The sequence below is a fragment of the Pinus tabuliformis genome, chromosome 1_1, assembly GCF_031772625.1.
Source record: "Pinus tabuliformis cultivar Carrire ecotype Pingquan chromosome 1_1, CPIR1, whole genome shotgun sequence".
In the NCBI taxonomy this organism is placed as follows: domain Eukaryota; kingdom Viridiplantae; phylum Streptophyta; class Pinopsida; order Pinales; family Pinaceae; genus Pinus; species Pinus tabuliformis.
In genome coordinates, this window is record NC_142297.1 from 790,346,460 (window position 1) to 790,418,548 (window position 72,089).

The following is a 72,089-nucleotide window of genomic DNA, read 5'->3' on the forward strand; positions in this document are numbered from 1 at the left end:
GAGTAAAAAGGTTAAAAAATAATAAAATAATAAAACTATTTTTTCAACTTATCTCCCTAAGGTTTTACTCAAATTTCAAGCGGGAGTACTCATTGGATGCAAAATTTAATTATACATCCAAAGAGTACCCATGTTGCAAACTTTTGATGGACCCTGCTACATGAAAAATGAGAAATACATGAAAAAACATGATTGCAATCATGTTTTTCATGTATTTCTAATTTTTCGTGTAGTGGGGTCCATCGAAAGTAGGAAACATGGGCACTCCTTGGATGAGGAATCAAATTATGCATCCAACGAGTGTTTCCACTCAAAATTTGAATAAACCCATAGGGAGATAAGTTGAAAATACGAGTTGGAAAAATAACTTTTTCTTTTTTCCCTCTAAAATTTGATGATATAATCTAATCTTATTTTATTATTTCCACTGTTATTTTATAGTTTCCTGAGGAGGCCCATTTTAGACCTCAAAATTCCCCTAATGATTTCATCATATACATATTTATGAAGATTCACAACTTGTCATTAACTATATTAATGATTTTTTCACACTACAAAACTATGATCTTTAGCCTCTCTTCCAATAGAATAAACTAAGTGCTCATTTTTTGTAGCATTGGGAGTTATTCTTGCATGCCAAATAGGTCTCCTAAATTGGTCAAAGAAAATTTCTCAAAATGAAAAATAATAATTATTATTTATGACCTTAATGTAGACCCCAAAAGACAAGTTGGCCCCACCATGTGAATGGGTGTGACCCTTGGTCAAAACCCACCTTGTCTTGCCACTATAAATATCAGTTTGACCTCCATCATTTAGAAAATTCAAATCACTCACAATCTTATATATTTTTGTTCACACATGTGATGAGAAGGAATAAAATTTTTGAGGTTTGATAAAGACATTGAAGCTACTCATCGAACATATTTGACCTGCTTGTTTTGACAGAGATTCAAACTACTATTTTGACTATTGTTTGACTAAATTTTGGATGAGTTTGACTAAAGAAGAAGGTTGTGTTGACCACACAAGTTTGGACCTATTTGAATGAGTTCTTCTAGTTGTCATTTGACTAAATCATTGGACAAGTTTAACCATGGAAGGGAGATTGTGTTGATCACATGAATATTTGATGTTGACCAAGTTTTGGGAACTTTGACTATAGTTGACCTTAGGATGAATTTTGGCCCTTTGACCAGCTAAACTCAGGATGAATTTTGGCCTCTTGGACTAGAGTTAATTAACATTCCTTTTGGAGAATTTTAAATATCATTTGACCATATTTGACTAGTAATTTGAATTTTGATTGGGCAAAAAATTCCAAAAATATTATGATTTGCATTTTTGAAGAATTAATTCTCCTAAGAAGAAAAGTTGTTGGGTGTTTCCCCCATGTGGGTTTTCCCAAGGAAAATTTGTTGTCTCTATTGTGTTTGACTATCTCTTATTGATTCAACTATTATTGTATTATTGTTAAATATTTTCTGAGTATAATTGTTGAATGATACATATGATAAATGACAAGTTAAACTAATAAATCATTGCAAGTAATAATCAAAGTTAGAAAACGATATTCCACTATACACAATTGTAGAAAAACAACATGGTTTCAGAGCGAAGTTTGTTAAAGAACAACCCCAATATAACAAATAAGAAAGGTTAAAAAGAAGTCATTTGAAGCCAATTATGAGAGGACAAGCCTAATGGAATAACTTCTTGACAGTAAAACTAAGTGCTTGTGATGGAGGAATACAACCAAACAAGAAGAAGAGATCTAGTAGCAGAATGACATCTAAATGACTGGTGTACTGTCTGCTCATTTTTTTTTGACAAAACTCTATCCATAAGACATGGATGCATTTAATGGAATGGAATCCTTCTTGAGTTGCATAGCATACATGTTACAAGACTATTTTTGGAATTCAATGGTGGTACTATCAAAGTTCATATTGCATACATTCACTCAATAATCCTTTACTTACCATGATTTGAAACTTTTCGAAGTACATAAGAGTAAACCCAACTTACCAAGCCAAGGATCTCAGTAAGTTTAAATATAATAGGTCAAGACTAAGCATAGGATAGACACAGAGAGTAAGGATTGAATTGATAAGGTACTAGTAGAACATAAAGTGTTGACTGAGACCTAGATTTGAAGGAATAGTAGAGCTAATATAAGGTATTGTAATCAGCACCAAGGGCTACAGGGAAGAATTCCATTAGAATTTACAAGAATGATTTTGGAAACATGGATGAAAAAAATGTTATTAATACCTAATATTGGGATAAATGGACTTGAGACAAGTCACCTCCAATGGCTTATTGTTGAAGGATATTTTTGTTCGTGGTTATGATTTTTCAAACTGGCACATTTCTTGAACAACAATGCAAGCTACTACACAAGAGTGACAATGTAAATGTATTAGACATAAAAGGTGCATGTATATGAGAAGATTCAAGAGGTTCAAAAAAGAATATGACTCGGATGAGATATGAACATTTTTCAAGCATGAATATGATGACAAGCTAGAGAGAGCTAGGATCCTTCTCTTGCATAACACTTGTATTTAGTATGTGCTTTTCCTTGAAATATTTATGGTTGTGTGGCACAAAAGTTTGATTTTTTAGGGTTTGTAAACCTAATAAGACTTGGAAATTACAACTTGTATTAAAGACCTGAAAGAAAATCCTAGGGTATGTGAGCTGAAACCCTAGAGAAATACCTAGAATGTTGGATGCAAGTGAAGTTGGCGTGATGCATCTCTTTGATAGCATGAGGATGACTTGGTATTGATGATCCAAAATAAGAATACATGAGTAGCTAATGTTGAGGATGAGTACGATTAACCACCTCAAAAGAAGTCAAAGGATGCTTTCACTCAAGAGATAAGTATTTTTTTTCCATTCAAGTTTCTTGTTCTTTTCAATTTTATTCATAATTTTGGTACTTTATTTATAATTCTATTATAAACACTTCCTATAAAGGAAGATCTTTGTGAATACTACCATTACAATGACTTATGGTGGCATCAAAAAATACAAATTTGTATAGTAGGAAGAAGGATTTTTGTACAAAATGGAGGGAACAATAACTTTACTGTTACTCTGCTCATGAACAAATTGATAAACACCCAGTACCATGACATGGGTTGATATCATCAGTGATATTGGAAGAAAAGGATAGCTTATTATAAATTTTAGGGTTTGTGAGATACCCTAGAACTAGATTTGGAATGCTTAATGTAATAAAGGAAGTTGTGTAAGTTTGATAAAGATTACAGGAACATTTAAAATGATTTTTATAAGGAAACAAAAATTAGAAAGAAAAAAATATCAAAGATAAGTAAATCATATCCTTTTGCCTTAATTTTTTTTTATTCATTTGATAAATTTAGTCTTTATATTATTTTTTCTTGGTTATAGTTATTTCTTTCATAACCTCTTGTATGAGGATTATAAGTACATCATAAAATTTTCCCTAGTAATGATTCTAAGAATTAAGTTAAATTTGTGACAAGAGGAATCTCCCATGAAAGAGGGAGTGAAATACATGAATTTTTTTTTTTGGACTCAAGAAGAATGAATTATGAATAAATTGTACAAGACATCCTAGAAAATGATAGGTAAACAAGAAGGTTCCATTATTGATAGTCAGGGAGACTGAAAAAAATAACTCTCTAAAAGGATGCCAAACATTCATATTATCAAAGAACAATATGCCCTACTTGAAGATACCATGTCTAGTAAGAAAAAGGACATGCTTACATAACACATAAAGTAACATTGGATGATTATATTTTTTTCATCCATATCGATGCATTCAGAGTGGAAAAAGTGGAAGAATAAGCTCACGAGATTGTTTTTACTGTCAGGTTCCAGTTCGGCAAAACAGGGTATGAAACCTTCTAGGAGTGTTTTGAGGCATCAACCGATGTTTTTTGGGGGTAAAAATTCTCTCTCTAGTGCCACACCTTTTCATTTTATTCTACACGCAGGGACCGTTCTATTGACACATGAAGTGCGTCAATTGAAGTCTATATTCCAAAGTTATGCCACTCAAAAGTTGACCTTCCTATTTTCACCACCATGGTTCAAGAGGATGCCATGTCGGTCCCCATTATTCATGGAAAATTGGGTAGCCAAGTGTTTATGATGTAGAAGACTCTAGAAGATTCTATATTGTAACTCCGGTTAAGAGTTGAGGTATTCAAACCTAACCACTAGTAGGTTATCAGGTTGTGTTATAACCGGGTCACTAGGAGGAATAGACAATAGGGATAGGAGATAGAACATAAAAAGAGGATTTTCACACTATACATGCCATACTTCTTTGTACTTGCAACCATATTTCCTTTAGAGAAAGAGAGCAGAGCAACCTCACCTTTAAGATAAATTTTTCTCCCAAAAGGGTTTCATAGAGAATATCTTGTGTTATATGTGTGCGAGAGATTTTATTTTACCATTCTCTATTTTCTGCATAATTTTCATTTGCATGCATGCAATATTAACAACAAATACGGAGAATTAATAAAACTGTAATAGTGAATAATTTTCATATTTTAAATATTAATATATCAGATATGTTGTGACGAACTCTCTAGTGGAATATCGACAATTTTTTACAAATCATATTGGTATCAGGGTAGGTTTCTTTGGGTATTTTGTGGAGATTTGTAGGGGATCTAGATCAATAGGGCCAAAAATCATAAAACACTAATCATGGCTAAAAAATCTGTGAATTACCCTCATGATATTGCAAAGGTGAGGTTTTTTCATCTGGAACAACAAGTCACAGATATAAATTGAAATGTAAACCTCCTCATGGTGGACCTAAGATCTTGGGATATTTTGAGAGATTTGGGTTCAAATGCAAAGGAAAAATCAGAATGGGGATTAGGTGACCGGGAAGAAACATAAAACCAATTGAAGAAAGAACCTGGAAAAGATCAACCTAGTTCGAGCGTCATGAATAAATCACAACCCTTGTTTAAAATGGAAGAAAAAATTGATATCAAGGCATAACACATCAAGATCAACACTTTTAAGTTGAATCACTAGTTGCAACAACTAGAAGTGTATTTCAACATCCATCAAATTGAGGAAGGATAGAAGATTTCATTTGTGCGGGTGAAATTTGAGAGCCATGACCTGACTTGTGGGAGAGCCACACAGAGACCCTGAGCTTGGAGGGAGAACCTCCAATGAGTAAGTGGGACTACTTAAAAACCCTCATTAACCCACATTTTTACCCTATTGGGCACATATATTTCCAATGGATCTAGTGGTACTACGTTAGGAAAAAATTGGGCAAAGAATGCATGAGTACACCATAGAGTTTAAAAACATGGCCATAATGTTAGGTATCTCCCCAAATAACCCATATGTACTCCTCAAGTATCTGGGGGTCTACGCCACCATCTATGGTAGAAAGAGATGTTTTTCAATCCCAAATTAATGGATGAGGCTTGTGTACATGCACAATACGTAGAGAACATAGCTATGAAGATATCACAATCATGTGTATCAAAGTAGAAGGAGAAACAAGATGCTTCTAAGGAGGGGAAGAAGAAGAAAAAAGGGGGAAAAGATAAAAAGACAATAGCCACAACACACTAGTGTAAATATCCTAGCAACTAGTACAACCACTGCAACATTGATGACCATACAGAGGAGAAGTGTTGGAAGCTGCATCAAAAGATGAACCTCAAGAAGAATAAGAAAGAAAATAAAAAGAAGAATCTCATGGCCATTGATTTGAAAATCGAGTTGAAAGAAGCTTGGATGCAGATGAAAATATCATTTGTACATTAGTGTAGAAGGAGGTGAATCTGAATAGCCTTCAACAACAAGAAGAGAAAGAAATAACCAAACTCTTCCATATAAAGATATAGGTCAAGAAGAAAAATATTGATGCTTTGTTTGAATCAGGATCGCAGGTGAATGTCATAATAGTAGAGATGGTCAAGAAGTTTGGATGGAAGTCTATGATCATTCAAACCAATATCCATTGGGATGGGTAAATAAGGACGTAGAGTTGAAGGTAAAAAAATAATGTAAAATTAGACTTTTTACAAATGTTGATTTTATTGATGAAGTAGAACTAGATGTCGTTCCCCTTGATGTATGTGTAGTCGTGTTTGGGAGTCTCAACATGTACATGCGATATGAAATGTTCACACGTAGAGAAAACTAGTACCGGCTTATCAAGGATGGAAACTTGTTCATCATCAACACACACAAAGGCAAGTCAAAAATTTCATTGGTAAGTGCCAACTAAGCCAAGAAATTGATCTTTTCCAACAAGAAGTATGCTTTATTGTTTTTAAGAGAAATCTAGTCTGTAGAAGAGTTAGTAAGAGGCAATGCATCCTTGGATGGGTGTAGTAAGAAACAAAAACAACAACTAGAGGAGTTTTTGCAGGCATATAGGGATGTGTTTTGAGAGCCTAAAGAGTTACCACCTAAGAGGGAAGTTGAGCATGAGATCCAGCTATTGTTGGACTCCCCATTTCCAAATGTTGGGTTGTAAAAGTGGTATATTATAGAAGAAATTTAGGTGAATAAAAAATTGTAATAGATACTAGAACATGACATCATTCAGCTGAGTACATCACCATGTGGGCCACCCATCATCTTTGTCCTACCTATTTTGACTAAAATTTTGACTACTATTTTCACTATTGTTTGAAAAAATTAAGGATAAGTTTGACTAAAGAAAAAGGTTTCATTGACCACACAAGTTTGGACCTATTTGACTGAGTTATTTTGATTTTCTTTTGACTGAATATTTAGACAAGTTTGACTATCGAAGGGAGACTGTTTTGGCCAATGGAATCTTTGATTTCAACCTAGTCATGGGAATTTTGACTGCAGTTGACCTCAGGCGAAATTTTGGTCCATCAAACCAGAGTTGACTAACATGCCTTTTGGAGGGTTTTAGTCAGAATTTGACAAAATTTGACTGGTAATTTGAATCTGGATTGGGCACAAATTTATAGAAATTTTATCATTTATACTTTTGAAGAATCAATTCTCCTACGAAGAAAAAATGTTGGGCTTTCCCCCAAGTGGGATTTCCTAGGGAAAATGTGTTATCTCTATTGTGCTTGACTGTCTCTTATTGATCCCATTGTTATTGTATCATTGTGGAATATTTTCTAAGTATAATTGCTTAATGATACATACAATACATGAAAACTTAATTTGATAATTCATTGGAAGTAATTATCAAAGTTAGAAAATAAAATTTTACTGTACACTATTGTAGAAAAATCAACATTAAGATGCACTCATTTTACTCACATTACATTTTTCATGTTTATAGAGAGAGGAACCAAGAATTAAACACACTCTCAAATGATAGATTGGTGCTAGACTATGGCATATACTAGAAGAGCTATGAAAATTTCAAATATAGTCAATCAGGATATTTTCATGAACCTTAGAAACTAACATAATTTTATTGAACTTTTTTCTTATTGATTACATATAAGCACCTTTTTAGTCATCATATTTCATGAATATATTCATGAACCTGTTGCATTGTTTTTTCTCTCTTTTGATATTTACAATGTACCTATTTGACCCTATGATTTTATCTCTATGTGACACTTAAACTTAGGCTAAGCGAGATGTAATGCTAAACAAGATATATAGATGTAATTTTGTACAAAAAAAATACTAGATTTTTTTCTTTGGAAAAAAAAAATAACAAAAAAATTCACTCAATTAATAAGTGTAGACACTGATTGGATGCAGAATTAATTTATGCATTTAAAAACTACCCATTCTACATATTTTTTAGTAGACTTACATTAAAAAAAATGAAAATAAATGAAAAATGTGTTTATTTCTCGACGTGGTATTCTAAAAAGTATGCAAAGTGTGTAATTGTTGGAAGTGGAATTTAGTGACACATCCAACAAGTGAAAATACTTGATATTTGAGTAAGCCTATAATGAGATAGGTCAAATATACAAGTAGAAACGTAGTTTTCTTTCTTTTCCTTTAAAAAATCACAACTCTTTTTTTATTATTTTCCTTAAGAGGTTTATTTTAAAACTCAAAATTCACCTCATAAAAAGGGATCGTTACTTCTTCCATGTGAAAACCATTTGCTAAATAAGCGAGCAGAAATGGTGTGTCATAACTTGATAATATCTCATAGAATCTAAGGTTGAAGACCATAAAACCATAAAAAAATGGCCATAACATACCATGCAACTACAAAACTTGTGTGTCAACTGGGTTTACCTTGGGTGATTGGGAATAACAATTATTATCTTCCCACCTAAATTCAATTGCCACTAATAACATAATAAACCTTGTTATAATAACCTAAATTGATTCTAAGCAATCACTCGAAGATTGAAACAAATATATTATTCATATTAAATATAAATATATTTCTCGTTATTAAAACAAAACACAAAACTCACTAAATTACTTATTTTAAATAAATTCAATATTATTAATTTAATAATTATTAAAATTTATTTTAATAGATAAAATGTAATAAGTAAATCTAGTAATAATAGTGCATTTTTCTTACTTCTCTTATTATCATTACCATCCTACGTTTTTTTTGGCAACCAAAGAGAAAATTGAGACTTGGGGATGAATCCAATGACGAAAGGGAAAAAGTAACAAAGATCTCTGCTAACTATGATATATGTTAGAAGCACAATTTAATAAATTCAAATTCATCAAAATTAGAAGGTATTTAAGTCATACATATTTACCAATTTCAACTTTTTAAAGTAGAGTTTGATTCTTTCCTCTGTTGGGTGGTGTTGTGGTAATTTGGGTGAGCGAGTGGGTAGTAAAATGAAAAATTGATGTTAAATATATGCATGGAGATGTATTGATACAATATTAGTACATGAATTTTGTGATTTGTTTGTTTAATAAAAAATTCTTTCTCTTCAAGTTTAGAGTCAAACTAAAACATTGTACAAAACATTATTCGACTATAAGGTTTATATATATATAATTTACAAAACCCACTTGAAAATAGACAAAATGTAAATTAGACAAAATGTAAATTGTAAAAGTACTAGAGAAATTAAAGTCAATCACTATCTTTCAGAGCCATCACAAGTTTAGTATTGACAATTGCATTTATATATAGTATCAAGGAATTGACATCATTCATAGATTTATCCATTGGAAACGATCTTTGTTGACCTCATGCTATCTCTTGTTACAGTTCTTCAAATTTCCCCTTTAGGATTCCCATTTCATCTTTAATCCTTTTCATTTGAGTATCATAGAACATCCTCTTAAATCATATGAGTATCAATTTTCTCGTTTTTCTCGTTGTTTTTTATGTCATGGACATCCTCTTAAATCATATGAGTATCAATTTTCTCGTTGTTTTTCATGTCATGGACTTCCACTAGAAGCTAACAAGCTTCCCAAAGTGAAAAAATAAGGATAATCCTTGTCCACGATATTACAAAGCAAAATCATTGTCATCAAACCCATCGCCTCTATTCAAATCAATAAAAATATATTATATACACACACAATTTGTAAGACAACATAAGTATTACAATAGCTACTTATTATTATGACAAATAAAGGTTGTGTTAATGTAGCTACCATATATTAGAGGCTCTAACATACACCAACTACCAAAACCATTGATATTATTTGTGTAACGTTTTCTATTGTGTCTTCAAATATAATATGAGTAATAACATAAACAAAGGATTACATATAAACATTAAATGAAAATTTATATTCCCAACACTGACATCATCACTGTCCAACTCAAACTTGTCATCCAAATATCAATTATATGTTAACTAGAAAGGTGTTAAATTTATGAATATAGTTTGATCAAATACTAGTAATTCAAAATTACCAAGTAAATACATCATATTGTGTCTTATGTGGTGTCCATTTAATCAATCTATGTGATAGCTCTTCCGTTCATGGAATGTTAAAGAATACCTCTAATCTCACTAGATATTATAGTTTGATTGATTCTAATGGTTAACATGTACTTCCATGTAAAATGTTACAGATACAATTCTAGAATGAAGTAGTGTATATACATATTCGTAGAATCTAATAGTAAAATTGTTGTGCAAAGGTATTTCCCTTATACCACAAATGAGGGGGTCTCATATACCGATTTAGATGCGACCCTATATATATATATGAATGATAAATGATCTCCAAAAAAAAACCTCCCTTCAAATACACCTTTCCAATAAAAACTAGAATAGATCCATCTTAACTCCAGATCTACCAAGCTGCAAGAGGGATCCATTCTCTCAAGAAATAAACCTCTTTTTGGAAACTTAAGGAAAAGTTTATAATTCAAGAAATTTGATTCCCCTTAGCGCTTGGTAGATTTAGAATTAAGATGGATCCATGCATGTTCTTAATAATATTATTTATATAAATTTCACATCTCTAAATATATAAATATATTTACTTTTTGTTTTATTAAAACTCTTTTATCTATATATATAACAACAAAATTATAATATAATAAATTTAATTGAATTGATTTATTATTATTATTATTTTAATTGAGTTAGCATTACGTTTTTATTTTTATTTTTTAATTTAATGCTTTATTTTATTGAAAATAAAACATCTCTCACATATTTAGTTGACATTAAATGTTTACACTTATTTACAACTAGTACAACATCCTCCATACTTGGTAATAGAGCACCTCTTGGATCAATTACCTCTATTTTTCATATATATAGCCTATTTTTAATAAATACCTCCATCTATACCTATTAATACCTATAAACCATCCTACACAATAGGCCACTCCCCTAATGCCTATAATATATTGACTTTGTTTTTCACAACTAAAAAAAAACACATATTTTATTACGAATAATGGCACTGCAATTTTTTTTTTTTTTTTTGTGATACATTATTGTATGATTGTAAACTATTCTCCTTTGTAGGCTTTCACGGTGAAATCAATGCGCAGAGGTGGGTCCCTTTTCCCATGAACATGGGGGTCTCATACAATAATTTGGTGTCTAGCTTGGTTGTGACGTTAAAATTGAATACACACACACAAATGTGTGTGTGTGTGTGTGTGTGTGTGATGATGATGATGATTAACAACCATTGAAACCATTGAGGTCTAAAAAGGTGATTAATTGAGAATTTTTAATATTTTATTTCTATGATCAAATAGAAGGGAAAGAAGCATTCATAGATCACTATAGTATGATAGATGTTTTGGAAATGAGAACGGATGTGAGTAAGAGCTGGACAATCCAAGAGAATGTGTATTCTTACCTTCAATCCTCTTAATATTGCACAATTGATAGATTCTTTCTTCCCAAAGTATTTTTGGAATGGATCAATGTCCAATCTCACTTCGAAACTCATGAGAGTTAGTTCTAATCTTTGCAAAAAAATATATATATATATATATATATATATATATATATATATATATATATATATATATATATAGATTCCAAAAAATAATGATAAATAATACGCTCTTGCATCAATGTATTAAATATTATAAAGTTTATCATATACAACATTTAAGTCCAACAATATATATTTCAATTTGTACAATGCTTAGTATTATTATGAAATAAATATTATTTACTTTTTAAAAATTATGTTATTTTGAAAATAAAAAATAAATATATTTCTAATATTTTTTTGCTTGATTATGGATATTTTAATCTTGAAGCTCATGTTTATATAATATTTCATAACATGGGGATAACCAATTAATTATTACTATTTTAGAATTTATATTTTTGTAATAATATTTTATATATATATATATAGAGAGAGAGAGAGAGAGAGAGATTCCTTGATAAATCAATAAATAAGTTAGCAAAAGAAACCAACTAAACTTTTTTAGACTAATTTTTTTTGGATGCTAATTTTGTGTAAGATTGCAATTTTATATATATATATATATATATATATATATATATATATATATATATATAGATAGATAGATATAGATATATATTTTCCTCCACACAGTTAAAATAAATTACATTTTTTATTTTTATAATTAAAAGATAATTTATTATATAACACTTTAAATAAATAATTATATATATATATATATATATATAACAGATGAATCAGACTCTCAGTTTAAGACAATCCAAGCACTACAGTAAGGTTGTTGGTATCAAGCCAGCCCACAAGTATTTTCACTTGAAAATTGTCAAGGCTCAAATCCAATACAACAATATTCATAGGCAAAAATTCATTACAACAATAATTATCAAGGTATTATAGCTTCTCTGGTCACTGACATGGATTTCAACGTAAGTGAGGAAGATAACAACTATTCCACCTAACCACTCGACATAACCTTAATTAACTATTTTTTAAAGAAATCAACCTCCCTCTTAGCGTGAGGGTTAGAAGTGAGGCTGCTAATACGAAGTCAACCAACATGTATACTGAATTAGGAGTTCAAAAGGCTCAAAACCAATACAACAATATTTATGAAGCCATTATAGCTAATGATATTACTAATGGGGATTTCAACCTAGGTGAGAAAGATAACAACCATTTCACTTAACCATTTGCAAGAGGCTCAATTGACTGATATATATATGATTATAATTTTTTTAAATATATTTAATGATTAAAATATACCTTTTCTCACCATTCAAATATAAATTTTTTTTAATGTATTCTAAAAATCAAATCTCTTTTAAAAACAAGTTAACATTTTTATCCTTTATTTTAACCCCCTCTATATATATATATGATAGTTTTGGAAGCGTTTTTAAAACTCAAAAATTATTGGAAGTCATTATAACAAAATTGATTATGTTATCTGTGAGAATTGAAATTTGGGAGGAATGATCAAAATGATTCTTCCCACCACCCAATAAAATTCTAATTGATAAGTGACACACATACACCATATTTGCTCTAAAAAATAATATGTATGACAATTTTGGATTTAATATAATTGTTTGTTTTTTATTTTATTTCATTTTATTTGTAAGATCAACCCACTTATATCATTGTGACAAATATGTACATACACAGTTATTGCGAGCTACTCACCTGCCGCTTGAGAAAACATACCAGTAAGATACGTTTAATTTTTTTTATTGCTAACCTCATGAGATATTTGATTGTTTTTTCAAAATGGAAAAAGAACTAAGCAATGGAATAAAACAAAGATAATGGACATGACAATGACAATGTTGGCTATGGATCATTGTCTTTTCCAATGAAGAGACGTCAAGGTTTGCCAAATTCTTAACCTTAATTGAGACTTTCTTATTAATCATGTTGATTTTATCCATTAGCTTCACCATGTGGATTATAATTTCTTGTTGAGAAATTTTATAGTAAATTGTATAAGGGAGCTTTTTTAATATTCAATCCTCTTAGTTTCACAACAATGAAGAATTATATACATATAACTTTACCTCATCAAAGGTAAAATAAATAACATTTTTATTTTATAATTAAAAGGTATTTTATTATATAATATTTTATATAAATAAAAATTTCTTCTTTATGATTAAAATTAATTAATTATATAATATTTTAAATATTTTATAGTAAATTGTGTGTCTATACATATATTATGAGTAAATAAATTAGACTTTCTCTCAATTTGAGGGCTAGAGTGATGTTTCTAGTATCAAGTCAGCCCAAAAGTGTACCCCCTTAAAGGTTTTCAAGGCTCAAATCTAATACAACAACACTCTCAACCCAAGGGCTAGAGTGAGGTTGTTGGCACTAGACCAATCCATAAGTATACCTAAGAATTTACAAGGCTCAAGGCCAATACAATGATAATTAAGATATTATATCTTGTCTTATTGATTCACGTGGATTTGGTGGCCACCATGCTATTCCCTATGGACCTCAAGTTAGTTTCATCAGTTTCCTTAATTATAGCACAGTTTACTATTTTTAGCAGGTTTTTGGGTCCTCAACATCCGAATATATTTTGACCCCCTAAACGACATTTTTTTTTAGTCTGTAACAACACCATAGTCATAAGGAGGGGCCTGCCGCAGATCTTGTAATACTCAGAGAGACCCTTCTAAAAAGGTATTGTACACGCCAAATGGAGATCATATGACAAATTTACGACCCCGGGAAGTGGGCTGCCCATCTAACCCTAACAAGGAACACAAACTCTTGGAGTTCCATCTCCTAGGGTTACAATTTTTGTTTTTAATGGTTTCCCTTTGATGTTCAATAATAAAAAGGCCATTGAGCTTTATTGTAACACAGTTCAGAGGCATGTAGTTGCCACATCTCTTCTTAGAGATAAGTTACTATTGGCCGAGCTAGTTTAGTTCCATTCTGTATGTAACCATCTTTCAGTTCCTTCATATTAATGAAATGAAGATTTATTTATACTGCATCTCTATGTTTATGTTTATATCTATATTCTATTTCATTCATGCATAAGTCTGGATTAGTGGTATCATAGTGTTTGCTCTTTCTTTGTTTTCCTTTGCATGTCCCCAATGAGGTTGTGGTATAAGGAGTTACGACTCGAATTGGTTGAACCTTTGCAAGACTAGCACCATAAACCACGATGACCTCCCATGGCGCAAGAAAATAAAGACAAGGGAGCAAGAGATCCTTTCAAAATATTGTTCAAAGAAGCCCTCGAATGAAGAAGGAACACGATGATTGAAAACTTTTCCTAGATCCTTCAGTGTATGCCCACGGGCGACACATTTTCATTCAGAAGCCACTATGGAGGCACCACTCCCTTCAAGATACAAGTCAAATTTGATATTCCCATATTTTAAGTCCAAATAGATGCAAATGATGTAGATAGATGGTTAAATATGTTGTAAGGATATTTTTCTGTTCATGATTTTTCTAATAGGGAAAATATTACTTTCGCACTCCTCAAAGTTTCCCCCCATGTCAAGGACTGGTGGGAAACCTACTATGAACAAAGAGACAAGAGAGCACCGTCACTATTTTCAGCCGCACCCACTTGTAATTCTTTCTGAGACGCCATCAAGGAACAATATTACCCTGTGGGGAGCTATGAGGATAAGTACATATAATGGAATACGTTGCGCAAACAAAGGGATGAAGATGTGCATGAGCTGGAGAATATTTTCCATACCCTGTGCACAATATTGGGTATCGAATATGCTGAGAAACATCTGGTGCTAAAGTAACTTAGTTGTTTGCAAAATTACATTCAGAAGGAAATGGATTTCCTGCACATCTCCTCGCTTGGTGCAACATATCAATATGCTAGCAATATTGAGCAGAAATTCAAGCAGAAGAAGCAATACTTTGGATCTGTGAACTCAAAGTAGAGAAAAGGCACCCCCAAGCCACAGAGAAAAGGGAAGAGTTAGGGCATTACTCCCCAAGACAACTCCTTGAAGCCACAAGACAAAAATAATGGGAAGGAAAAGAAATACATTGATAAGTCGTGTGAGTTCCATAAAAATCCCACTCACAACATGAACAAATGTTCGGACGAAGCAGGTGCCAGTGGACGAGCTAAAAAACTCAAAGATGAATGCATACTCTAATTTTGAGCCATAACCTGACAAGGGAAAGAGGGTCTGACGCTAAACCCACTGCGATGGTACCCACTACCAAGCTCTAAAAGACGGAACCTAAGGATCCAAAGGAAGGGGAGTGACTCTTCCACTCATAGATGTGGGTAAGAGGTTACCAGTGCAATTCATCATTGGTAGAAGGAGCTAGAAGAACCTAATATCAGCCAAGGTCGTTAAGAGATTGAAGCTGCCAATGACACTACCCCCACAAATGTACACCATCAGGTGGCTCCACTAAGGGTGAGATATCCATGTCAATCAGAATTGCCACTTGCCTTATAGCATCAAGCCATTTGAAAATGAGTTATTGTGCAATGTTGCCCGTCTGGAAGTCTGTGATGTTTTATTAGATCATCCATACCTATGGAAGCATCATGTTGTATATCAATCTAGACCTTGTTATGTTATTATTAGTTTAGTTCATAAATTGTATAGGATACCAAAGGTAGCATCGTCTACTACCATATCTTTGATCTCTACTAAATAATGCAGTAAGATAATTTCCCAGGTTGGGAAAACTTTCTTCCCTATGATTCACCCTTAGAGCAAGAGGAAGATTGTGGCCACATCCACAACCTCAAGACAGGGCTCCTCTACACAGTAGAAACAGATGGACAAGGTCATGAAGGCATACAAGTAAATCTTCACCTCACCCACAGGGGCACCCCTACTCTACCAGGTCAAGCACTCAATCGATCTAACCCCAGGCAAGCTTCTACCCAATGGAGAAATCTATCAATGCTTTGTTCTAGAGAACGATGAAATCAACAAGTAGATTCATGAGCTTTTGTAGAAAGGGCACATCAGACCAAGATGATCACCCAGTGGGAGCCCGATCATGTTGATACAGAAGAAGGATGGGACTTGAAGTCTTTGTATTGACTATCGGGTGATGAATAAGACCATTGTTCGGAATAGGCATCCAATCCCAGTGATTGATGACCTTTTCGACCAACTCAAGGGGGTCAAAATTTTAGCAAGGTTAACTTGAAGTCCACTTATCACCAAGTTCCAATTGAACACTCTGATGTGTGGAAGATTGCCTTCAAATCCAAGGAGGGCCTTTTTGAATGGTTGGTCATGCCTTTCGGGTTGACAAATTCCCCCACAACCTTCATGTGACTGATGGACGACATGTTGTGGCACTTCAACAATCCTTCATGGTATCGTATCTGGACAATATCCTGATCTTTATCCAGAGTTGGGAAGAGAACATACACCATATTTGACAAGTCCTCCAAACACTACAACAACAAAAATTGTGTGCCAATTTGGAGAAATTCACTTTTGGTATGACCCAGGTTCAATATCTGGGGTACATCATTGATGAGAGGGGTGTGCATGTGGACCCATCCAAGATTCAAGTTATTAAGGATTGACTAGTCCCAACCATTCTAACAGAGCTCTACAGCTTTCCGGGTCTCACCAATTTTTATTGCAGGGTCATGTTGGGATTCTCTCATATCACTTGGCCTTTGAGTCAAGTCACCAAGGGTAGAGTGAAAGCAAAGTTATTTTGGTTTGAATCCCAACAAAAGGCCTTTTTTGAGTTGAATAATTGTCTCTGCTCTGCACCATTACTAGACCTACAACAACCATTTGAAATTGAGATAGATGCCTCTGACTATGCTGTTGGTACAATTTTTACCCAGCAGGGGTATCCAATGGCATACCAAAGTGAGACACTTTCAGATACAGTTCGAAAGTATCCCATGTATGAAAAAAATATGTATTACATTATGCAGGCCTACAATGGAAGAATTACATTATGGCGAAGGAAACGGTCATCCACATAGACCACTGAATCCTGTAGTTCATACAAACACAAGGAAAATTGAAAAATGAGCACCATAATAAATAGTCCACATATTTGCAACTATTTCATTTGAACATTAAGTACAAAAAGGGAAGCACTAATAATGTTGCATACTACCTCAACTGACCATCGGTTATGGCACTGACCATTGTGCTTGACTCTTGTGGACACGAGACTTCAAGATGGCCACATCTTTACAATAGTGATCCAGAATTCACACCACATACCATATGCTCCTGGAAGGTAAGCAGGTTCTATATTTTCACCTCCAGGACACATTGTTATGCCACTTGGCATAGCTACTTTGTTCCAATATGATTTTGGAGGTGCACTACAGTCGAGTTGCTGGAAATTTTATGGTAGAAAAGACAGTGATAATGTTGTAGAAGTATTCTTATTGGTCGAACCTTTGATAGGATGTTGTGAAGTACATAAAATCTTGCACTGCCTACCATGGAAAATTTTAGGGGCTAATGTTCGCCCAGTGGGCTAATCTTCCATGATTTTTCCAAAAAAAAGATTCGCCAATTTCCAATTTTATAAAAGACGATTCGCCCAAATTTTAGAATATAAAATTATTTTACCTTAAAAATCGCCAAAATTATAGAGAGACTATATATAAAATAATTATAAATTTGATTAATTTTACAAATATATCAATAAACATTTATAATTTGCATATTAGGGATTAGTGAGATTCGCCTATGTTTTAAACTTCAAGAAAATTTTCCATCCTTAAAATTTTCCTTCAGTGCCTACATTATTTCCAGACCTACAATCAAGAAGTAAGGCCTGTATACTCCTCTTCCTACTCCTATCTCTCCCTGGGAATTCATCTCCATGGATTACATGTTAGGCCTTCCTTCTACTAAGCATGGAAATGACAGTTTTTTCATGGTCATTGATAGGTTCTCTAAAATGACCATTCTTACGCCCTGTAAGAAGAGAATCACATCATAAGCCATTGTTGAACTCTTCTTTGAACAAGTATGGGTACACTTTGGGATCCAAAAATCTATTATCTCAGATCAGGACAATATGTTCCTAAGTACATTCTAGTCAAGCCTCTGGTCGTTGTTGGATACCAAGCTCACTAAGTCCATGACCTTCGACCCCCACACTGATGCCAAAAAATAGGTCGTCAACAAGATGATCATGCTCATGTTGTACTTGTACAGCTCGAAGCATACATACACATGGGATGAAAACCCCCCTATGTCTAGCATGATTACAACAAAGCTCTCCATAGATCAACTGGCCATAGCCCCTTTCAAGTGGGATTGGGATTCCAGCCACTATGTCCCATTGATGTTTCCATATCGCTTGTAGCTACTCAAGCATATGCAGCTCGTGTCCAATCTAAATCTAACAGAGCTAACAACTTCATTGAGCGAATTCATCACATCTACTAGTAGGTCCATGACATATTGTAAAGAGAAATTTCTAAAGAAAAACAACATCATGATAAGCATTGGGTGCCATACAAGTTCCAGGTGGGTGACAAAGTTTGGTTACATTTGCAGAAGGAGCACCTCATTAGGGCCCACTGAAATCTTCACCCTCTCTGATATGGGCCTTACACCAGGACTAAGGTTATAGAGGATAATGCTTTTGAGCTCAACATTCCACCGTTCCTTGGCCTACACCTAATATTTAATGTGGAGTGACTACGACCATATTTTACCCCATTGTTGGACATATCTGATGTTGCTGAGAAGGTGAAACCAACATAGCTCAACCTAATTTGTATTGAATAGGCCACATTTGATAGGATCATGGACACACAGATCAAGAAAACTCACCAGTAGAGGATCTAGCTATATCAAGTTGTCAAAGCAGTCCAACTCCTTCACCAGGGCAAGTGGCTCACCAAGGACCAAGCTCACCAAAAATTTCCTTACCTCATGGAGGCTCTGCATGCAATGGGAACCATTTGTTCCTAGGGAGGAGGACTAGTCCAGGTGGATGTTGGTGGCCACCTGCCTATTCCACCTGGAACTCTAGTCAGTTTGGTTAGTTTCCTTTATTATAACACAATTTACTATTTTTATCAATTTTTTGGGTCCTGAATTTCCAAAGTTGTTTTGACCCCCTAAATGGTGTTTTCTTTGAGGTACATGTTGGCTTGAAGGGGCCTGACCTAGGTTCAGCGTTAATTAGCCAAACAAACCCCTACACTACTAACCCTTTCAGCATCAGCCCGCGAAGCGCAGACCGAAGTCTAACTCGAAGCAGTATGGGGGGACGTTGGAACCAAGTTTCTGCACCCAGATATGGTTGTGATGTCAATTAATTCCCTCTATCCCTGCCTTTGCATAGGTCACTTAGCTCTAGGTCTTGCCAGACTGGCCCCTTATTCTGTCCTTCAATACCTCTGCGAAAGGGTACGATCAACCTTCACGCAGCCTTAACCAGTGGTTTAGGTACTCTCACACTGCTATGGCAGCGTACCATGCAGATTCCCAAATTAGTCTAAGTGACTTGCTTATCTTATCAAATAATTATAGTTAACACCGTGTAAACAAATATCCTTAATTTTGTTCAATTTTCCAATGTAATTACATTCATTCGTGCATCATATAAGCATAATAAAGGAAATTCATACATAACATATCAAGATGCATCAACATAACAAAGACACAGAAATTGCAGAATATTTCTCTTTATTGATATCTTCCAAGTGATTACAAACTCTATCCACCCTATGCACATAGTTGTAGGGCTCCACGCACTTAGTTGCAGACTTTCACCCTAGGCCTCTGCACACTCAGCTGTAGAGCCTCTACCTATGCTATGACACAAAACTTAAACTTCTTGCCTCAAAGCTATGACTCTCTTACATGATATTCTTGTTATTCTTCTCTTAAACTACTTAGAGCTTAGCTCTTTTTATACAATCCCATGGTGCACAGACCATGGGTAGATATCTTACAGCCAACTTTACTTTACAAAACTAAGGGCAGACAACCCTTTATGACTTATGACACCTTCGTGCTTCGTGACCACAAAATGTAGAGTCTTTACAATTTTATTGCAAAATTTGACCAAAACATGGGCTTTTAGCCCCAAAACTGTCCTTGGGGGATCCCTCTCCCAACAGGCCCACAACACAAAAATCGTGACTCACCCTCAAGTCACTCGGTCGGGCGCGGAGATCTTTGCATGAAGCCCTTCTAGCTCAACTCGTAAGACTGCAACCTTGGTCATGCACTATGCGCCTGCCTACTTCGTGTCTTCCACTGTCTGCTCAGTCACTGCTCCTGCGCTATCAGCCTGAAGCTTTTGTTGCATTCACTGTAGAGTCACAAGATTTCCTTCGATAGATCCTGTCACTGTGTAAGCCTCATCTAGCCAGGGCTTTAGTCTTGCCTTGAGCATTGCTTTGTTGTGTAGCACTGCATCCACCTGTTCCTTCAACTGCTTGGTCTCCTGTAGCTTGGCTAGTCTCTGTGTCAGCGCAATGGTTCACGTTGTGCCCTTAACCTCATCATAGTGTTGCTATAGCTCGTACGCTTTCATCTCTAGCCATTGTACATTGCGGTCCTCCTGAAAGCTAGTCAGGACCTTAAATGACTACTCAAACAATTGTGTGCAGTCTGCTATATCACTATCCACCGCCGCTACTGCCTCTATGACAGCAGTCGCCTACTACTCCTTTACTTCTAGTGGAGTTGAAGGTTGGGCTTTCAACTATAACTCTGTAATTTGTAGGTTCAACTCCAACTGAACCCGTGCCACCTCAGTACGAGTGTCGTGTACCCCTTTGGCCAGCTTATGGATGCGTACCTCGACTGGCTCCTCCTTTGGAATGGCCAACTCTGGGACCATTCGTCATGCCTCCTCAACAACATGCATAGCCCGCTTGCTCTCATTAGTTACCTTGGTCTCAACGGTGATGACAACATTTTTCTATAGGGCCATCTGCTCGTTGTTGATCCATTGTTCACTGATCACCTGGAGGGTGCGGTGCTCACGGGCCCTCATCTTTGCAATCACTCCATCCTATAAGAGGTGGACTGCTTCATGTTGGAGCACTACCAAGTTCAACCCTACTCCTTTTAGGGCACTGACAGTGGGCCTGTGAGCCTCATTCTCTATGGTCAGTGCTCCATCAAGTAGCACTATCACACTGGAATCCTTCGTGCGCAGCATATCGACAACCTTCGAAGTGCTGATAGCGAGGGTGGTAGATACCATGCCAGCCTGCAATGCACGGGTTTGCAACTCCTACAACCCTATCTGGATAGCCCCTAGGATGATCTATTGCTACTGCTCAAATTGTTGTAGGGCCTCCGCGGTGACATCCCTCACTATGTCACCGATATCATGCAAGTCACCCTCTATTAATGTGATGGGGTCCAGTGAGGTCTTGGTTGCCTTTGACTTCTTCCTGGGCCCTCCCTTCTCCAGCTCCCTTGGGCGCTTGATGCGGGCAGACGTCTCCTAAGGGTCCACATTGTGTTGTTTTGTTTCCTCCTCTATCTCAGGTGAAGGCGACCTCACGCCTTTGTCAGATCCCCACTTTGTCCCACCTATCTGCTTCCCTGTCTGCTACGCAGCCTCGTGCTCTGCTTGGGCCTTATCAATAGCCTCCTTTTTCCTCTTTGCAGTCATCTGTGCCATCTTAAGCTTGGACTCCTCTTTCTTCTTCTACATGGCATACTTGCTCCAGCCCACCGCCAAGTTTGTGGTAGTGTGCTACTCGGCCGACCATTGATCAAGCACCACATAAATGGCATCATCCGTTGCCAGATAAGGCAAGTCATACCATTTCTATACAGGGTCCTTCTGCACCCTGATGGATACTCGATGGAAGTCAAATTTGAATTCGGCGTAGCCCTACAAGTTGGCGTACACCGTAGGTGATAATCACGGTTTGCGATTGATGGCCATCCGGATGTTCATCTCCATCAATATCCAAAAGATCTTGTTGTCCCAAACTCATTGCGTGTCCTTGGTCACCCACAATGAAGCATACTTCGCTGCTTCTAGGAGGTCTAGTGCGACTGAAGGGAACTAGCTGTCCTCTGGCAGCTCCCATGCTACCAACAAAATTGACAGAAAGAGCCACACGTAGTGGAATGTCTTGCTAAGCTCTCGCGCTTCGTAGCAGTTCACCAAGAACTCTCCACGAAGGTAGTCCTTTTAGTTGAACTGGACTCCTTCAGCCCACTGTGCTGTGAGGGCGACGGCAGGCGTCGACACCTCATCGGCACGAAACCTCCTCATCACTTTCCCTATGAGGATTTTCATGGCTACCTTCACAGCGGGGTCCCAAATGCTAGATATTGTGTATCCTTGCGACTTCTTCACCAGTTTAAACTTTTCTTTCATGGATTCTACGAGAGCCTGCTTACCACCTTTTCCACCAAATATCATGGCCAAATTCTCTCTTGTATATGGAAATCGTGTTATCTAGTGAATCAACCTATCCGTGATGGGTATTGGCTCCTCTAGCGACAGACACCCATCATGCACCAAGCACAAAAGTTTCTTGATGACCAAAACGGTTACTAGGGTGCAGTTGTAGTGCGACACCCAAAGCATGTTGAGAAAACCTACCTTGTCTACTCCCTTCAGCCACCTCTGTGGCTCCAATGTGGTCATTCCGGTACTAGTATCAATGATGCGATGCATCAGATGCTTGGTCGCCAGGTGTGGGAACTTCTCGTGGTCGGCCAAGTCCCATTATTTAAGTTTCAGCAGTGGCACTATGCCAAGTGCGGTCTGTCGAAAACAATTTCATCCAATAGCAGAGGGATTTGCAGGGGAGTCTTACTCTCATCGATGTCCTTTGACACCTTGATCTTGGGCTTGCACGAAGGGACATACTCTGGCAACTGAGTAATAGGGTCCGTACCCTGGGCTTCAACTTCCAGATCCTCATCATCCATCGGGATGTCTTCAATGTCTTCCTCCTTCGATTCCAAATTTATGCCCTTGCCTTTCTCTTGTGCGGTGAGTTTTGGTGGGTTTCTTCTTGGTGATGCGTGCACCGGTATGGAAGGTTTCTTTCCCTTTTTATCCTTCATGGTCTCTTTAGTTGGGGTTGGCTTTGGTCTCAGCATTCTCGGTGATTTAGGGACTTCAGCGAGCACCTTGGAGACCTCTCAAACAATTACTTCTGCCTCCATCTCAACTTCCGTCACTGATCCTTTGATATTTCTAACTTCTGCAGGTGGTGACATAATGCTCTCTAACAATGCTCGCAACATCTCTGGCAAGTTTGCAAATGCTGGGGTTTCTTTCAAAGCCTCAAAGAATTCTCAGTTCATGGGTGCCTGAGAGCTCAACAACTCAATTCTCAAAATTCCAAGTGTTTCTCGCTAGATAGCCATTTGTAATTTATATGGAATTTTGAATTCAAATCCGACCATCCCCCCAAATTCAGTTCATTAATGCCGGATTGGCAGCATATTTTCAAGGATTTGAGCCATAAATTTCATCTTAAATGTCAGCTGCTCACTCCATTTGGCTGCACTTTTTCCATAAAATCAAAAATAGTGACTTTAACGGTCACTTTCCGTCTGACTTGCATGATTTCTCCATGGTTAGTACAACTCCCTTCACGCTGCCACGAACCCTGTGACACTTCCTTGCTTTGCACAAACCTCCAATTGCACAGCTTCCCAACCCGGACAGTGCAGTTTATAGTCCCGCACCTCCTTTCAACTACATGGAGTGCTAAGGCTATGCCACCTTCATCTAGTCACATGGTCAAACTGCTGGTGTATGGCTTCAAGTGACCGCCATTCGCCTTTCTTGGGAAGGGCTCTCCATTCAATTTGACCAGCGGTACCGCTCCTCCATCGGTAATTTCATTAATGACATAAGGCTCTAACCAGGTCATTTACCTTAAAGGTGTGCAACTTAATGTGTCGATCATGCTAGGTTTTTCATGTTGTTTTTGGAGCTGTTGGTGAAATCCATCTAGAAATATCTCTTACTCAAGCTCATCCAAATATGCGAGCCTTTCCTCCAGGGCTCCGTAATCCGTCATACCTGTGAGCCCCCCTATGCACAAACTAGGCACAATATATTCCATGGGCAATGCCGCTTCAACCCCATAGATAAACCTAAAGGGGGTTTGTCTAGTCAACTTCTTGCATGTCGTTCGATAAGCTCATAGTACTACAGGTATGCGTAGGTTCCAATCACTTTGCTGAGCATTTCAAACCTTGGTCAGTGCGTTTTTGAGCACTTTATTGAATGCTTCTACCGTCCTGTTAGCCTGCGGGTGATAAGGTGTGCTCTTATGGTGATATACCTGAAATTCCTTCGTCAGCACGTTGATCGTCTCATTCAGAAAGTGTGTACCGCAATCACTCGTCAAGATCTTTGGACATACAAATCGTGTTAATACATACTCAAACAAGGACTTTGCAATAGTCGTGCCTCCTCCCAACAAGTCAAATACTCCGTCGCGGTGATAATGTACCTTGCTCCCGTCTTTCCTTGGGGCTGAATGGGTCCCACAAAATCTATCACCCATTTCTCAAAGGGTTGCAATGTCATCTGTGGATTCAAAGGCATCTCATCCCTCCACGATGGCCTACCAGTCCTTTGACACACATCACATGCCTTGCAATACACTTTTGAATCTTGATGGAGGGTTGGCCACCACAACCCTGCACGTAGAATCTTCTGCGTAGTTTCTCTTCCTGCATAATGTCCTCCCATGGTGCCCCCATGAGCATCCGCGAGGATGTTGCTTCTTTCAAACTCAGGTACATATCGTTGCAATATCTCATCAAAGCCCATTGTGTACAAATGCCCGTCAATGACAGAGAAATCTGTCACGTGCACCACTAATTCCTTCTTTTGCTAGACAGTGTATCCTTCTGGTGTAGTTCCTATCGTTAGGAAGTGTATTATATCCTCAAAATGACCGTCTGCAACACGCACTACAAATATTTGTGCATCAGGCAATCCTTCTTCCAAATTAGTGGGTTCTTCCCTTGTTTCAATGCGTGACAGTTGGTCTAGTCCCAGGTTCAGTCATTTAGGTTTCACAATAACTTCAAAATCATACTCCTCGAACAATAAGAGCCACCTGTAGATTCTCTCCCCCAACATAGGCTTATTGACCAGGTACTTCAACATGAAGTGATCTATATACATCTTAAAATGGCCTCCTAGCAAGTAGTGCCTAAACTTCTGGAGCGCATACACCATGGCTAACCCTTCGCGCTCGGTAGTGGAATAGTTCTTCTCTACTTTGGATGGTCTTTGACATGTGAATGCGATAGGATGGTCCAAGTCTCCTCCACCAGCATGTGTTAGTACTTCTCCCAGCGCTATGCATGACGCGTCGACATGTACATGAAACTCCTTCTTCCAATCTGGGAAGACTAGAATTAGCGCGGTGACCATCTTTTCTTTCAATATATCCAAGCTCTTCTTACAGTCCTCGTTCCACCAAAATGTGACGTACTTCTTCAACAATTTCTCCATAGGCGTGGTGATCTGGTCATAGCCTTCGATAAACTTTCTGTAATATCCCATGTGTCCTAAGGTAGTGTGCAGCTGCTTCACACTCCTCGGTGCTTCCAAGTTCAGTATCACCGTGATCTTCACAGGATCTACCATCAGTCCCTGTGTGCAGACCAAATCACCCAATAGGGTCCCAAAAGGAACACAAAACAGACACTTCTTTAGATTGAGCATGATCTGGTATCTTCAACAGGTATCCAGCATCAAGTGCAAGCTTCCTACATGGCGTTTTACCAGCCCAAACATAGTCCAGTCATCAAAGTATACCTCCAAGAACTTATGAATAAATTCCTTGAACACAACAATGACTACATGTGAGAAGATCGCGTGCACATTATTCAATCCAAACAGAATTACAGTGTACTGAAAACAACCCCACTCAGTCGTGAAGGTTGTCTTTCTCTTATCTTCTGGTGAGATTTTGATTTGGTGGCACCCAGAGAACCCATGAGTGAAGGAATATGCTTCCAGTCCACTTACATTATCCAACACTTCATCAATGAACGGAGTCAGGAAAGGATCATGTACGCAAGTGTCATTCAACTTTCTGAGATCCTTATTTCATCCTTCTGCTTCTTCTCCTGTACCACCATTTGGCTTACCCAGTCAGATTCTTGCATAGTTTCAATGATTCCTACCACAAGCATCTTGTCTAGCTCTAAGCAGACCTTCCCCTTATACTTCAGATTGATACGGTAAGGTCTTTTCTTAACCAACTTTGTGTCGGGTTTCAATGTGATCTTCATAACACCTAGGTCCCCGATTATCCCTTTTAAATCTATAAACTTGGTAGTCAATAAATCCCGGCATTTGCAGAGCAATTCAGTGATATTATCCACCGTCGCATCATCCCAGTAGTCTCCAATGTTCGTGAATTTGGGCTCTGCCTCCATACCAATGTTTACTTGTTTTGTTTTCAGCAACGTGGTTATATCAGGATTCTCAATCTGTAGTCCTCCAACCTCGCGATGGCCTTCAGTTTTAGGGATGTTAATCTTTCGCAGATCCCCATCCTCTTCTTCAGCGGTTATGTTATAGCATTCCAGAGCGTGACTCAACTAAGTAGCCCACTCAGGATGAATCAGGTCCAAATGATCCTGTGGTATCCTAAAGATTGCTACTTTCACCTCTTGTAGCGCTTCATCAATACAGTCAAACCCGTCTTCGAAACTGAATGTCATTATGAATACCTCGCGCAAAATATCCCATTCACCTGTACCATGGTGGAGATCTGTTTCTACGTACCAGTTCATTAGGACGACATCCAGGGTGTGACAGAACAAGTGCACCGATTCAGGTTGGGGCTTCTCTCCATAAGCTTGGGCCCATTTGGCCAAATGCATGCATAGATCACCCTGCCTGTCATACTTGTCTGTCATTCACATCTTTGGCTTTCCAAATTGTGTTCTCATCATCCTCCTACATTCGTGCCAATCATCAAAGCTTCCCTTATGTGTACCCCACAATCTTGCCGATGTAGCGCACAATGCCGAGTCTAATGCTTGGAAGCACTACTTTTTTGGTACCTCCCTTTCAAATGCATCCAGAAATACATCTACCTCATTCAGGCCATCATAAGTAGGCAGATTTCTTACCTCTGAGGATATACAGCACAACGACAGAGTCATCATGTTGCAGTTCAATGTAGTCACTTCATGTAACTGATTCTGCCAGCGCTCTAACTCTTCATTGGAGTCCAAGGTGCAAGAACTCTTGCGATCCCATGTAATTCATTCATCCATGTCGGGATTCACCCAATCTTGTTATCTTTTAGATACAGTCCAGATCATCATCGCTCTCATAATTGCAGACTGGTTCAGTATAGAGCGATCCCTCAGCAAGACCTAGGGGTACTATCATGCGTAGCGATTTCTTCTCAAATATCATCTTTCGTTTCTTTATATTGATTACGCCATTCATATCAATAACCCAATCAATTCCCAGGAGTGTGGGATAGGGGTTTCTGTCATCCAAAATTTCTATTACTTCAAAATCATCCTGTACGCTCGCACCTTCAATGTCCATAGTCACCCCCTGCAGCCGCCCCATGGGGATGATCTTCTGTTGCTTCGAAATTCTTAGCTAAATCTGAGACCATTGCAGTGCGGGTCCCCCCATCCATTCCCAAGTATGTTTTTGTAGGATGTTCGCATCTGACCCCAGGTCCAAAATAACCTCGTCCATTTCATACTCTCCTATCTGTGCGGTCAGTCTCATCTCCTGTCTCATTCTTGTTTTATGCTTTCCAATCTTTCGTACTATGTGTGGCTCACTTGGAGCATTTCTGTTGCATCTATTTATGAGCTCTTATAACCCCTTAACAGCCTTACTATCACGCAGTAACTTCATACAAGTCTCTAGGAAGGTTGTAAGCATAGAAGGGTCCATCTCCTGATTAAGCTTGTCCTTGCTTCCTGAGGTGGAGGCCTCAGCGAAGCTCTTCTTTGCCTCCATGAATGTTTCTCGTGTGCACTCCAAATCGAATTCAACCTCCTTCGCGGGAGCCTTGTGAACCCATGTACTATCTTCGGGTTGTTTACCCTTGTCATCTCTAGTTGTGATTCTAGTTTAGAGCACTATATTCATGTTTGGATCCTCTTCACGCAGCTCAGACCTCATCATCTGCAGGTTCTAAGTCAGCGGAGGTGGTAGTGGCCCCTTGTCACGTATCCTTGCTATCAACATAGGGTAGTATTCCATTTCATGATCAAACAAAGTGCAGTACTTGCACGATGGACATGTTGGGTTAGTGCAATCGCAGGAATAGTGTCCTGGTCCTCTGCAATTGTAGCAGATCAAGTGTACCCAACCTCTACCAGGTCCTCCTCCGCCTTGGCCTCATCCACGCCCCTAAAATCCTGTCCCTGCTATTCCCGCGCTCTAGTCAGGGGGACGCATTTCTCCTTGAACCCTATAGGTGCAAGTTCTATCCATCATCAATTCGTAACTCCTACAATTACTATCATCATGCCCTACCAACGTACAAAAGTTGCAGAATAGTTGTTGCGGTGTTTGTACAAACTTTTGCAGCAAATGATAGTTATCTGTGGCATGTTTTCTTGCTACTTGACATATAACGCACCATAATGCAAGCCCCCGCGCTTGGTCTTGATTGGGTCTCCGACCTCAAAGGCATCGGTTCTCCTCCTGCAATATAGTTCACAAAGACCGGGCAATGGTCTTTTTCATGCCCCTGACCCTTGCATTTCAGGCACCATACCTCTTCGCGCACCTCGGGTCAAACTGTTCTATCATGCTTCACACTTTGCATCTCAAGGCATAGATTCTTCAACTGTGCATGGATTCTCTGAACCCCTAGATTTGGATCTTACATCGGTGTTTCATGCAGTCTCATGGAAATCTCCAAGGCCTCTCTCTGATTTGTTATCTTTTGCTGCGACAATGCAACCCTTAAGTGTGGCAATAGAGAAGACACAAACCACTCGCGATCTTGTCCATCTGTCAAATTCATGTTGGCTTCACAGATTTTACACTTCAACCTCTGATCTAGTTCCCAAGGTGTCTCACCTAGTTGCATCGCAATTTCTTTGAATCCCATAATCAATTGTGCTTCAAATTTAAGCCTACTAAATTCTCTATTCAATGTTGTCTGGATGTCTGCCACTCCAACATTTGGGTTATCATTAGAGTACTTGATATACCATGTTAGTGCACGATCTTGCAGAGCACTAACCAATGTTTCCTTCTTTATGTGATCATCTGTAATGCCTTGAGCTTCCCATACGGCTTTCACGACAAACCAGAACTAGTCTAGGTCCTCATTTCCCAAGCCTTTGAACAAAGGCAACTTCACTTAATTTGCCATACTGAACTGTGGTGGAGGTGGAGGTGGTGTGGGTGGAGGTGGTATTCTCAGGAACCCTTGTCTTATTAACTAAATAACATTGCGTGGAGAAACCTACATTATCCCTTCTTCGTCACCTTACAAAGGTGAAATCAATGGACTATATCAGGACCCTTTTTCCCTTCATTCTTGTAAGTCTTTATGCCGCGTAGTTCCGAACATGAAGGTAGTTGCATAACCCGTTTTTTGCACAATAACATTTTAATTCTGGTATTCAAAATTTCACGTACTTACCTTGCAGTCCTTTGAAAAAGCGTCGCTCCGCCTCATTGTAGCTGATTGAGGTGTCGCCCACAAATTTAGTCACAAATCCCCCTATGACACGATCGAGCCAATGATCGACAACATGGGAAATCTTGTCCTCAGATGCTTCCAATTTTTGTACAAGCTCCGGGGTCCAAACAATAGGACTGTCAAGTTTCCACCTTCCTTGGCTATCTGCTAGCTTCACAATCTACTCGTATAACTCAATCGGGAAGGAGCAGAAAAAGATTTTGTGGATCTCTGTATACAGGTATCTGTCCAACCACTGTTCCTTTATCAGTCATGGGTTTCTGTTCTCCTGCGCTGTGAATTTGTGGATCTTCCTATCCAACCAATCTCCAATCTCTTTCTTAGTTGAATTCCAGTGATACGACATCACACATCTCTTATGCAGATTTCGGTCTTGGAAACGGAACCATTTGTTGGATTGAAGGGGCCTGACCCAGTTTTGGCATTAATTAGCCAAACAAATCCCTACACTACTGGCCCTTTCAGCATCAGCCCGCAGAGCGTTAATCGAAGTCTCACCCGAAGCAGTATGGGGGGATGCTGGAACCAAGTTTCCGCACCCTGAGATGGTTGTGATGTCGGTTAATTCCCTCTATCCCTGCCTTCACGCAAGTCACTTAGCTCTAGGGCTTGCCAGACTAGCCCCTTATTCCATCCTTTAATACCTTCACGAAAGGGTACACTCGACCTTTGCGCAACCCTAACCGGAGGCTCAGGTACTCTCGCATTGCTATGGTAGCATACCATGCAAATTTCCAAATTATTCTAAGTGACTTGCTTATCTTATCTGTTGGCATTATGATACATATGTTGTACTTGATGGAAACCCACTCATCTCAGATGATAAATTATAGTGCAACAAAGTTCACGCACTTTCATGAAGATAAAAGTTTCTTTCTTGTAGAGAAAAGTTCACGCACTTTCATGAAGATAAAAGTTTCTTTCATGTAGAGAAAAGTTCACGCACTTTCATGAAGATAAAAGTTTCTTTCATGTAGAGAAAAGTTCATGTAGAGAAAAGTTTCTTTCATGTAGAGAAAAGTTCATGCACTTTCATGCAGAGAAAAGTTCACGCACTTTCATGTAGAGAAAAGTTCCTTTCATGAAGAGAAAAGTTCACACACTTTCATGGTTGGCTCATGGTATTAGTCCGACAGTTTTTGATCCTATGGTTTTGGTCCGTGGTATTGCATCCAAAAGTGTTGACCCCAAGTATTGGGTCCATGGTATTGTTTTGTTATGGTTTTGGACCGTGGTATTGTGGAAGGCCTAAGACTATAAAAGAGGAAGGAGATCATTTGGCAAAGTATCATCTGAATTAATAGATCCAATAAGTGCTAGATCTGAAATATTTATGATTTGGGTTATGGTACAGATCTGGATCTGAATGAAGGAGGAACCTTAGCACTGAATTAATAGATCTAATAAGTGCTAGATCTGAAATATTTATGATTTGGGTTATGGTGTAGATTTGGATCTGAATGAAGGAGGAACCTTAGCACATAAGTTCTATTGATGGGTCATAATCTTTAAGCTTGAATGATAGTATCTTTGTATGATTTTGATCTGGTATATGTGGCACATGCTTGATCTATAAATATGATAATCTGGGTTAATTAGTGTCTGAATATTTGAAAGAGTGAATTATCCTTTATAGATCTGTATGCAGGTTCAGTGAAGTGAAAGCGTGTATACACGCCGATTCAGTGAATGAAAACAACATATACGCAAGTTGTTCCAAACAAAGGAGCATATGCACGCAGGTTTCAGGTTGTTGAAGTTGTGTATATCTTTTTAGTTGTGATCTAGCTGCTCCTATTTATTACTGCAGTTTTCTGGGTTCAGAATTTGGTGTGTGGTTATTGTTACTGTGTTCTGGGTACAACTGCGAGAGAAGTGTTTACTTGATTCAGTGCTAATTGGGGAAGAGGAGATTGTTTGATGCAGATATACTTGATGATTGATTGATGTTCATGGATCCAATCTGAAAATTTATGAAACGAGGTCCCTGGAAGAAAGAGAAGGTTGTAGCCTTCAGTAGGCCAGCACCTACGTACTAGTATCTTGGCTAGTACAAGAGCAAAGGGGGTTGTAGCTCCCTTCCAGGAGAGCCTGGAAAAAGAGAGAGGGTTGTAGCTCTCTGCAGGTTGCAGCTTGCTTACTGGTAAAGGACTACACCAGTACAAAATCATTGTAAAAAGAAGTTTCTAATTGAAAGAAGATAGAGACATATTGCAGCAGGTGGTTTTCACCCACATTGGGTTTCCACCTTATATCTAGTGTTCTTTGGTGTGACTATCTGTTTTTCCTGTTCTTGTTCATTATTATATGGTATTGACATACATATTAATGATCAACATCTGAAGAATAAATTAAAGGATAAATTTGAAAGGTATATTGAAAGAGTTTGATAATACTGATTCACCCCCCCTCTCAGTATTATTTCCAACAATTGGTATCAGAGCAGGTCCTTCAGAAGAAGCTTGATCGCTTGAAGGAAGATCTTTCATCATGAGCAACTATGAGAGGGAAGCATCAATCAGGTGATCCAGGTGGATATTGGTGGCCACCTGCCAAGTCCACCTGGACCCCCACCATTGTTTCTCTCAGCATTTTTAGTTTCCTTAATTGTCGTACAAATTACTATTTTTAGCAGTTTTTCGGGTCCTGAACTTCTGGAGCCGTTTTGAGGCCCTAAACGACGTTTTTTGGGAAATCTGGGGGCAACATGGGTCCATGGACCGATGTTGCCCTTCCCAAAGTGGTACTGCTCGGATAGATATTTTTAACGAGCTATTGTACGCGTCAAACGGAGATCATATGCCAAAGTTACGACCCCGAGAAGTTGATGTACCAATTTACCCAAACGAGGCCCACAGTTTGGCGTTTCATCTCCTAAAGTTAGGTTTTGGAATGTGAAGGGTTTTCCATTGTTTCTCAACAATAAATAGGCCTTCGAGCCTCATTGTAACATAGTTCAGAGGCATGTAGCCACCACATCTCTTCTCAGAGATAAGCTACCATTGCCCTAGCTGGTTTATTTCCATTTCTGGTTGTAAGCATATTTCAGTATTTTCCATTAATGAAATGAAGTATTATTTCCGCTGCATCTTTGTGTATATGGTTATCTTTGTAATTTGTTGCATTCCTATTTAAATCCGGATCAGTGGTATCAGAGCAGTCTACTTTTTCTCTATTTTTCTTTGCATGTCCCAACAAGGTCGGGATATAAGGAGTTAGGGCTTGAACTGGTTGAACCTTTGCAACACCAGCCTGACCTCCCATGGCGGATGAGAAGAAAGACGAGGGGGCAGGAGATCCCATCAAAATCTTGCTCGAAGAAGCCCTCGAGTGACAACGGAACGCGATGATGGACAGCTTTTCCCAGATCCTTCAGTGGCTACCCAGAAGCGATGCATCGGCTTCCAGCAGCTACTCTGGAAACGCCACGCCCTTTAAGGTACAAGTTAATTTTGAAATCCCCATATTCAAGGGTCAGATAGACGCAGATGCCGTAGATAAATGGTTAAATCTGCTAGAGGGTTATTTTTCTGTTCATGAATTTTCAAGTCGGGAAAAGATTGTTTTCGCTCTTCTCAAAGCAGCCCCCCATGTCAAGGACTCGTGGGAAAACTACTGTGAGTAGAAGGATGAAAGTACTGGCTCACTATTTTCAGCCGCACCCACCTGGAATTCATTCCAGGATGCCATCAAGGAGCAGTACTACCTTGTCGGAAGCTATGAGGATGAATACATAAAGTGGACCACGATGCGGCAGGGAAGGGACCAAGACATGCCAGAGTTCACAAATATTTTCCATACCCTTTGCACAAAGTTGGGTATCAAGGATTCGGAACAACATTTGATACTCAAATACCATGGCTGCCTGCACAAGTACATCCAAGAAGAAATACAATTCCTGAACATCTCCTCGCTCGGCGCAGCATACCAATATGCCGTCAAAGTCAAGCAGAAGTTTAAACAAAAGAAGCGAGACTTTGGATCTGCGAATCCAAACCAGGGGAAAGGTGCCCCTAAACCACAGAACAAAGGAAAAAGCCAAGGCGGGACAACCCAAGACAACCTGTCGAAGCTGCAAGCAAAGAACAGCGCCGCGAAGCCGAAAAAGGACACTGGAAAATGGTGTGAGTTCCATAAGAGCTCCACTCACAACACAAGTGAGTGTCGGGCCAAGCAATCACTGGTGGCTGAGCTAAAGGTTTCAGAATCAGATGCATGTTCCAACTCTGAGTCAGAACCCGATAAGGGGAATGAAAAAGGGAATCAAATCATTGATGCGGATCCCAACGCCACTGTTGCTACCACCAAGATCCAGAAAAATGAACCCTAAGATCCAGAGGAGGAGGAGCGTCTCTTCCACTCCCAGATGTGGGTAAAGGGCTCCCCGATACAGTTCATTGTTGATAGCGGGAGTCAAAAGAACCTCATTTCAGCAAAGGTCATGAAGCGGTTGGGCTTATCGACCACAGCACATCCACAACCATACACCATTGGGTGGCTTCACCAAGGACAAGATCTTCGCGTGAGCTAGCAGTGTCGCCTTCCATACAACATCAAGCCCTTCATGGATGAGGTATTGTGTGACATTTCTCCCCTTGAAGTTTGTGATGTATTATTAGGACAGCCATACTTGTGGAAGCGACATGTTGTGTATGAATCAAGGCCCCGTGCTGTTATTATTACATTGGGAAATAAGTTGTACAGGATACCAAAGGTAGCACCACCTACCACCATCTCTTTGATTACTGCAAAACAATGCAGTAAGATCATTTCCAAAACCAGGAAATATGTTTCCTTGATGATACGCCCTCAAAGAAAGAAGAAGACGGTGGTCGCGGCCTCCAGACGGGGTCCCTCTGCACGACAACTACAGATGGACAAGGTTGTGGAGGAGTATGATGACATCTTCACCTCCCCTGCAAGGGTTCCTCTGCACTGTCAAGTCAAGCACTCCATCGATCTGACCCCAGGTGTGCCGCTACCCAATGGACCAATTTATCGGCACTCCGTTCTGGAGAACAATGAACTCAAGAGGCAGATTCAGGAGCTCCTGCAGAAAGGTCACATTCATCCAAGTTCATCGCCTTATGGGAGCCCGATCGTGTTGGTACGGAAGGATGGGACGTGGAGACTCTGTATTGACTATCAGGCACTGAACAAGATCACTGTCCGTAATAGGTACCCGATCCCACAGATTGATGACCTCCTGGACCAACTAAAGGGGGCGAAATATTTCAGCAAGATCGATCTGAAGTCAGGATATCACCAGGTACCAATCGAACCCTCTGATGTGTGGAAGACTGCCTTCAAATCCAAGGAGGGCCTTTTCGAATGGTCGGTTATGCCTTTCGGATTGACGAATGCTCCTGCAACCTTCATGAGGCTAATGGATGACATCTTGTGGCCATTCACCAACTCCTTTGTAGTAGTATACTTGGATGACATTTTGATCTTCAGCCAAAGTTGGGAAGAGCACCTCCACCACATCTGACAGGTTCTCCAAACACTGCGGCAACACAAGCTATGTTCCATGGAGAAATGCACTTTTGGCATGACCCAGGTTCAGTATCTGGGATACATCATTGATGAACAGGGGGTGCATGTCGATCCAGCCAAGATCCAAGTCATTCGGGATTGGCCATCTCCAACCACTCTAACAGAGCTCCACAGCTTTCTAGGTCTTGCCAACTTCTACCGCAGGTTCGTGTTGGGGTTTTCTCATATTACTTGGCCCTTGAGTCAAGTCACCAAGGGAGGGGCGAAAGAAAAATTCTTTTGGTCTGAATCTCAACAGAAGGCATTCATGGAGTTGAAGGATCGCCTCTGCACGACACTAGTGCTTGCATTACCAAATTTACAACAACCATTTGAGCTCGAGACAGATGCCTCTGACTATGCTATTGGGGCAGTGCTTACTCAACATGGACATCCAGTGGCATATCACAGTGAAACACTTTCAGACATAGTCCGGAAGTACCCCACTTATGATAAAGAGATGTATTCCATTGTACAGGCCTGCTGACAATGGAAGCATTACATTTTGGGGAAGGAAACGGTCATCCACACAGACCACCGACCCCTGCAGTTCATACAGACCCAAGGGAAATTGCCAAATGATCGCCATCAGAAGTGGTCTACATACCTGCAACAGTTCCACTTGAATATCAAGTATAAGAAGGGCAACACCAATAATGTTGCAGATTGCCTCAGTCGACCACCGATCATGGCGTTAACCACCGTGCTCAACTCTTGTGGGCACGAGACTTCTGATTGGCCACTTCTCTACAAAAGCGACCCAGAATTCGGCCACACATACCAGACACTCTTGGAGGGTCGACATGTTCTAGATTTTCACCTCCAGGATGCCCTGTTATGCCACATGGGTCACCTTTGTGTTCCTTCAAGCGAGCGTGCCAAGATGATTTGCGAAGCACACTACAGTCGGGCTGTTGGGCATTTCGGGGTCGAGAAAACAGTGGCAGTACTGCAAAATTATTTCTATTGGCCGAATCTTTGACAGGATGTTGGGAAGTACATCAGATCATGTATTGCCTGTGCCATTGCCAAACCGAACATTAAGAAGCACGACCTCTATACCCCGTTGCCTACCCCTAGTCGACCTTGGGAATCCATCTCCATGGATTACATGTCAGGCCTTCCTTCCACTAAGCATGGAAATGACTATGTTTTTATGGTCGTCGACAGGTTCTTGAAGATGGCCATTATGGCGGCCTGCAAGAAGAATATCACAACAAAAGCCACTGCTAAACTCTTCTTTGAACGAGTGTGGGTGCACTTTGGGATCCCACAGTCTATCATCTCAGATCAGGACAGTCCGTTTCTCAGCACATTTTGGTCTAGTCTCTGGTCAATGCTGGACACCAAACTCACGAAGTCCACAACCTTCCATCCTCAAACTGATGGCCAGACAGAAGTTGTCAATAGGATGCTTGTGCACATTCTGCGCATGTATAACTCAAAGAATCCACGCACATGGGACGAGAGCCTCCCCTATGTTCAGTACAGCTACAACCGAGCTCTTCACAGCTCCACTGGCCATAGCCCTTTTCAGGTGGGTTTGGGATTCCAGCCACTATGCCCCATTGATGTGGCCATGCCACTTGCAGCTACTAACATAAATTCAGCTCATGTCTAGTCCGAAACAGATAAGGCCACCAACTTCATTGAGCGCATCCAACATATTCGCCAGCAGGTCCATGACATTCTTGAGAAATCAAATGCCAAGTACAAGCAGCGCCATGATCAACATCGGGTGCCACACAAGTTTCAGGTGGGCGATAAAGTCTGGTTGCATTTGCAAAAGGAACGCCTTATTGGAGCCTATCGAAAATTGAGACCACTCCGATATGGTCCTTACACCATTACTAAGGCTATGGGAGACAATGCATTTGAGCTCAGAATTCTCCCATTCCTCGACCTGCACCCAGTGTTCAATGTGGACTGCCTTTGGCCATACTTTCCACCATTGCTAGACACATCCGACATTGCAGAACAGCTCAAACCCACAGAATTAAATCCAGATTGCATGGAACAAGCTGCAACTGATCGGATCATGGACACACAGATCAAGAACACTCGCCAACAGAATATCCAACTGTATCGAGTTGTCAAAGCAGGCAAACTCCTTCAGTAAGGCAAGTGGCTCACCAGGGAACAAGTTCAGCAAAAGTTTCCTCATCTCATGGAGGAACTCAACGCAATGGGGACCATTGCTTCCTAAGGGGGGAGGAATGATCCATGTGGATATTTGTGGCCACCTGCCAAGTCCAACTGGACCCCCACCATTGTTTCTCTCAGCATTTTCAGTTTCCTTAATTGTAGCACAACTTACTATTTTTAGCAGTTTTTCGGGTCTTGAACTTCTGGAGTCGTTTTGAGGCCCTAAACGACGTTTTTTGGGAAAGCTGGGGGAAACATGGGTCCATGGACTGATGTTTCCATTCCCAAAGTGGTAGTGCTCGGATAGATCTTTCTAACGAGCTATTGTATGCGTCAAACGGAGAACGTATGCCAAAGTTACGACCCCGGGAAGTTGATGTACCAATTTACCCAAACGGGGCCCACAGTTTGGCGTTTCATCTCCTAGGGTTAGGTTTTGGAATGTGAAGGGTTTTCCATTGTTTCTCAACAATAAATAGGCCTTCAAGCCTCATTGTAACACAGTTTAGAGGCATGTAGCCACCACATCTCTCCTCAGAGATAAGCTACCATCGCCCTAGCTAATTTATTTCCATTTCTGGTTGTAAGCATATTTCAGTATTTTCAATTAATGAAATGAAGTATTATTTCCATTGCATCTTTGTGTATATGGTTATCTCTGTAATTTGTTGCGTTCCTATTTAAATCTGGATCATCAGGCCACCGATTTTTGAGGGGACAAACTTCGTATATTGGAAGGTAAGAGTTACTGCCTATCTTCAATCTCTTGGTACAGAAGCCTGGGATATCATAGATACAGGGTATACTTTTCCATCAGCAACTCCTACAGATCCGGCTGAGAAGAAGAAATATGAAAAAAATGCAAAGGCGGTCAATATTCTATTAGGATGTCTATCTCAATTATAATTTGTCAAGGTTATGCAGTATAAATCCCAAAAGAAATATGGGACAAGATTGTACTGAGCTATGAAGGAGATGATCAGGTAAAATGAGCAAAACTGCAAACCCTTAAAATTCAGTATGAAAATCTTAGAATGCATAATGATGAAAGTGTGGCTAACTATTTACTTCGTGTAGATGAGATTGTTAATTGTATGAAAAACTTGGGTGAAGAAATAAAAGAGGCTGTTGTGGTTGAAAAAGTTCTAAGATCTTTGTCCCCTAGGTTTGAATCTAAAGTTTCTGCAATAGAAGAAAAAGAGAATCTACGAAACCTTACAATGTCACAGCTGCACGGAATTCTAACTGCTTATGAAATGAGGAAAGGAGGACCATCAGACAGGAGAGAAGTTGCTTTCAAGGCTTCAGGCAAAGGAGACTACTATGAATCAGGACACGTGTCAGAAGAAGAAGAAGAATCAAATTTTGTCAAGAACCTTCAACGGGGTGCTGGAAGATTCCGAGGTAAGTTACCTTTCAAATGCTTTGCTTGTGGAAGAGTAGGTCACTATGCTGCCAAATGTCCTCATAAGGATAAGATTGACAAGGGGAAGGAACCTGTTAGATGGAACAAGAAACAGAATGCAAATAAGAAAAGTTATTACACTCATGAAGATAGTGATGGACTATCAAATAGTGATGAAGATGAACGAGGTAATGATTATAAACTTTTAATCACTTTTGAAGATGATTATTACATGGATGCTATAGATGAAGAAGGTTTTTATGAAGAAATCTCTAAACTCAAAGTTTGTTTAGAAGAGAAAAATATGATTATTGATTCTCTGCAATGTAAACTGGCTGAAAGGGAAAAACAACATGAAAAATTGGAATGTGAAATTGTTGGTCTTAGAAAAGAGATTGAGAAAACAAAAGCTCTTAATCTCAAATTCGTTAAAGGATCTGATACTCTGAATGAGATTATCAATGTGCAACATTCTCCACTAATCAAGACAGGTCTGGGATATAATGGAGAAGCATCACAAGCATCCACTTCCAAAAGTTATCTTGATGCAGCAAGGAGGAGTGAGCAAAGGCCTAATAGAAATCATCAGGTAAATCAGGGACAACTTTCCTCAAGAATGAACAAAGACTATCAGGAAAATCAGGGACAATCTACTTTAAGGACAAACAGAAGCTACAACCAGCCACAGGTAAAACCTTCTCAATTTACCTCAAGAATGGATGCCAATAGGAGCTACAATCATTTGGCTGGTAGATTTGATAATCACAGGAGTTTCTTCAATGGCCAATTTTTCTCATGCCATAACTTTGGCCACAAAGCTGCTCAATGTGTTGCCTATAAGACAATCATGACTAGAGAAGCTCAAAAACAAAGAAGTATGACTGGAATCACGAAAAGGACCTATAAAAACTTTTCGGCCATTGAAAATGAAATTGAATGTTCTATTTGTAATAACTTCGGTCATGAAGATTCTGAATGCAGGAGCAGGTTTGGGAAGACAACTCGAACAAATCTAAAGTGCCAGAACATGGAGAATGAAGGAACCACAAAGAGAAAGATGTGGGATAGCTTTATATGTAGAAGGACAGGAAAATCAATGGTACATCGAAAGTGGATGTTCGAAGCATATGACAGGTGATAAAGAAAAACTTCAATCATATAGTGCTTTAGAAAAGGGAAAGAAAGTTTCATTTGGAAATGATACCCCTGCAGTCATAAAAGGAAAAGGCACTGTTCAGTTGAAAGAAAGAGTCAAAGCTAGAAATGTTTTGTATGTTGATGGCCTAAAGCATAATCTACTGAGTGTCAATTAGATGTGCGACCAAGGAACTGAGGTAATATTTCGATCAAATGGATGTAGTGTTCGTGATCTTGATACAGGAAAAACAGTGATCAAAGGCAGAAGAACTCCAAATAATTTATACATATTTGAAGAAGGACAACAACAATGCTATTTGAGCAAGGATGATGAACACTGGTTATGGCACCGGAGGTTGGGGCATCTAATCTTTTCACAAATAAGGAAAGAATGCAAATAATAGGCAGTTCGTGGTCTTCCAGATATCAAAATTCCAGACAACACGATATGCAAATCATGTCAGTTTAGTAAGCAAACCAGAAGTAACTTCCCTGAGAAGGAAGGATCAGCCAGCAAGCCTCTTGAACTAGTCCATACAGATGTATGTGGTCCATGTAGGACAAGGTCACCTCGAGGAGAAGAATACTTTATATTATTCATTGACAACTTCTCCAGGATGGTTTGGTTAGGACATATGAAACACAAAGACGAAGCATTCGAAAAATTCAAATCTTTCAGAGCCTTGGTTGAAAACGAATCAGATCACAAAATTAAGTGCCTCAGGTCTGACAGAGGTGGGGAGTTTACCTCAAACGAATTTTTCGATTTCTGTGAAGAACATGGAATAAGAAGGGAATTCTCTACAGCTAGGACTCCTCAGCAAAATGGAGTGGTGGAAAGGATGAACAAAATGGTTCAACAAATGGCTCGTGCTATGCTTGATGAGTCTGGAACTCCTGCAACCTTCTGGGGTGAAGCTTCATTTGCTGCGGTTGTTATTCTTAACAAAACAAAAGTCCGAGTGAATAGCACTCAAACTCCTCATGAGCTCTGGTATGGTGAGACTCCTTCAGTAAAGAATTTCAAAATTTTTGGAAGCAAATGCTATATTAAGAATAATGATGAACAGCTTGGCAAACATGAACCTAGAGCAGATGAAGGCATTCTCCTTGGTTATTCCCCCACAGCAAAGCATATAAGTGTTACAATAAAAGACTTGGAAGAATTGCTGACAGCATTGATGTGGTGGTTGATGAAAAAGGAAACATTCCTAGGCAAGTAAATTATGAAAATATCGAAGAGGATGAAGACTACCCTCCAAATCAGACTGAAGATGAAGAATAACCTCAAGAGGCACCAGAGGAACAGACAAGGATAGAAGATAAGACTCCATCCAGGTATGTTCAAAAGAATCATCCAGAATCTCAAATCTTGGGGCAAAAGGAGGCAGGCGTAAAAACAAGAAGAACAATTTCAGAAGCTTCAAGCTATTTGGCATTACTCTCCTCCACTAAACCACAAAATGTAAGAGAGGCATGCAAAGGTGAATGTTGGGTCAAGGCAATGGATGAAGAACTTGAGCAGATCGAAAAGAACAACACTTGGGAGTTGGTTTCTAGACCAAAAGATAAGAATGTCATAGGGACAAAATGGGTCTTCAAAAATAAGTTGAATGAAAATGGGGAAGTAATTAGAAACAAGGCCAAACTTGTTTGTAAAGGGTATGCTCAAAAAGAAGGAATAGACTTTGAAGAAACTTTTGCTCCTGTTGCAAGACTTGAGGCCATCTGAATGTTCCTTACTCTCTCAAGCTTTCAGAAGTTCAAAGTATTTCAAATGGACGTGAAATCAACCTTTCTGAATGGAGACTTAGAAGAAGAAGTGTACATTGAGCAACCAGATAGCTTCATCCTTGGCAATGATCCAAATCTTGTATGCAGGCTAAAAAAGGCTCTCTATGGTCTTAACAGGCTCCAAGGGCTTGGTACTACCGTTTGGACAAATATCTTCATCAAAAAGGTTTTCCAAAAGGATCAGCAGATAGTAATCTTTATATAAAAATTGAAAATGACAAATTGCTAATACTTGTTGTGTATGTAGATGATATTATCTTTGGCAGCAATGAAGAAGCTATGAGTCAAAGCTTTGCCTTGGTGATGTAGAAAGAATTTGTAATGTCTTTACTTGGAGAACTGACATATTTTCTTGGATTGCAAATCCAACAAAATGAACGCGGTATCTTTTTGTCTCAAACCAAGTATCTCAAGCAGATCTTGAATAAATATGGCATGGAAGATGCAAAACCAGTGTGTACCCCTATGGTTACAGGATTCAGCCTCAGTGCAAATGATGAATCAACAGCAGTGCATAAGCCAACCTATAGATTCATGATTGGGAGTCTTCTTTATTTGACAGGTACTCGACCAAACATCATACATGCAGTGGGAATAGTTGGAAGATTTCAGGCAAATCCTAAGGAAACCCATCTTCAGGCAGTAAAGAGAATTTTCAAGTATCTTCAAGGAACTCAAAACTATGGCTTATGGTATCCTAGAGATACAGATCTCACTCTACATGCTTATACAGATGCAGATTGGGTTGGAAGCGTGGATGAAAGAAAGAGCACAAGTGGTGGAGCATTCTTTATGGGCTCCAGATTAGTATCTTGGTTCAGCAAGAAACAGGGTTCGATTGCTTTATCTATAGCTTAAGCGGAATATGTAGCTGCTACAGCTTGCTGCACTCAACTCCTTTTAATGATAAAAACCTTGCAGGATTTTCAAATCACTTGTACACCACCTATCTCCATCTTATGTGATAATACAAGTGCAATTAGCATTTCAAAGAACCCAGTCATGCATTCAAAGACCAAGCACATATCGATCAAGTATCACTTTCTTCGGGAACAAGTGTTGGAACAAAAGGTCAAATTGGAGTATGTTCCTTCTAAGGAACAAGTTGCTGATATTCTCACCAAACCACTGCCCAGGGAGACATTTAAATACCTCAGACAGAAGCTGGGAGTAGTTGATGCATCATCTTGCTGTTAAAACTTGTCTGTTTCAGAGAAAATTGGTGTACGCGAGTTTCCTAAGGAGGATCTGCGTACATACGCTGGTTTGTGCAGTGACAATCGCGTATATGGAGGCTTGATGGATATCAGTAGGGACATGCTCTGTTTGAAGATAGTCTAATATGGGTCTGACAGAGACCATCTGGCACAGGTTCAGGGGGAGCAGATAAACTTCTAATGATGGATTTTTGGCATTATCTTAGAAGCTTTTGGTTCTAGTTCACAGCTGTTGTTAGTTTCAGGTGGAACAAATGCAGAGGGAGAACAGAAGGAAATCAGGGTTGCTGATCTGAATGGTGATTTTCAGATGCTATTGCTATCAGTTATTGGTGACTTTCATCAGTCTTGCTCTAGATATTTCGTCTCTATGTCATGTATCTCTGTTATGGTTTCAAGGTCATGTAACGGCCTATCTTGGTTTCCCCACTATGCCTGGGATGAAGATGTAATGTTCTTGTTTTGTCATGTGTAAACTTTTGATGTATCCCCACTTGGTTGGGAAATGGATGTATGTATGAGTCCTTGGTGATAGGAAGGTCATTTAAGATAGGGTCATGTTCTTCTTGTAAAACATCCTTTTGCAGACCTTGCTTATAGTCAGGGGGATCATGAACAACACACTTCAGCAAAGCAGAGACTTCAGCATGTGCTCAGAGGAAGCATGGACAAAGTGGTACACCTTGGCATATACAAAGGGGGAGCTCATTCAGAGATTTCAGCAGGTACTCAGGGGGAGTATGGCAGCGCAATGTTCATCTACGAAAGAGATTATCTTGGTCTGCCCTTTGCCCTTGATTTCAAAGGGGGAGAGTGATTGGTTGTTGTTGCCATCAAGTCGAAAGGGGGAGATTGTTGGCATTACGATACATATGTTTTACTTGATGGCAACCCACTCATCTCAGATGATAAATTATAGTGCAACAAAGTTCACGCACTTTCATGAAGATAAAAGTTTCTTTCATGTAGAGAAAAGTTCACGCACTTTCATGAAGATAAAAGTTTCTTTCATGTAGAGAAAAGTTCACGCATTTTCATGAAGATAAAAGTTTCTTTCATGTAGAGAAAAGTTCACGCATTTTCATGCCGAGAAAAGTTTCTTTCATGTAGAGAAAAGTTCACGCACTTTCATGCAGAGAAAAGTTTCTTTCATGAAGAGAAAAGTTCACGCACTTTCATGGTTGGCTCATGGTATTAGTCCGACAATTTTTGATCCTATGGCTTTGGTCCATGGTATTGCATCCAAAAGTGTTGACCCCAGGTATTGGGTCCATGGTATTGTTTTGTTATGGTTTTGGACCGTGGTATTGTGGAAGGCCTAAGACTATAAAAGAGGAAGGAGATCATTTGGCAAAGTATCATCTGAATTAATTGAATATCTAATAAGTGCTAGATCTGAAATATTTATGATTTGGGTTATGGTGCAGATCTGGATCTGAATGAAGGAGGAACCTTAGCACATAAAGAAGGATAAGTTCTATTGATGGGTCATAATCTTTAAGCTTGAATGATAGTATCTTTGTATGATTTTGATCTGGTATATGTGGCACATGCTTGATCTATAAATCTGATAATCTGGGTTAATTAGTGTCTGAATATTTGAAAGAGTGAATTATCCTTTATAGATCTGTACGCAGGTTCAGTGAAGTGAAAGCGCGTATACACGCTGGTTCAGTGATTGAAAACAACGTATACGCAGGTTGTTCCAAACACAGGAGCGTATGCACGCAGGTTTCAGGTTGTTGAAGTTGTGTATATCTTTTTAGTTGTGATCTAGCTGCTCCTGTTTATTACTGCAGTGTTCTGGGTTCAGAATTTGGTGTGTGGTTACTGTTACTGTGTTCTGGGTACAGCTGTCAGAGAAGTGTTTACTTGATTCAGTGCTAATTGGGGAAAAGGAGATTGTTTGATGCAGATATACTTGATGATTGATTGATGTTCATGGATCCAGTCTGAAAATTTATGAAACGAGGTCCCTGGAAGAAAGAGAAGGTTGTAGCCTTCAGTAGGCCAGCACCTACGTACTAGTATCTTGGCTAGTACAAGAGCTAAGGGGGTTGTAGCTCCCTTCCAGGAGAGCCTGGAAAACAAGAGAGGGTTGTAGCTCTCTGCAGGTTGCAGCCTGCATACTGGTAAAGGACTGCACCAGTACAAAATCATTGTAAAAAGAAGTTTCTAATTGAAAGAAGATAGAGACATATTACAGCAGGTGGTTTTCACCCACATTGGGTTTCCACCTTATATCTGGTGTTCTTTGGTGTGACTATCTGTTTTTCCTGTTCTTGTTCATTATTATATGGTATTGACATACATATTAATGATCAACATCTGAAGAATAAATTAAAGGATAAATTTGAAAGGTATATTGAAAGAGTTTGATAACACTGATTCACCCCCCCCCCCTCAGTGTTATTTCCAACATTATCACAATTATAGTTGACACCATGTAAACATATATTCTTAACTGCGTTCAATTTGCCAATGTAATTACATTCATTCGCGCATCATATAAGCATAATAAAGGAAATTCATACATAACATATCAAGATGCATCAACAGAACAAAGACACAGAAATTGCAGAATATTTCTCTTTATTGATATCTTCCAAGTGATTACAGACTCTATCCACCCTGCGCACACAGCTGCAGGGGTTCGCGCACTTAGCTGCGGACTTCCACCCTAGGCCTCTGTGCACTCAGCTGAAAATCCTCTACCTATGCTACGACCTGAAACTTACACTTCTTACCTCAAAGCTATGACTCTCATACATGATATTCTTGTTATTCTTCTCTTAAACTACTTAGAGCTTAGCTCTTTTATACAATCCCATGGTCCATGGACCATGGGTAGATCTCTTACAACCGACTTTACTTTACAAAACTAAGGGAGGACAACCCTTTATGAATTATTACACCTTCACGCTCTGCGACCACAAGATGCGGAGACTTTATAATTTTATTACAAAATTTGACCAAACCATGGGCTTTTAGTCCCAAAAATGTCCATAGGGGGTCCCGCTTCCAACAGTACACATAGGATACATGCCATAGGCAGGTTCCTACTACAAATATTTTAGTACTTAGAGTGACCTTTCTAGCGAGGTATCATATGAGCCAAATATAGATCATATGACCAAGTTACGACACTGGGAAATTGGTTGCCCAACTAACCCCAATGGGGCCCACAAACTCTTGGCATTCCATCTCCTAAGGTTATGGTTTTGGTTTTTTAGGGTTTTGCTTTGTTTTTAAATAATAAAAAAGCCCTTGAGCCTCATTATAACATAGTTCAGAGGCATGTAGCCACCACATATCTTCTCAAAGATAAGCTACCCTAAAACCGAGCTAGTTTATTTCCATTTTGTATGTAAGCATATTTCAATTCTTTGACCTTAATGAAATGAAGATTTATTTTTGCTGCATATTTGTGTTTATTTTTGTATCTGTATTATGTTTCGTTCTTGCATAAGTTCGCATCACATATCACTAATGAGGATTTCAACCTAGGTGAGGAAGATAATAACCATTTGACCTAACCACTCCACATAACCTCAATTGACTATTTTTTAAAGAAATCAACCTCCCTCTCAACCTAAGCATTAGAGTGAGGTTTCTAGTGTCAGGCCAACCGATGTGAATACTCACTTTAGAGTAAATAAGGTTCGAAGCCAATACAACAATATTTATCAAGGGATTATAGCTCATGATATCACTAACAAGGATTTGAACCTAGGTGGGGAAGATAACAACAATTCTGCCTAACCACTCGAGATATCCCCAATTGGAATATATATAATTATTTTAAATATATTTAATTATGAAAATATATCTCTTCTTATTCAAATATAAAAGGATAAAGCATTTATTTTTTTATGATTTTAAAAACCAAGTCTCTTTTAAACACAGGTTAACATTTTTATATTTTGTTTTTTATATTTGTGTGTGTGTGTGTTGGATTTAGAAGAGTTGTAACTCGAGAGTAAGATTTAGAAGTTATTGGAATTCATTATAACAAAATTGTTGATGTTATTTGTGAGAATTGAAATTTGGTAGGGAGGATCAAAATTATTCCTTCCACAACCCAATATAAATCTAATTTATAAGTGACACACACATAAGATTTATTATAACAAATCTCATATATGACAATTTTGGATTTAAAGATAATTGTTTTCTTTAGTAAGATCATGCCACTTATATTACTATTAGAAAGATGTATATAGATAGTTATTGCTAGTTACTGGTTTGCCACTTGGAAAAATATATCAGTAGGATAAGTTCAAGTTTTTTTTATTGCTAATCTCATAGGCTATTTGATTGTTTTTCAAAATGAAAAAAGAACTAAGAAATAAACTAAACCAAAGATAATAGGCATGAAAATGACAATTCCTGATCTAGGTGGATATTGGTGGCCACCCTCCAATTCCACCTAGATCACCACCATTGTTTCTTTTAGTTTTTCAATTTCCTTAATTGTAGCATAGTTTACTATTTTTAGAATTTTTACGGGTCCTAAACTTCTAGAGCCATTTTGAGGCCCTAAACGACGTTTTTTTGGCAATCTACCGCCAACAACTTTTAAAAAGTTGATTTTTTCGTCATAGTCCTCAAAGAGATCTTTCCAATGGGGTATCATGCATGTCGAATGGAGATAATATGACCAAGTCACGACCCCGGAAAGTTGGCTGCCTAACTAACCCCAACGGGGCCCATAAACTCTTGGTGTTACATCTCCTCGAGTTAGGGTTTTGGTTGTTTAGGGTTTTCTCTTATTGTTCAATAATAAAAAGGCCCTTGAGCCTCATTGTAACGCAGTTCAGAGGCATGTAGCCACCACATCTCTTCTCAGAGATAAGCTACCATCGTCGAGCTAGTCTCATTTCCATATTGTTTGTAAGCATATTTCATTATTTGATATTAATAAAAGGAAGTGTTATTTCTATTGTATATCTGTATTTATGGTTATATCTGTAATTTGTTGCATTCCTGTTTAAATTCGAATCAATTCCATTATAGAAATTTTTCATGAAATATATGGCTTACTTAATCATCATTTAATTGGAGAGTCGGTCGAGTTCGGTGATTATAGGTCATTGTCGTTTTCCAAGGAAGAGAGGTCAAGTTTTACCAAATTCTTGGATAGAAATGAGAATTTCTTGTTAAGAATGCTAGTTTTATCCAATAGCTTTGCCATGTAGATTATCATTTACTACTGAATGTTTATTTTGTCTATAAGTACCCTTTCCATAACATTTCTGATATGCCAATACAGATTGATTGTTTGCTTGTAGGAGGGAAACTAGCTCTAGAAGAGTTTCCTACATCAGGAATCTAGCCCCTAGTATCCCATTCAACCTGCCTATCAAGAATGTATCTTCTATATTGTTTGAGTCAACATCTAAAATTTCCCTTTGGATTGCTTTACCAACGATATCCTTGTACATATGGCAGGGAAAATTGAGCATGGATTTGATTAACATAGGAGAGGGATGTCTTAGTGGTGACAATGGGACCACGAATACCTCTCCTACCTCCCCATTGATAAGTGGAGAGATGATGTCTAGCCATTACATGAGAGGAAAAAAAAGGATAAAACCAAGGTGGATTACATAAATAGATAGGAAGAGGTTGAAGTTAATGATGAGACTAAGTATAGAAATAGAGGAAAAACTAGGGTTCCCCCATAGACAAAAAATATACAATACCAACAGAAAAAGGAGAGTTAAAGTCAGTTATGGTTTATGAAAACTAGGTAGAGAGAAACCTATCTGGCAAAGAAAAATATTTATAGGCAAAAAACTTAAAATGGGGATAGTAAAACCAATCACCCACAATCATGAACCCAAGGGAGGGGAGGAAGAACTAGAAGAAAAGAAACCAAGTCTTGTACTCAATGCTGAAAACAAGAAATTCACAACTGAAACATTATTCAAAATTGAAATAACAATTATGTCAAACCTAAAGTTCCTTAGCCAAGTCCATAGTGACCTAGAGGTGACACACCTTATTTTGGTTAATTTCTAGCTAGGAACCACTACCAACCCTTCATGGATTGGAAAATCTAATATGAAGGTAACATTGTGCCACCCTACCCTTTAATCAGTGTACTCCTGCAATAACAACCTTGGAAAATATTTTGATAACCCATAGAGAGTGATCATTCTTGATGCAATAAGTAGTAGGGGCAACATCAATCAACCTATTTATAACCTTCTACACCACCCTTTATCATGATAATCATTCGATCACCCACCAATTCCCAAAATTTCCTTCAAGATGCTACTACAATCCAGATTCAGGATGAATCACCCTTCATCGAACTCCTATGTGATTGAGACCATCACTTTATCCACCTCCCATGAACTAGCCAATTTATGTTGGGTGTGTGTTATATTCTTTCCATGCATCATGGGGTTCAAGAAAACTCCCCATTCCTTTTTTATGTGGACCCAATAATATTTGGGAAGACCCAAGGATGGGGGTTACACCCAAATATGGTTTCCATACCTACCCATGGTTTTGTGCATGGTTTTTTTGCATGGTTTTTGGGCACATTGGTTTTTTCCCATGGTATTTGTAAATCCAACCAAGGGAACTATGGTTATGTTATAATCCAGGGTTAGTGGATTGGATTTTATGAATTTTTCGACATATATATATATATTTTAACACTAGAAGGAATATAATGAAAATTCAATCTGGTATCCTTAGTTTTGGGATCTAGGGGAAAATATTTGTGTATGTCTATTTTATGTTCTCGCCATTGTATATTTTTTATGTTTTAAGAATCAATTTGAAAGTAATTTCTATTCAAGGTTAAAACCTTCATTTGGTATCATATTTGTTTTAGCTTCAAGGGAATGCCTTTTCTGCTAAGCGGTTTTTCTCAGGCTTGTGGTAGACTTTGTTACAGTGGGAGATATATGGGATCAATTGTTTTGGTGAAACAAGATGGAAAACAATGGAAAGATAGGGATCTAGAAATTCAATGGAAAAATTGTTTAGCCATGGAAGCTCAAGATGGAGGATCTATTGGTGGATACAGATCCATGGATCATTGTAGATCCAGGTACGACACCAACAGGAATGTCAGTAAAATACTAGGAAAATTTAGAACAGAAGGAAAAGAGCATAATACTACTTTGTATATTATATTATGTATTATTAAATGTATCAGGGGAAGCTAAGATGAAGGATTTGTCGGACAAGTTAGGGACTTTGTATCAATTTAAGTCTCTAGTGAAAAAATTGTTCTTGCTAAATAAGTTGTATAACCTGAGGATGAAGGATCAAGACTTGGTGACAAAGAATCTAAATCCCTTCAATATTGTGGTAAGTCAGCTGTTGTCTGTTGATATTAAAATTTTAAATGAAGATAAGTGCATCAGTTTGTTGTGTTTTCTACCATACTTGTGGGATAGTATGGTTTTTACAATAGGTAGGAATACAACTACCTTGAAGTTTGATGAAATAGTCTCATCCTTACTGTTGAAGGAGATGAGATGGAAGAATATGGAGAGATAGAATGGAGATTCCTTGTCTATTAGAGGACAGTCCCGGAACATAAACAAAAATAATTCCTTAGGTAGGAGATCTAAATCTAGAGGGAGATATAAATCTTCAAGAAAATTTGTAGAGGTAATTTAGAAATGTGGAAAAGAAGGGCACTAGAAAAAGGAATGTAGATTGAAAAATCCTAAGAAAGGAAAAGGATTTGATGATGTTCCTTCTACAGAGGTGAAAATCACCTCAAATGAAGGTGGGGTTGTGTACTTGGCTTCCTTCAAGTACACATGTAGATCATGAGCCATTCTTGATTGACTTAGGTGCATCCTTTAACTTCACTCCCCATAGGACGTGGTTCTACGAGTATAAGAAATATGATGGTGGTGATGTCTTCCCAGGGGATGAAAGGAAGGACATAATCATAGGATGTGGAAAAGTCAAGCTAAAGTTGCAAGGTGGAAGGAATTGAACAGTTCCTCGTGTTCTACAAATTTCTACATTGGCCAAAAATTTGATTTATGTAAGCAAGCTGGATGATACAAGTGTAAAAACAATGTTCGAGAAAGATACCAACAAGATGGTTCAGGGAGAACTAGTATTGATGTAGGGATTTCATATTGGAACTTTGTATAATATTCTGGGTAGAATTATTATTGATGGGTGCAACAATTATGTGGTTCCTGAAGGTGGAGCAGAAAATCTAGAGGTCTCTAGAGAAAAGTCTGTGTTATGGTATCAAACACTCGGACACATTAGAAAGAATGTATGTCTAATTTGTCTCTTGATTTTGTTTTATGTGAACATTTTATTTATGAGAAGAATAATTGGGTGTGTTTCCCCTTTGGTGTACAATGATGTGTTTGGACCTGTGTCGGTTCCATCACTGGGTAAGTTTGTGTACTATGTATCATTTATAGATGAATTCTTGAGGAATACATGGATATATTTCATCAGGAATAAATATGAATTATTTGACAGGTTAAAAGAATTTAAGGCTCTAGTAGAAAATCAAACAAAAAAGAAGATAAAGTTGTTGAGGACAGATAATGGTGGAGACTTCTGCAAGAAGGAATTTGAATAGTTCTGTAAGAATTGTGGTATATCACGATAGAATAATACTCCATACACACCTCAAAAAAATGCAGTTGCTGAAAGAATGAACATGACGTTGATGGAAAAGGAAATAAGCATGCTTAGTGGCACTGGATTAGGGTAGGAATTCTAGGTAGAGGTAGTGGATATTGCATGTCACCTTTTTAATAGGTCACCTTCATCATTGTTGGAGGATAAGACTCCACATGAGGCATGGAATGGTAAGAAGCCCTTTCTTTCACATCTTAGAGTATTTGGTTGTGATGCATATTTACATCTTTCAAAGGAGAAAATAACGAAGTTGGATAGTAAATCTGAAAGGTACATCTTTATTGGGTGTAAGGATGGTTTAACAGGTTATAATCTTTGGAACCTAGAAACAAGGAAGGTTATGTATAAACGAGATGTGGTGTATAGAGAGGTGAAAGATGTTATTAAACATGAATTTCTACCAAGGGAACATGAGAAGATAGATTTTGAACTGAAGGCGGAAGAATTAGACTCTACAACAGAACAATAATCACATGAGGAAGAGCCACGAAATCCAATTTTGAGAAGATAAATTTGAGAGAGAAAGCAACCAGAGAGGTATAATCCATCTACTTTCCATACAAATTTTGTTTTACCTATTGTTGATGATGATCCCAAACTTGTCAGATAGGAAGTTGATTCAGAAGATGGAAAAATCTGGAAGGAGGCCATGGTTGATGAAATGGAATATTTGGACAAAAATGAGGCTTGAGATCTAGTGGAGTTGCCAGATGGAAGGAAAACCATTGGCAAAAAATGGGTGTTTAAGAAGAATATGAATGCAAGGGGAAAGGTGGAGAAATAAAAGTTCGATTAGTACCACAAAGTTATTCCCAGGTGCTAGGAATTGATTTTGGTGGTATTTTTTCTCATGTTGCCAAGTTAGCTTCTATTAGGTTACTTTTATGTGTTGTTTCTACTTTTGATTTTGAGGTAGAACATATGGATGTGAAGAAAACATTTATTGACATGGATCTGGAAGAAGAGATCTACATGAAGAAACCATAAGGATTTGTAGTGAAGGGTAAGAAAGAATTGGTATGCAAGTTTAAAATGTCTCTATATGGGTTAAAGTAGTCACCAAGGATGTCTTATCAAAAATTTGATACATATATACGAGGACTTGGATTCACAAGGAGAAAAGCATATCATTGCGTGTATTTTAAATTAATTAGTGACCATCTTATTTATTTGGTATTATATGTGGATGATATGTTGCTGATTGGAAATGACAGAAATTATCTTGGATTTGAACACCCAATTGTCCTCTAAATTCGACATGAAGGATATTGGTGTTGCAAACCATATTTTTTGCATGGAAAATAAACAAAATCAGGAAAAGAGGAATCTTTAGTTAAACCAGAGTAAGTATGTTGAGATAATATTGCAGAGGTTTAATACGCAATATAGAAAATTGGTGAATGTTCTTATTCTTGTAGATGTAAAGTTATTTGTTGAGTAGTGTCCCAAAACACAAGAAGAGGGAGAGGACATGTATCATGTTCCATATGTGAATGTAGTTGGTAGCTTGATGTATGTAATGGTTTGTACCATACCAGAAACTACACATGCAGTGGGAGTATTGAGTAGATTTATGTAAAAACCAAGAAATGAGCATTAGACAATAATAAAGTGGGTTTTCAGGTATTTGTGTGGCACTAGTGATTATGGTCTATGCTACCAAGGAAGAGAAGGATTGGATAGAGTTTTGGACATACATGGATTTAATGACGTAGACTGGGCTGGATATTTGGATCGGAGATGATATACAATTGGGTATGCATTTAACCTACTCGGAGGAGCAATTAGTTGGATGAGCAAGAGATAGTCTATAGTGGCACTTTCAGCTACAAAGGATGACTATATGGTAACCACTCATCCAATTAAGGAAGCAGTTTGGTTGCAGAGATTATTTTCAAGTATGGGGTTGGTACAATGAGATATAAGGATAGTTTGTGAAAACCAAAGTGCAATTTTCTTGGCAAATAATCATTCTTATCATTGAAAAATAAAGAAAATTGATTTTCATTATCACTTTGTGAGGGATATGGTTGAAGATAAAAAGTTCTTGCTGGTAAAGGTGGACACTCTGAAGAATGTTGCAGATGCATTGACAATGTCTGTGAGCGTTGAGAATTTTTCTTGGTGTAAAGAAATAATGGGCATTGTATCCTTGGACCAATGAGTAAGCTCTCTTGTGACCCTTGGTGCGGAAAGAAAACAACAAGTTGGAGAGTTTTGGATGTGTGTTATATTATTTCCAGGCATCATGGGGTTTGAGGCAACACTCTGATTTTTTTTTTTATGCACCCAAGGCTAGGGGGTGGGGCCAAAAATGGTGGGAAAACTAATGCATGGTTTTGTGCATGGTTTTCACACATGGTTTTTGGGCACACTGGTTTTTTCCCATGGTATTTGTAGATCCGGTCAACAAAACTATGATTATTTTCTAATCCATGCTTAGTGGATTGGGTTTTATGAATGCTTCAACACGTATATATATGTATTGTAACATTGAAAGGAATATAATTTGGTACTCCCAGTTTTGGGAACCAGGGAAAATATTTGTGTATATTTGTTTTATGTTCTTACTATTGTATATTTTTCTGTTTGAAGAATTTGTTTGAAAGTAATTTCTATACAGGGTTAAAACCTTCAATTTCCCCTTCAAGTGTAATTGTATGATGTTGCATGTGGGTTTCCATTTGGTAAGAGATCTGCCACCCCTCTTTAGTTTCCTATTGCACATTTCAATAATGAAAGGATGCTCCCCTCATGTAAGCACCCACCGTGGGGATAAAAGGTTAGGAGGAAATGGGGGTGGAATTTGATCCACTTATTTATGCATGAGTGATGATACTATTTAATAGAGTCTCTATAAGTGAAATTGCACATTTAACCACTAACTCAAGGTGTCCCTTGGATCTAGGTTAGGCCATCATGGTAATTGAGCCTTTCCCAATGATGAAAAACTCCTCGTTTTTCACAATGGATCCAACCCCTTTGGGAAAATACAATTATTTTTTTTCTGAATACGTCTAATTCTATTATCATACAAAACATAGATACATATGGATTACAGTGGGCAAGGCTATGGAGATTTTCCTGTCAGCCTTCTTCTTGCCCTGATTACAGTTCCAAAATTGAGCAAAATCAAAAATTGGAATTTGATACATGGCCACTGAAGACACATAGACTCTGAACAGACACCAGGGCCATGGACTGACCCAGACAAAGACAGACATGAACATTTATAGCCGACACATAGACAAAGAAGCCGATACCAGTTGGCGGAAACATAAACAGAAGACCCTAGAAATGCAGCTGAGGTTACCGGGAGCGAGCTCATTCTTCATCGGTGGTGTAAGGCACCTCTTCTATGCGGCACCCGAAACGGAGAGAATCCTCGGAGTCTGAGAGAGGGATGACCGCTCCAGAGGTCCCTCCCGGAGCTGGCTTGCTTGGACCAGCAAGCGCAGAAGGACCGGCGGCAGGGACGCAATCCATGACTGGGCGCTCGAGGTCAATTTCAAACTCGCGTCTAGGGGCCAGACGACTGGGAACCGCATCGACCGGAAGGCACGCAATTGGGGAATCCTCTCTGCTGTAGCGCTGCCAATCCGGTGCTGGCTCTGCCTCACACACAGGTCGGCTTGCTGCAATGTTAGTCTCAGCCTCCTCGCTTTGTGAGACTCCCGGTTCAATCTGAATGGAAATTACCAGAGTAGAATTGGCTTGAGGGCATGGGAGCCTGTACCTGAGCGTTGGAAGCTCCGACTGACCCTCCTCTGAACGAATGCTTCTACCAGCACGCTCGCCTCCATCCTCATTGCTTCCGTGGAACCTCTGAGGCACAGACGTGACTTCAATGGAGGAGGAGGGCGAATTGTGGCTTTGCCGCTGCGTGAAGGCCCTGCCTCTGGTTCCCCCTCGTCTGCTACACATACGCGGCCTCTCCCTCTGCATATCTGGCTTTTCCAGATGTATCCTCACGCAAACACCCGGAGCTTCCTTAGCACTTAGGACAAACCCAATCTCAGCGAAATTGCAGGGCGTGCTCGTCCCCGGCAGAATGGACGTCTCCTCCTGCTTCTCTGAACTCAGCAGGGCATCGCCGCTATGCCTTCCCACATTCCTCTGCAAAACAAACATCTCCCCCTTAAAATTCTCCATGGCACCAATTGCCAAGCGACTCACGCGAGCGGAGAAGACCGGCATTAATGCCCTCTGCCATCGGTTTACATGCGGGTTGATAACCCGCCTCACCTGGTACCTCCCTTCGTCATGGGCCTGCCACCTGCCCACGTGACGGCTCATACCCTCAACACGTTTAATCTGCACCCGCATCCGGGATGGGAAAATACAGTTATTAACATTCTAATAATTAATAATTAATTTTAAATGGTTAAATAAAGCAGAGCCTCCCTGCCTTAGCAGTCACCTAGAAAAGTCTCTATCTTGACTTAGCTTACTTAATTATCCACTACTAGATTCGTTATGACTCAAATATATAGAATTCTCAATACAATACCACGGTCTACGGACCATGGGTGAGTCTCAAAACCGACCTATTTACTTATCCAAACAAGGGGCTAAGACCCCCTTGACTCCTATCCACTTGCGCACTCTGCATCCACATTTCGTGGAGACTTTACATTTTTTACAAAAATTCATACAAAACTTGGGTTAACTAACCCAAAAACTGACCCTAGGGACCCTATCCCAACAAGTAATATGCCTTAATTATCACATACAAATCTCGCTAATCTTGATAAGAAAGTGAAATTTATCATTTTTATATTTAATTATTTTTTTTGTAAGCTTGGAAGGAGTACATCTTCATCATGTCCAACATGTCACCTCGGGGTGGGGAACTGAACCAATGACTTCACATCGAGTGTCTTAATAGAGCATCTTCATCATGTCCAACATACCACCCAGATAGGAGTGGGGAATTGAACAAGTGGCTTCACATCAAGGACTACCTTATTCAACACCCCATAAACATTTTTTATATTTAATTATTATTAATGTTAAGAGAAAACATTACTTCAATTTTAATATTAATATATTTTATTAAAACACTATATTTAAAAAAATAGCCACCATGGTTGATGATTAAATTATTAATTATTTAAATATTTAAAGAAAATTACCAATATTTTATGAAATAAAAAATATATGACCAATTTTGTTTCTTTCCCGCCATAGCTTAAAAATTGTTGTATAATACAAACTCAAAAAATAATCAATAAAAACAAGTGTTTGAGAAATACTTTAATAAAATAGATTTTAATTCCATAGAAAAGAATAAACCGATCTATGTATTACCCAACATCAAATAGGAGATAAAATTATAATACATATTTTTTTTTCAAGAAAGAAAAAGCTGTAGATTGATTATATTCCTAAAAGTGGAATACAAATATGGAAATTGAACCATATTCCGACCAGTAAGGAAAAGATGAAATTGTACATCAAAAACATTAGAACATTACATTGTGATAGCATTGTATTAAATCATATGTACCACTCATATATGTATATTCCAATTCAAATTTTAAATTGTAACAAATGCTTAGAGGCGAAATATTGTCGAAGAGTTGGGTTGAAGGCAAATATTGCAAGTGAAATTTGGCATTCCGATATGCCAAGATTGCAAGAAAATATTTCATTGAGTACGCGAAGATTGTAGAAGAGATATGGCATTTCAAACCATAGAACAAGTATTCTAAATGTTCACTATAGCAATATTCTATTCTTTGTATTGTGATGTGATCAACCTTTGCAAAATCCTTTATTTTCTCTCATATGATGAAATACGGAACTCAATTTATTTTTGTTTAGATTTTGGAGAATTTATATTTTCTTGGACGAAAGGTAGAGGATTTTTTATTTTTTCTTAATCATTGTTATAGCCCCAAAAAAATTTGAATCCATTAGTCACTTTACCCAACAATTTCATGGAATTTTTAACTACAAATTTGACTTTCCAACACTATATTTCTAGCTAACTTTACAGCAAAATCATGGCTTACGTTTCAACAAATCCATGGCCCCCTTCAACTGCAAAGCATGGGATTTACTACAATGTTTTTGTGCCTTTAACTAACAAAATTGTGTCCCATTTTTGCTTCATTTTGGTACCATATTCTGCTATTTTTTGTAATTCCATTCTCAACAATTTCATACCCTGAATCTTTGCCAAATAATGGATCCAATCTCTAGCAACTCGTGCCTATTATTTGAGTGATTTTGGAAGAACTATTCTAGTAGTGAATTAATCTTCCTTCTTGTTTGTTTCCAAAGAAAAAAATGGACATTAAATAAATTAGATATGGCATTGTAATTTTTTTTATTGATGAGAAATATAATGGATATATATATTGTTTTTCTTTTACAATACTTTTATCATTTTAAAAATAATAATAATAATTAAAAGCCGTTGTAAAATTAAGCTAGCACATATTTATAGAAGAAAATAAAGATAAAATATGTTACGAAACTCACAATATGTAAATTCAAATAAATTTTATTGACAAATAAGTCGAGTATACATTTTCAAATTGATAGGTAATGGACCTCGTTCTGATAGTCATAATGAATTTGTGAATATAAAAAACCCATAAGCATCAAATAATCAAATTATTTAGAAAAACACGCACACACACACACATCTATATATTAAGCTTTATAAAAAAAATCATGTTGTGTTTAAATTGGAATACTAGAGTTGTAAAAGTTTAGAGTTTGAAGTTTTTCTGTTGTAATGTGTAATTATCTCAAAACATTTCCGCAGAAACTCAAACCTCCAACTTCCACACATGCGAGTACAAGTGTGGCCTTTGGAGTGCAAGAGGAATTTTTAGGAACTGTTGTAGTGTTGAAGGTGTCGGACCCACCAAAATTCAAGGGATCTCCCCGATATGAAGTCCCAAATAGACCTTACGTCGCTTGGAGTAGGAGTCCCGGTAGTGGGTGGTAGTGTTATGCCTTAACTACAGAAATGCGTAGAGGGAAGTATAATAACTTTGGGTGAGGGCCAGTGTGTGACCCTGCAGGGAGTAAAGTGTGATGCATGAAGATTCCAACACACGAAGGGAAAAGGAAGTGCACCCCATAGAAGCCTGTAATAGTACGGAGCTTGAAAGGAACACACGAGCGAAATGACATCACAAGGTAAGATGCAGAATAGTCCAAAAGTTAAAATGATGAGCTAATACAATAACACACATTCAATACGATTCATACAAATCCAAACAAAATAGTTCTTAAGAATATGCGTAAGTTAAATAACATACATTTCCAATACAACAAGAATAGTCCTACTATATTAACAACATATGCATGAAAGCATGTTGGCTCTGATTTTATTATTATAAGTGAAAGTTCCATTCGTACACACACCATTGATGACCACTAGTCCCAATAGTGGAACATTACAGTCAAGAACACCAACTCCTTCAAAGAAGTATACTCTCTCTAAGCTACAGAGAAGCCAAGGCTTTTCACAATACTCTCAAGCTCTTCCTAAGCCTAAGCCTAGCCAAAAGCTTGGCTCCAAAAATCCATTTACATGAGTTATGAGGTTGTATTTATAACAAGAGGGGGTGACTCTTCAATTCCCCATTATGACCTTTGGAATACCCTCATGACTCTTCAACTTCTTTACAAAATGACATTACATTACATCAGGACTCTTCATATTCCAATATTGACACATGGAATTTCACATACAACATATTTACAAATAATATTACAATTTATGCTCATACGCATATAGGAGAAAATAGGTTAGAGACAACTTGATAGCCTAACAATACAAAACACTATGATTCTTGAGTTTGGGAACACTCTAGATCGTCAACTCCCACTTGATGCTTCTTGGTCACGTATTGATGCCAAGCTTGGTATTGTGTGATGACATCCCCAAACTTCATGATGGTGTCAGGATGGAAGTGGACTCTACCCTCCATAACATGCAGGTATAATGATTTGGAACCGGTCTTAGCTTATTTCTTGAACAGGAGGAACATGGTTCTAATCTAGATGGGACCACCAATGTAGTTCTACATGTTTTGTTTGTTTAGCTCTGAATCCTCCTTGGTGACAACCTATCTCACCTGCTCCAAGTATTCTTCAATCTCCTTGTTGACATGGTGTTTGGGTTTAGCTTCGGTGAGTGAACTAACTGATGGGATCTTGTGGGTTCTCACCATGAAATCCAAATTTGGGTGCAACCGTACATATGAGGCCTGAATGTTTCCAATGAGTGAGGCGAGATGCTTGTTGTTTTGAATGAAAATTCGAACTCTTTCTTTCTACAACCCTTCTTATAGCTTCATCTTCTTTACCTAAGTAAGTTGTGCCTCTTTGTATCATATTATCCATTCTTGCACGACAATGATGGGAGTTTTCACATTCTTAAGAGTCTTGAAAAATTCCTTACTCTACTGCTACAAGCTATGCAAGCAGACAACTACATTATGTAAGGTCATGAGCTCCTCATGGAGGTCCCACATGATCTCTTCAAGTGTTGATACCTCATGAAGTATGGTTTCTCTCATTTTCCCCAAGTAGACCTATGTGGGAGATGCATTATACGTTGCTCCGCAGAGTTTCTCAATCTCTTGCCAGGAAACATGTAGATTTTATATCAATTGCTTACTCTCGACCATCAAATACTGAGTGTTCGATCTCATCGCACCTGTAAACGCCAAGTTGTCTTTAACAATGCCATTTGGACTCCTGATGGTGTCTACCACTATCACCCTTTCTCTCAAGATGCATGACCATCTAGAAAATGCTCTCTCCGTGCTTGTACATTATTCTTCTAAGGTTCAGTATATGACAAATTGTACACATTCATTACTAGATCATCATCAAGAGGAACTATGCCCCTTCCTCGCTCGGGGCTAACTCTGCGGATGGAGGTGGTGGAGACTAAATTGTGACCTGTGGTGCATTTGGCATCAGGTCAAAAACTTCATCCTATGGTTCCAGTTCCAACTCCATGTTTGCAACTTAAATCAAGTCTTCAATCTATTGAGAAAGCTCTCGATCCTACATCTGTTCACTCTCCCCCTCTGCTGCTGGTTGGTTTTGTTGTTGCTCTTCAACTTGAATCGGCGTTGTTTCTCCTTATGTTGCACCTTTCCTTTATTCTTCTTCCTGCTTTTGCTTCTCCTCCTTTTATTTTCTCCTTTGTTCCTGTTCTTCCCTCAGTTCTTCTTCTGATTTTTGCACCCTCATTTCTACTTCCTGCAAGCTCTTCTTTTTTCTTTTCCTCCACTCTGCTCTCTGTATCCTCTGCTTCCTTTTGCTTCTGCTATAAAAGCTTCCTACATGAAGATTGGATCTACTTTCATCTTGTGGCTTTGTTCACCCTCTGTACTATCTGCAACCTTTCTCTTCCCCTTATCTTGTACCACGTTACTGCCTTCTACTCATGCCGCTGGAATTTCTATCATGTTAGTGTTTACTTATTTTCTATAAATAGTTGAGTGTTCACGTTTACTGAAGAGTCTACTGGTGTTTTCTCAACTGCCTCCCCAGTACTTATTTTAGTGGTACCTATTGAAGCAACTGTCTTTGGTGTCATGGTAACAATGATTGTTGGGAGAAAGTGCTTCACAAGTGTGGTACCTGTGGGACAAAAAGGACACTCATGGCAAGCAAACATTAGCTTCAGCAAATCTACCTTCAAAGCATGATTAAGAAGAAAACAAGGCATCTAATGGGAAGTATTGTGAAATTTTCATTGGAAAGAGGAATTGGTTTCTTTTGGGAACTGTGCACTATGCAATTCTAGTAGCCAAGCATGAAGCTTTAGGCTTGGGACTATGCAACGTGTAATCCCAGCCTAGGTAGAGGCTGGAAGGGACTAGGAGAGATTGCGCATTACACAATCTTAGTGGCCAAGGTGACAGGATAAACCCTCGAACTGCACAGTGCATAGTTGGAGCCAACCTATATTGTGCACTGCATAGTTCCAGAGGCCAAGCTTGTGGCTTGAACCTTAATTGCACAGTGCCCAACTAGGTAGGGAAAAACTAGCCAAGGAAATCGCAGACCTGTCCAAGGGAAGTGTGAAAAGCGAGCATATATAAGTGATGGTGTGAGATTGAGTGAAGTTATGACTAAGTTTGAATGAATCATGATAGATCAAGTGTAGAAACTAAATTAACGGGAAGAAAATCAAATCGGTGAGGAGAGTTGCAACAACGGTGAACATCGGTGCAAAAACAAAGAAAATGATGCGACACTTGTGAAAGGAAAAAGATAACTTGAAACAACACTTTTACAATTTAAAATAATTTGAAACGCTAGCAACCATGAAGAGAAATAATAAAAACAACACTCACATAAGTGAAACGACAACAAGCGACAGAAAAGGCGACAAAAGTTGATAAAAGAAAAGCTCACCCAAAAAAGTGACGACAACTCCACTGAAGGTTCCTTGATCTATTTGGAAATGCTAGAGCTTCAAGATAAAATGTGAAAATTATCTCTAGAGTCATTGATTAACTATATTTAATCAAATGAGGTTTTATGACGAGCATCCCTAAATCAAGGAAAGAGTGACACTTGGTAGAAACATCTAAAAATAGCAATGTGTCTCCTTTGGGATACTACAAATAGATCCCTACTTCCTAGGAATTCTTTTAGATTGTTTATCTTTTCTTATTTTCTAGGAAACTGGCCATGCACATTGTCAGGAAAGACTGCACAATTATAGGGAACTAGGCAAATTTTCGGCTATGTGCACTGTGCAGTTTATGAGCTTAGTGAGGGTTGCACAATTTCTGGGCTCAGTGTTGGGTTACTGTCCATGACTATGTATTTTCTGAGCTCAAGGATGACTGGCAGTTAGGACGATGCTTCCTATCATCAAGGCTACTTGCCCTCAAGGATTGCGCAGTTTCTGGAGGCAAGCCCAGAATTATTGTGGGACCAATTTGGGAGATAAACTTGTGAGAAAACACAAGAAAAAATGAAAATATGAGTCTTTGTTGAAGCATGAATACCTGGATTAGTGTAGCATGAGCTCCTATGGAAAGTAACGGAGGATCCAAAATCAAAGCATAATACAAATTTTGGAGGGTGATTGTGACAGCTACAACATTGGAAACACACTAGTAGAACTCCAACTCTCTATATGGATCTTGTCTCATGCAAAACATGTCTAGCTCTTTCGGAGGTATTGTTTAGTTCTTTGATTATCATAACTTCTTCACTTATCTTGAGTTAAAGATATATTCCCTATCATTCTCCTCATTGACAACACACATACCAAGCCAAGTCAGACTGATTTTTTTCGATTGAGGATGAGGATTATATATATGTACAATTAAAAGAGATTGTCAAAGTCTTAGTTTTCATCTTTGGTGTTGCTCTGCTACCAGCAGGCCTGGACAATACCCCAACGGAGTCACTTCAGGAACACAAGCATTTCTCCACTATCAACAAGCCTGGACAATACCCCGACTGAGTTACTTGCTTCATCTCTCTACGTAGGAAGGCTTTCTCTTCTTTTTCCCTTTATTTCATTTTTCATTTTTTTCATTTTTACTTGTTCAAAGAACTATGTATAAGCAATTATTTATTTCATGAGGCGGAAGAGGGGCCTCAACTTATTGAGAACAAAAGAGGATGTCCCTTCAAAGAAGGATATTTATATATACCTATGACATACTTGTTAAGGTTTTCCCCCTCTCCTTACTCTACTCGACTTAGTCAAAACGGGTTAACTAAAAATATAAGATCGATTAGAGTAGGAGATACTAGTTAAAAGTGCAAGCATTGTGATTTCACTATGAATCTCTTTGAAAGGAACATATTTTCCATCAACGTATCATCGACTAGAAGAAATGAAAGATTCACATAAAGAGAGGGAATAGACAAATAATGAAGCGTTGATAGCAATACAACTTCCTCTTGCACTTCACCTAGCTTTCCTACAATAAAAATACAGTTTCATGCAGAAACTAACCTAAAGTTGAAAAGAAAGCAAACTAAAGGAAAGAAGTGAAGAAAATGAAACAAAGCAAAGTAAAGAAAATCAAATAAACAACAAAGAAAGGTAAAACTTAGTTTGATGCACAAGTTCAATGCAGGTTCAAGCAATGAGGTTAAATTATGTGGAGTAGGTGGTGTGACAAACAAATTCTTCTCGCAGTCGAAGATTAGAGGCGAAATATAGTCGAAGAGTTGGGTTGAAGGCAAAGATTACAAGTGAAATCTGGCATTCTGATATGACAAGGTTGCAAGAAAATATTCCATTGAGCAGACAAAGATTGTAGGACAAATATGGAATTTCAAACAGGTATTCTAAATGTTTACTATAGCAATATTCTAGTCTTTGTATCGTGATGTGATCAACCTTTGCAAAATCCTTTATTTTCTCTCATATGATGAAATATGGAACTTAGTTTATTTTAGTTTTTGGAGAATTTATATTTTCTTGGACAAAAGGCGGAGGATTTTTTATTTTTTCTTACTCATTGTTATAGCCAAAAAAAAATGAATTCATTGGTCATTTTATTCAAAAATTTCATGAGATTTTTAACTATAAATTTCTGACTTTAAAACAATAAATTTCTGACCAACTTTACAGCAAAAACATGGCCTAGATTTCCACAAATCCAAGGCCTCCTGCAACTACAAAAACATGGGCTTTACTACAATGCTTTTGTGCCTTTAAATGGCGAAATTGTGGCCCCTTTTTGCTTCATTTTGGTACCATATTCTGCTACATTTTTGTAATTCTATTCTCAACAATTTGATACCCTGAATCTTTTCCAAATAATGAATCCAATATCTAGCAACTTGTGCCCATTCTTTGAGTGATTTTGGCACAACTATTCTAGTAGTGAATTGGTCTTCCTTCTTGTTATATCGAGAGAAAAAAATAGACATTAAATAAATTAGATATAACATTGTGATTTTATATATATATAATATTTTAAAATAATATTATATATATATAATATTTTAAAATAATAATAATAATTAAAATCTAATGTAAAATTAAGTTAGCACACATTTGTAGAAGAAAATAAAGATAAAATATGTTACGAAACTCATAATATGCAAATTCAAGTAAAGTTTATTGACAAATAAGTTTAGTATATATTTTTAAATTGATAAGTAATGGACCTCGTTTTGATAGTCATAATGAATTTGTGAATATAGAAAATAAAGATAAAATATGTTACAAAACTCATAATATGTAAATTCAAGTAAAGTTTATTGACAAATAAGTGTAGTATATATTTTTAAATTGATAAGTAATGGACCTCATTTTGATAGTCATAATGAATTTGTGAATATAAAAAAAACTAAAAGATCCAATTATATATATATATATATATATATATATATATATATATATATATATAATCTTAAGCTTAAGCTTGATAAAAAAGTACGTTATGTTTAAATTGGAATTCTAGAGTTGTAAAAGTTTAGAGTTTGAAGTTTTTCTGTTCTAATGTGTAATTATTTTAAAATATTTATATGGAAATTTGAATATGCAATTTCCACACGTGTGAGTATGAGTGTGGCCTTTGGAGTCGAAAAGGAAGTTGTAGAAATTATTGCAGGTAGCAACAATATTTTGGACTAAGAAGGCAGGATTGAGATGGTCAAAGGGATGAGATAGCCATTAGAGATCCAAGTGAGAAACTTGGAGTGAAGGTCAAGCAAATAACTTGAGGGTTGGGAAGGCTTGCCATCTAGAGATAGAGGAAGTGAAGCTCCAGAGGGAGTGAGCATGCTCAAGAGGGAGTGAACAAGTTCAGAGTGTTGAATTTTGTAACTATGGTTAGTCTGCATAATTATTATGTATTTGTAAAGCATGTTCTTCATGCTATTTGTCAAAAGAAAAATGTAGAAAGACATTTCTTCATGTCATTTGAAAAAGTAGAAAATTTGATTTTTTAGAATTGAATTTAGTAAAATCAGTCATCCTTCTAGATCAAGTCGGCCCCTTCAAATGTTTAGGTCGGCCCCAGCATAAGAGGCACCCTTTTGACAAGGGAGACGTTTATATAAAGGTCACACTCTCGACCATTTGACAACAAATTCACATCTCTTTCTATTCAAGAAAATTCAGATAGTATGAGGCATAAATGTCTATGCTTGAAGGTCAAAATCTCTGTGATCCTTGTGACAAATGAAGAATGAAGTTCTATGATGGAACTTTATGGAGAAGGTCTAGATTATGAGGAAATCTATATGGAAGGATCTTTTTTTAAGGTCAAATTTGTAATCATATTGATGGACCGGATCCTTATGATGGAAACTATTCATATCTCTTTGAAAGCACTATGGAGAAGGATGAATCTTTGTGTTGAAGAGGCCCAAGTTATTTTGTAGCTAAAGCATATCAAATCAAAGCTATTGATTAGTTGTTGACTTTACTAGGAGGGAGGATGGAATAGGTTTTACCTAATTATCGAATAAGATGTATCTCTGTTGAATTGAATATTTCTCTATTGAAAAGATTGTTGGGTTTTTATGACATGTGGGTTTTCCTAAGGTAAACTACTTTGTTCTTTGTGTCATTGTCTCTTCATGATATTTATATTATAAATCTTAAATGGTTGATGTCTTATTTGTAATTGCTCCTTATGATTATTGTTGACACCTAATCATTGGGATTGGGTGAATATATGTAAAATAGTGTAAATAGAAAATAAGGAGAATAGGAATAAGAAGAGACACTGGGAGGTGAAGCCCAAGAGTCTCTCCCTCCATGTATATATCCATGAGCAATATCCATGCAAAAACACAATTCGCATTGTGGAGTTACCTCCTGGCCTGACATGGTATCAGAACTAGCTCCCAAATTAGTTTATGTGTTGTAACTCCTATTAGTTATCTGCCATATTCTTGTCTTATGTTCCCTGCCATATTTTCCGCAAGATTTTATGTGTTTATATTCCTCAAGGTTGCTATGAATACCCATTGTGAGTAATTTCGTTTGTGAAGGATGAGATTTGTTTTGAATTTTGTCATATGCGCTGACCATGGTTACTGGTTTTCATTTTTTTTAATGTGCACTCCCAAATCGTTGCATCGATCTCACTTGTTTACCTCAGCTCTGGTCGACTATGGTATACCCATCCATTGTTAAATGTTGCGATAATGTTGCCATCGAATCTCATTTTTAAAATTCTGTCACACCTTGGCCCTAGTCCATATGCTCTTCCCTATTTCACCTACTCCGTGTATCACCCACCGCCTCCTTCCTCCATATTCACTACAACTGTATATTGACATTGTCATACCACAATTCCCTGACAACCATGTCATAGTGGATGCCCTACATTACAATGTGAACATTGTCTCCACATTTTTATTACCATAGACGCAACGCTCACAGACCTCCTGAGCATTAATACCCAACTATTGCCTCCACTGTACCACAGTCGTTGTGCTCACACCCCTCACCATTCCTGGTTTTGAACACTATATACACCACTCTTGACCCCCTCCCATGGTATATAACACTCCCTTCCTGCATTACTATCGAGCTCCATGTTAGGGTCCTGTTAGCTCTGCTATGTACTTGCGCGTTTGGAGGACCAAAATACTAGCATGGTCGTGTGTTTTTAGCAAGCAAGGAGCCCGCAGCAATCTGTTTCCTCCTCCTCCTTCATTTTCCCTACACTCCCATAACCCCCGTTATCCCTGTTTTACTCCAAAATTTGGCATAAACCCATTTTTGTTTAACTCCCGGGCGCCGAGTTTAAACTGCCATATAACCGTTGTCATATAACCACGCGCCTCTAAAACAAACTCTATCTGCCAATTCGGTGCTTTCCCTGTCACAACAGTCATAAACATGTGTGTTTAACCCTCGCCATCTAATCGTTTGCTGCACGATCCAACGGCATTCGTACCTCCTGCCGCCGAAACATGCCCACGCTTTAACCGGCAGGGAAAGCAGTTTCCCTCCTGTCACATCTGCCATGCGTCACCCGATGATTTCGATCACGTGGCTTTGTATGAATACCACCGCAGTTCCAAAGGTGATGCGATAATTATCGCTCACTGCCAAAACCACCCTCCCAGCTCGCTAACCCTCGCGCAACTTTTTTGCCCGACGACCGTTGGATCTCCCCGCTCGAGATCCAATGGCCCGCGATCTCCCCGCTCTCATATCTCATGATATCTGCCGCAAACCAATCCCCGCCGTTCATCTGTCGGATCCAACGGCTGATATTTGTTCCGGTCTTGCCCATGCCTCCACCATACTGTCCGTGCCACCCTTGACTGTTATGTTTTGCCGAAGGATGAAGCCGATCATCTACCAACAATCTGTGTAGTTAATTTTCAACTACTGCATTCAACGCATTTTGTACCTGAGAGGAAGAAGGACGATGCCAAAGGAGAAACTTACATTCAGCAGTTAACGAATTCCGTCCTTTATGACACTCCACCTGCTCGAGGAATACAATAGAGTACCAGAGAATGTAAAATTCATTCATTGAAGTAGCAGATTGCAGCAGAGATCCATATCAGAGAATTAAGATGGTTGGTGGTCCATTATGACCCCTCCACGCATAGCACAATAACATTTTTGTAAACAAACTCTAAATATACCCAGAAGAGAGATGTAAGAAAGGTTGATGGTTGTTGTTTTGATGTAAGGTTCAACTTCTGAAGACTGTAACTACTGTGATACTTGCAGCGTCTGGTCTTCATTTTCAGCTAATACAAGCTTCTTTTGCTGTTAATTGCTCACTTTCCATTTATCCTCTGTTCTAGGCTGTGGTTGTTATGTATTTTTCATGTGCTCTTGATGTTTAGCATTAGAGGGGCTGTCATCCCACCTCTGTGTTAGAATCTAGTATGTATCATTGAATGTGCTATGCAGGTTTCTATTTACTTAGTGCCAGAGAGTTGTCATCCTGTCTGTGCATTAGGAAATAGATTTGCAGACCTCTTTACTGGTTGCAGCCGACCATCACATGGTCTTGTGCATCTGCTGGTGTGGTCAGTTTTCTCCATGTTCACTTAATCCTCAAACTGTGAGTAATTGGTGGTCTAAAGCCTTGTAGTCTGGGGGTGTTCACCGATGTCTGGGATTAAGCATAGTAGAAGTGGTTATCTGGCTTGAATATGCATCATTCCTTCCATTAATCCATTTCCAACATTTTGTTGAGTTTGTAATGTTCCCGAGCATCTCTGAGATACAACCTAGGAGAGTTTCTTGGGGTGATAACATTAATTGGCGCCGTTGCCAAGGAAAGGATATTGAAGCTCAGCTTCCCTGGGAGAATGTCACAGTTCCAGATTTTGATGATAGACAAAGTCTGGGCATATTTCTGGTTGTAATCATCTATCTGGCGACTCTACTGGAGAACCTACCTGGTGGCGACTCCACGTTTCAGTTCTGGCTCAGTTTGTGAGGCATACACGGATAAATCCTCAGAAATCACTAGCTGACCCAGTGCCTGACCCTGGGAAGATTGTCAAGTTGAAGAAAACATCACAGAAAGGAGCATCAAGATCAGGTAAGCCCAAGAAAACTTATGCATCTCTGAAAGATAAGGTTATAGCTGAGAATATATAGTTTGAAGATTTAGAGCCCAGCACTGTTAGTAAAGAAATTCTTTCAGAGATTAATAGAGCTCCTTATCCATCTAGTTCCCCTTTGAATCTCAGTCCAAAGAAAGCTTCCCATACACTCCATAGAATCCCTTTGTCTCTGTCATCCATTTCATTGTTTCATACTGCTCAATTTGCTAGTGTCCTTCCACATACCCCAGTCATGGCAGGACAACAAGCACCTACGAAGATAGAGAGAATTGTTGCTGCTAGATATGGACCCCTGGTCCTCCCTACTCCTTTGAATGCTATGCCTGCTAGAGAGTATCAAAAATATATGCCTAAATTCACTGGTACAGAGGGAGTAACTGCTGAAGAACACCTTGAGGCTTTTTATAGTTATGCTGATAACTTAGATATAAGTGAAAATGATGTGTGGATGAGAGTTTTTGTACAGAGCCTTGATGGAGAGGCTAGAAAGTGGTTCAGAGAATTGCCCCCTGGATGCTGATATTGAAGCCTTAGATGAAGCATTTCTGAAGCACTGGGGAGATAAAAATGACTTGCTATATTACCATACTGAGTTTGGTAACCTGAAGAGGGAAAATGGGGAATCGTTGCCTGATTTTAATAAAAGATTCAATCGTATGTATAGTAAGATATCAGCTGAGGTAAAGCCTACCCCCACTTCTACCAAACTCACCTATGCCAATGCTTTTGACTCTGATTTCTGCCTATTGTTGTGAGAAAGAAGATGCGCCACTCTGGCTGACATGCAAGATGTAGCACTAGAGGTGGAATCAAATATTATGGCTGCAGAAAAGCTAAAGATTCATGCTGATAGAAGGAGGTAGATAGGTGAGGCTTCTTCTTCCTCTGCCTCATCTTCAGAGCCTAAATTAGATAAAATGACTAAGATGATAAAGTCATTGGCTGCTGAAATATCTAAGTTGAAGGTTGAGTAGAATTCAGGAAAGACAAGGTAGCAGAACACATTTTCTCCAAGAAATCCAAATCCATTTAGAAGAGCAAATGAACAGTTACAAATAATTCAGAGGGGTAAAGAACCAAATGAAGAACAGAAAGTTAAAGCTCCTTTCCAAAATGTAGTCATGGAGGAGGAACAATTTGAAGAGGAGGATGAAATTCACTGCATGGAAGATAAAGGCAGTGCTGCCTTTTTGACATTAGCTGCATATGAAGAATCTCTGCTGCAGGACCAAATAAGTCAAGAATGGGACAGAGAGGTTGTTTTGCAGACTGGTGAATAGCAAAGGTACAATCTGAGGTCAAATGCAAAAAATGTCAAGGAGAATCCTGCCCAAAGAGCTGTTGTCCAGACAGATTCATAGAATATCGGACAGAGAAGACCAGTCGCTGATCCAGTCATCCTTAAAGCACCAATTCAAGAGGTAAGAGGTTTTGATAAGTTACCTTCCTCTTTCAGCTTTGAGTCAGAAGTCTAGAAGTTAAAAATATATGTGCCTCTGGTAGAGTTGGTAAAGAGTGAAATGTTTAGAAAGCCTATCCTTGAAGCTCTCGAGTTGGACACCACACAAACCTCCACTGACTCTGTCAATTTGCAAGATGACAAGCCTTCCGTTGTGCTTAGCCCCATGATTGAACCTGCTGATAATAATTTTCCATCATTTTATGTCTCCTTGACTATTCATGACAAAATCCTCCACAATTGCCTGCTAGACACAGGGGTCGGCCACAATTTGATGCCTAAAGCTGTCATGGAAGAGTTAGGCCTTGATATCACTAGACCATACCATGATTTATTCTATTTTTATTCAAGGAAAGTAAAATGCTTGGGATTGATTAAAGACCTAGCCATTACCTTAACTCAGCTTCCCATGAAGAGTATGATGATGGATATTGTGGTAGCAGATGTCCCTCCTAAGTTTGGCATGCTATTGTCTAGAGGATGGATTAAGAGACTAGGTGGGACATTACAGAATGATATATCTTATGCCACTGTCCCAGTTTTTGGAGGAGAAAGCAGGAGATTGTACAGAGAAGCGCAGCTGGCATACATCATCAGTGATGAGAAGAATCCTACTAATCATCCCATTTATGCTGTGGACACTAATTTTGGAGCATGTATTCTCCAAATAGAAGAATCTCAGAAGGCCTTAATGTAGCTCAGGAAACCAGTAAAACAGTCCGAGGAAGAGCAAGGAAGTCAGGTTTGGGAGATGTTATTTGATGGAGCATGTTCCAGAGAAACTGCAGGAGCAGGGGTGGTGCTGGTATCTCCAAAACAAAAAAGCACACATCTGTCTTTTAAGCTAGCTTTTCAAGTCACCAACAATATAGCAGAGTATGAGGCTCTGTATTGGGCCTTAACGCAGCAAAGGACAGAGGAATCAGGAGCATAAAGATGTTTGGAGATGCTGATTTGATCATTCAGCAAGTAAATAAAACATTTCAGGAAAAGCACCCAAGGCTGAAAGCATACAGAGATGAGGTATGGAGACTCAAAGATTCCTTTGATAATTTCTGTATTTCATATATCCCTAGAGCCAAAAATCAGCTTGCTGATTCCCTTGCTGTGTCTGCTAGTCTGTTTATTCCTCCCATGCCTCCCAGACTAGTGTATGAAGTCCAAATGAAATATAGACCATCCTTGCCTAATAATGTCCAG